We start from the raw sequence: 62197 nt of genomic DNA, 5'->3' as shown, positions 1-62197 counted from the left end.
CAGTGTGCGCTGTAGCTGGGGCTTGAACTCAGAGCTTCGTGCTTGAAAGGCAGGTGCTCTCCCCCGCCCCCCACGCTTTTTTTATTTCGTTGCTTGTGGGGCTTGAACTCTGGGCCTGGGCGCTGTCCCTCAGCTCTTCAGCTCGAGACGAGCGCTCTACCACTTGAGCCACAGTGCCACTTCCGTTTTCTGGTGGTTCATTGGAGATAAGAGTCTCATGGAACTTTGCTGCCCAGGCTGGCTTTGAACCGTGATCCTCAGATCTCAGCTTCCTGAGTAGCTAGGATGACAGGCGTGAGCCACTGGCACTTGGCTTTTATTAGTTCTTGCTACCTACTAATTTTCGTTTGGGGTTTGGCTACACCATTAGGCTATTTATTTGAGAGCTCTTTGTGTTTGTTTGATTGTTTGCGTTTTAAACTGGGCACTCGGAGCTATGAACTTCCCTCTCAGCCCTGCACAGTGTGAAACATTTTATAGAAAGGTTGAAATGCTCCAAACAATAGTAGTCATTGCTGAAAGCCTGGAGGCGCCCTGGTCTGAAGCACAGCCATTCCCGGCCTGTCTTCTGTGCCCAAGCTCTGGGAGGTCAGCGGAGTGCTGTGGCCTCAGACAGGTCATGGTGTGGTGACATCTGGGAAGGCTTCCTGGGGGAGGAGGCTGCTTTACTCCATTCCCCCTGGACAAGCAGTGGATGCCCAGGGAGGGCTTTGCAGCTGGACATGAACCAGGCGTTTCCAGAGAGCTGGCTTGCTTGAGACCAGGCTGAAGAGCAGGTACAACTCTCCCTTTCTATGTGTATAGCGTGTGTGTGTATGTGTGTATGTGTGTGTGTGGGTGTGTGTGTGTGTTGGTACTAGGGTTTGAACTCAGGGTCTCACACTCTTGCTAAGCTTTTTCCATCAAGGATGGGTGCTGTACCACTTGAGTCATGCCTCTACTTCTGAGTTTTTGCTGGTGAACTGGAGATAGAGTCTCATTATTTTTCTGCTGGGGCTGGCTTTAAACTTCGATCCTCAGATCTCAGCCTCCTGAGGAGCTGGGATGTAGCCATGAGCCATCGGCACCCAGCTTCATCTCCTGCGTCTTATCTGGAAACGTCCCAGCTCTCCAGGGCTTCCCAGGGGACACTGAGCCCCCTGCCCATCTTCCTTCTCCTCAGTGCAGGGGGAAAGGGGTGGGTGCTGGGACTCTCATCCAGAAGTCCAGAATTCAGATCCAGCCAGAGACTGAAGACTGGAGGCTAGAACTGCAGAGAAACTGGAAGCTGGATTCAAACGTCCGGAGTCCCAGCACTTGGAGGCTGAGGCAGGAAGACTGCAAGCTGGAGGAGAGCCTGGAGAGGAAGACTACGTCGCAAAACAGACAAAACCAAACCAAACACATCCGGGCCACGGCTCCCGTGGGTTGCCATTGGGGAGATCGCCCTGGCACAAGATCCAGGCCCTCTGTGAAAAAAACAAATGGAAAGGGGACAGGGCTGGGGTGAGGGGTGTGCCTCAAGTCATCCTGTAGACTTGTATGGCCTAGACACACAGTAGGCATGTGATGCCTATAAGCTAACACCCGTCATCACCCTGTTTTACAGATGGGGAAACTGAGGGCTGCAGAGGTCCGTGGGCGGATGGGTGCGTGCCTGCTAAATGGCCAAGTTGAGATTTGGACTGAGGCCACGGGGTGCCGGTGCCCAAGGACCGAGCTCCTTTGTGTTGTTGTTTTATGGGTTTGCTTCTGGTTTATAGGACCACGCCCCTCCCACGACCTGGGTGTAAGGGGAGCGGCCGGGGAGCCGGGCGTCGGCCCATCATCTGCAGATGACTTCAGTCTCTGCCCAGCGTAGGCAGGGACAGGGCTCAGGGAAGCTGTGCTGACCTTGGCGGGGGGGGGGGGGGGGGGGGGGGGGGGGGGGATGGGGGGGAGGAGGGGGGGATGGGGGGTGATTCTGGAAGTTAAAGGGGACTGGGAGTATTTTTTGTTTTTTGTTTCTGTTTGTTTCTTTGTTTTGTTTTTGGCCAGTCCTGGGCTTGCACTCAGGGCCTGGGCGCTGTCCCTGAGCTTCTTTTGCTCAAGTCTAGCACTCTACCACTGAGCCACAGCGCCACTCCAGGCCTTTTCTGTGTGCGTGTACTGAGGAATCGAACCCCGGCCTTCATGCAGGCTAGGCAAGCACTCGACCACTGAGTCACCTTCCCAGCCTGACTCTGAACTTTTATTTCCCAAGATGGCAGTGCAGCGTGGGGGGGGGAGGGAGGAGACCACACGCCCTGTGGCTCCCACAAGCATTCCCTCCTTGCTACACGTTTCAACTCTGAAGTTGCTTTGCTCTTTTTCTGCTGACAGGAAGCCTTGTCCCAGCCCCAGGGCCTGGAGTTCTAGGCCCTGAACCTCCCGCCAAGTTGTCCTTGCACCCCTTTTCTCACCAGCTGGGAGTCCCAGCTCTACCCAGCTCCCCAAGACTCAAGAATCTTGATCCCAGCCAAAGGTGTGTGAACCCTGCTAGTACTGGATTCCCCGTGAGCATTAATGGGCTGGGGGGGGGCGTGTAGCTCCATGGTGGGCCTCTGGACTACTATGTACAGGGTCCTGGGTTCAAGTCCAAGTACATTTAAATAAGGGAGGGAGTGGGAGAGAATGAGGGAACAGGACTCTGTATGAAAAATGTACATTTTACCTGATGAATATAAATGGAACCACGCTGTATCTCACCTCTAAAAATAACCGTAAATGAAAAAATAAACAAATGACGCAAAGCAAACCTGGCTCACGCCTGTCATCCTAGCTGCTCAGGAGGCTGAGATCTGAGGATCAAAGTTCAAAGCCAGCCCTGGCAGGAAAGTCTCTGAGACTCCTATCTCCAATAAACCACCAGAAAAGCAGAAGTGGCGCTGTGGCTCAGGTGGTAGAGCGCTCGCCTTGAGCTGAAGAGCTGAGGGACAGCGCCCAGGCCCAGAGTTCAGGCCCCACGACCGACAAAAAAATAAAAAGAGTCACCAGGCCGTGTCTGGAGTCTCGCGTGTGCCCAGCTCCGTGGGGACACGGGGCCTGGACCCCGGCCTCTGCCCTGTCACCCCGAGGCCGCAGTCCAGACTTGGGACGCGGGTCCCAGCTCGGCGCCTGCGGGGCAGGCCCGTCCCTGCGGGGCCTCCGCGTCCTGCTGTCCACCGAGCCCCAGACGAGGCAGGCGACCCCCGAGCCTCAGCCTGCGGGCCCTGGCCTGTTCCACAGCAGGTGCTCGGTGCTCGGTGCTCGGTGCTCCCGGGCCGCGCCGCCCGCGCCCGCCGCCAGGGGGCGCCCGCCCTCCGCCGCGGCGCCGCCCTCCGCCGTGCGGGCCGCGCCCTCACCTGTGCGGGCCGCGCACCTGGCGCCGCCTCCGGAAGAGGGGACCCGGCCCGCGGGGACCTGGTGGCTGCGGGTGAGCGTGGAGGGGGCGCCGCGGCCGGGGGCCCGGGGCTGCGGCGGGCCGGGCGGGCGGGGGGCGCGGCGGGGCGCGGCGGGGCGCGGGGCGCGGGGCCCGGGGGCACCGGCCGGCCGGCAGGCGCAGGTGCGGCCGCGGACCCGGGGTCGGGGGGGACCCCGCGGGGCGCCGGGCGGCGCGGCGCGGGGCGCCCCGGGTCCAGGCGCGGGGCGAGGCGGCAGGTGCGGGGAGGGGCGGGACCCGAGGGGGCGGGCCCGGCGCGGGACTCCCACCGGGACCCCGAACCCGGAACCCCAGGCCCCGGCGGCCCCCGGGGCCCCGGCCGCCCTCCCCAGGGCCGGGCCCGGCCGTAAACAGAAACCCGGCCCGGGCGCGCGGCCGGCGCAACCTGTTCGCGCCCCGCCCCGGCCGGCGCAGCTCGCGGGAAGGCGAGGCGGGCCAGGGCGGGGGTGGCGGGGGCGGGTCAGGGGTCAGGGCGGGGTCGGGGTGAGGGAGGGGTCCGGGCGGGGGCTCGGGGGGCAGCAGCGGCCTCCCCCGCAGTGAGGGTCCCGCGCGCTCCGGGGCGGGGCGGGGCTGGCCCGCGGGAACCGGGCTCGCGGCTCCTGGCCCGGGGGTCGGGCAGTGACTGGAGGGGCGGCCGCCGTCCAGGGGGGTCGCACAGGCTTCCCGGGGTCAGAAGGCAGCTGCTTTCCTTCTGCTCCCTGCCTCAGTTTACCCCGGGGACATTAACGGGGAGCCGGGTGGCTGAAGTAGATCATTAACCTTCGGTGGCCCAGGGCGGCCTGGGGCCCGACGGCCCCGCAGGGGTGGGGGGCTGTCCCGCGGTGACTGGTCCCCGCAGGGGTGGGGGGCTGTCCCGCGGTGACTGGTCCCCGCAGGGGTGGGGGGCTGTCCCGCAGTGACCCGTCCCCGCAGGGGTGGGGGGCTGTCCCGCGGTGACCCGTCCCCGCAGGGGTGGGGGGCTGTCCCACGGTGACCCGGCCCCGCAGGGGTGGGGGGCTGTCCCGCGGTGACTGGTCCCCGCAGGGGTGGGGGGCTGTCCTGCGGTGACCCGGCCCCGCAGGGGTGGGGGGCTGTCCCGCAGTGACCCGTCCCCGCAGGGGTGGGGGGCTGTCCCGCAGTGACTGGTCCCCGCAGGGGTGGGGGGCTGTCCCGCGTGACTGGTCCCCGCAGGGGTGGGGGGCTGTCCCGCGGTGACTGGTCCCCGCAGGGGTGGGGGGCTGTCCCGCGGTGACTGGTCCCCGCAGGGGTGGGGGGCTGTCCCGCGGTGACCCGGCCCCGCAGGGGTGGGGGGCTGTCCCGCAGTGACCCGTCCCCGCAGGTGCCATGAGCTCCCCGGACGCGCCGAGCCGCCGCGGGCCGCTGTCGGGGGGCGCCTCCCCCAGCGCCGAGGACGGCTTCTTCCCCTTCGTGCTGGAGCAGCGGGACTCGTTCCTGGAAGGGGGCTGCCGGGGCCCCGAGGAGCCGGAGGACCTGGCGCTGCAGCTGCAGCAGAAGGAGAAGGACCTGCTGCTGGCCGCCGAGCTGGGCAAGATGCTGCTGGAGCGCAACGAGGAGCTGCGGCGGCAGCTGGAGGCGCTGAGCGCCCAGCACGCGGAGCGCGAGGAGGTGAGGGGGGCCCGGGCCGAGGCCGGGCCAGGGCCGGGCGGGAGACCCGGCTGGGGCAGGCCAGAGGCAGGGGCTGGGCTGGGCTGGGGCAGGCCAGAGGGCAGGGACCGGATAGACCGGCAGGAGCACACCTCTGGAAGGACTCGGTGCTGGCCCCAAGCCCCTCTGCCAGTGTGGTCCAGTAGTGGAAAGCAAGATGTCCAGCCTTGCACCAGTGGCTCTCGCCTTTAATCCCTGCTACTCAGGAGGCTGAGATCTGAAGGCAGCCCTGGAAGGAAAGTCCACAAGACTCGGGTCTCCAATTAAGCAGTGCAGAGTTGCGGTGGAGCTGTGGCTCAAGTGGTAGGATATCGGCCTTGAGCATAAAAGCTAAGCTGGATCTCCAGGCCGTGAGTTCAAGCCCCAGTTCTGGCATCAAAAAAAAAACAAACAAAAAAAACAAAAAAAACAATTCTAGAGGTTGAAAGTGTGGCTTGAGTAGTACAACAAGAGAGGGGTCAGGAGTTCAATTTCCAACCCCTGATACTGCCAGACAGCAGGGGGAGGGAGAGAGGAAGAAACAAAAGAAGGGAGGGAGGGAACAACCCGAATCTGGGCTGTGCTGAGGGTATAGCTCAGTGGCAGAACTGGCTGTGTAACCCCGGCCACCCTGGCAAGTGGCTGGCCCTGCTGGCGGTGCTCTAGCTCATCCAGCGCACAGCACAGCCACCAGATGGCAGCAGCCGCTCCCCATCCTCACGGGGCAAGGGATTTCCAGACGTCACCTTTGGGCACCTCTGCCAAAAGCCTCTTCCCAGGCTCTTCATGGCTCCGCTTCCCAAATGCCCTGCACCCTTTCTACCAGGCTGCCTATTAGGCATCTCAGCCTGTTCATGGGCTCTCCATCACACATGCTCTCCCCAACCTCTGTAAACCTGTGTGTGTGTGTGTGTGTGTGTGTGTGTGTGCGCGCGCGCACATGTGTGCCAGTACTGTAGCTTGAACTCAGGATCTGAGCATTGTTCCTGAGCTTTTGTGTTCAATGGTGGCACTCTAATACTTGGTCTACAGTTCCACTTCTGGGTTTTTGAGCATTAATTGGAGATGAGTCTCACAGACTTTCCTGCATGGGTTGGCTTTAAACCTTGATCTTCAGATTGCAGCCTCCTGAGTAGCTAGGATTACAGATGTGAGCCACTGGCATCCAGATGTACTTGCTGGTTTTGTTTTGTTTGTTGTTGGTCATGAGGTTTGAACTCAGGGCCTAGGCGCTGTCCCTGAGTTCTTTCGTTTAATGCTAGCGCTCGACCACTTTCATCCTTAGTGCTACTTCTGGTTTTCTGGTGGTTAATTGGAGAAAAGAATCTTGCCAGGCTGGCTTTGGACCGTGATCTTCAGATCTCAGCCTCCAGAGTAGCTAGGACGACAGGCGTGAGCCACCACACTGCCTGGCTGCACCTGCTGTTTCTTAACACAGACTTCTTTCTGGTTGGTTCCTTCTGGCCCTACAGGAGCCAATCCAAGCATCAACTCCTTAAGGGAGCCCCGCCCCACTCACTTCCTTGGGTTCCTTCACAGCCTGGACTGCCCTTCTGAGATTTACTGCTTTAAGCATGTCTCCATTTGCCTATAGTCCTGTGAACTCTAAGCTGCTAGGGGAGGCAGCCTGAATGGCCTCCATTAACCATGGACAACTAAGCCCCAGAACAGGAGGAGCAGGGAGATACTGGATGGAGGAAGGGAGGTGGATGGAGGACGCAGGATGGAGGGGTGTTGGAGAAAATGGGATCATGAGACTTGGAGATATTAAAGGGACTTTCGCAGACTACTCAGACCCTGCAGAACCCAGAAACTGCAAGCACAGCTGAGTCCCCACGGCCCGCCATTCTAGACACTGGCTGCTGGCTGGGCCTGGCATCATCCCCTGCCACTCATCTACCGTGGGCCCTCGGACAAGGTGTTTAAGCTCTCTGAGCCACGTCTGAGGGCATGCACAGCGCCCTCTAGTGGATTCTGTGAAGTCATGCAGATTCAGGTGGTGCTTTAACACCTGCTAATGATCTGCAGCAGCTGTGGTTATTGTCATCAAGGCTCGGGCCCTTCCTGGTTCAAGGTCCAGCAGAGAGAGGCCCCCTCGAGTCCTGGGCTTCCCCAAGCTGGTCATCTGGGTGTGCCAAACGCGTCCCCCCTGCTGGTCAGACAGGTTTGGGGGAGGGCAGGTGGGGGGGTAGAGTCTGGGGTGGGGCAGGCCAGGGTTGGGCAGGCCAGGGTTAATTAGAGGGAACTGAAGAGAGGGGCTGGGCAGAAGCTGGGGTGCAGAGCCCCAGGACGCCCCAGGTGTGTGAGGCCATGGGCCGCGGCTTAAATTCTGCCCGGCTTAGGCGCCAAAAACGGCGCATGCGACCTCGGGCGCAGAAGCTGAGGCGGCAGCCTGAGGTGCGTAGGGGTCCCGGCGCCCCACTTCCATCGTTATCTAGACCTTCTCTCTACTGCTCTGCCTCTGATCCTTCCGGGTTGCCGTCTCTCCCCCTCTGTTTCCTGTCTGTGTGGCACGGGCTGTGATCTGACCCCGCTCTGTCCCCCGCGCAGCGGCTGCAGCAGGAGAACCACGAGCTCCGCCGGGGCCTGGCCGCGCGCGGCGCCGAGTGGGAGGCCCGGGCCGTGGAGCTGGAGGGGGACGTGGAGGCGCTGAGGGCCCAGCTGGGGGAGCAGCGGTCGGAGCAGCAGGACAGCGGGCGCGAGCGCGCGCGGGCCCTGGGCGAGCTCAGCGAGCAGAACCTCCGGCTCAGCCAGCAGCTGGCGCAGGTGGGCCGGGCCTCACCCCCGGAGGACGGGGCTGGCGTCTGGGCCCAGCGGAGTGGGGGTCAATGGTTGAGGCAGGAATCAGCCAAAGGCTCTGCTGCTCACCCCCACCCCCACCCCCGTCCCCAGGCCTCGCAGACGGAGCAGGAGCTTCAGAGAGAACTCGACGCCCTCCGAGGGCAGTGCCAGGGGCAGGCCCTGGCTGGGGCGGAGCTGAGGACGCGGCTGGAGAGCCTGCAGGCAGAGGTGAGCGGGGGCTGGGGCTGCGGGTGAGAGTTAAGGGTTGGGGGTCTTGTCTGAACCTGAAGCAGCCAGGCCGGGCTGGTGTGAGTGAGTTCGGTCATGCCCCACGCGGGGTCAGCTCTGAGGCCTCTCTCTCCAGAACCAGATGCTGCAGAGCCGCCGGCAGGACCTGGAGGCCCAGATCCGAGGCCTGCACGACGCGGCGGACAGGGACCAGGGCCGGCTGCAGGCCAGCCACGAGGAGCTGCTGCTGCTGAGGCGGGAGAGGAAGGAGAGCAGCCTGGAGGTGACCGCGGGGAGGGGCGCAGCAAGCGGGGTCCTTGGAAATGGCAGTGGGCGCTCTGGGGAATGGGCACTGACTAGAACGGCCAGCCTGGAGCAAGCGCAAGCTACAGAAGCCTGCTGGGGGTGTGTGTGGGGGTGATCTGCTCTCTCACAGCCCAGCAGCTGGGAGGCCAGGGAAGGGCCCAGGGCCCAAGAGCTCAGGCAAGGAGATACCTGTCAGGGCGCGTCCCAGGCTGTGGACGTGGAGAGAGGGATTGAAAGGAGGAAGCTGCCCCTGATGTTTGAGCTCCTGGCAGGCTGCTTCCTAAGCTGCTTGGCTTCTGACTGTCGTGGGGTGCCTCCCCTCCTGTCCCCCTGTGTGAGTTGCGATGGCCTCGCTGCCAGCTTCTCGGGGCTGTGGGGAGGGCGCGAGGCTGGGAAGGAGAGGACAGTCACCCAGGATCAAAGTCATGAATGAGAGGAGGTAGGCGGCCGGCCAGGGACCCGCCCCGGGAGGTGAGCGATGGGTGGGGCCGGGATGCTTTGGAGGTGAGGACATCGGGGCCTGGGAGGGCGATCGCGGCGGGGTGCGGGCGCCCCTGACCCCGCGCCCCCGTGCGGCCCGGCAGCTGGACCGCGCGCGCGCCGAGGCCGCAGAGGCGCTGGGCGCGCTCCGCAGGCTGCAGCGGCGCGTGTCGGAGCTGGAGGAGGAGGCCCGTCTCCAGGACGCCGACGTGTCGGGCGCCTCGCTGCAGTCCGAGCTCGCCCACAGCCTCCACGGCCCCCAGGCCCCGGACGCCGAGGCTTCCGGAGACGGCCAGGTAGGCGGGAGGCTCCCAGGCGGGCGGCGCGGCCTCTCCTCCTCCTCTTCCCACCTCCCGACTCACCCGTGGGGCCCGCAGGCCATCCCGGCCTTGGATACTCAGGCGGGGTCCAGCCCCCAGACTGCACCCCAGGAAGAGAGCTTGGAACCCCCCAAGAAGCGAGCGCCCTTGAGCCCCGGGGAAGTACTGGAGCGGAAGGAGGCGGAGGTGGCCAGGCTGCAGGATGAGGTAGGAGGGCGCGGGCCGGACGTCCCGTGGGTCCCCCTCCGCCCGGCCCCTCTAGGGCTTCCCGGGCCCCACTCCAGGCTCCGAGCCCGCTGGGGTTGGGGGGGGGGGGCTCGGCACGGCCCCGTCTTCCCGCCGCCCCTGCCCTGCCCGCAGGTCGCACTGCGGGGCGCAGAGCTGCAGACCCTGCGGGAGGAGCTGCGGCGGCAGAAGGAGCTGCGCGCGCAGGGCGACCTCGGGGAGGCTCTCCGCGGCGCGCTGTCCGACCGGGACGAGGCGGTGAACAGGTGAGCCTCTGCCGTCCCCCTCCGCCCCCGCCGGGTCCCGGACCCCCCTCCCCGCGCCCTCCGACCGGCTTCCCGACCCTGCCGCCCGCAGGGCCCAGGAGCTGTCGCTGGAGCTGAGCCGCGTCTCGCTGGAGCGGGACTCGCTGTCCCGGGAGCTGATGCGCGCCATCCGCCAGAAGGTGGCGCTGACGCAAGAGCTTGAGGCTTGGCAGGTGAGCGCGGTGCCGGGGGCGGGGCGTGGTGACGGGTAGGGGCGTGTCCATGCAAATGACGCGCTCCCCGAGGGGCGGGGCCTCGTCCTGACGCAGCCCGGCCCCACCCCCTCCCGCCTCCAGGACGATATGCAGGTGGTGATCGGTCAGCAGCTGCGCTCCCAGCGCCAGAAGGAGCTGAGCGCCGCGGCCCCACGCCGAGCCACGACCCGCTTCTCGCTGCGCCTGGGCCAGGGGCAGGCCGGTGGCTTCCTTAGTAACCTCTTCCGAAGGACCTGAGGGCTGGACCGCCGTGATTGCCAGTCCTGGGCTCACTCTAATGGCCGATGGAGCCACAAGGCGCAGATGATTGCCAGGCGGTGCCCTCCACCCCCCAGGAGGCCGACAGAGGCTCTTTGGGAACAGGGGCCAGCTTTAGGGCTGAGGCCCAGGTGGGTGGCGGAAGCAGGTGGGGGCAGAGCTATTTCTGGAATCTCTATAGGTCTATCTTTTGTAAGTACTAAGTGTGGGAGTGGGTATTTATGTATCGATTAAGGTTGGACAGAGTAATATATAAGTCACTACAACAATTTAAGTCTTCGTTTTTGGGAAATCTGAAACTTTATTGTAAAAAAAATAGATGAAGCTGGGCGCCAGTGGCTCAAGCCTATAATCCTGGCTGCTCAGGAGGCTGAGAGCTGAGGATCATGGTTCAAAGCCAGCCGTGGCAGGAAAGTCCATGAGACTCTTATCTCCAATAAACCACTCAAAACCAAAAGTGGTGGTATGGCTCAAGTGATAGAACACTAGCCTTGAGCTGAAGTGCTGAGGGACAGTGCCCCGGTCCAGAGTTCAAGCCCCACGTCCCTCAGCCTGAGTTCCAAGCCCCATGACAGAAAAAGAAAAAAAGAAAACACTCCTAAGCCGCTGGGGGCAGGTATGTGATGTCAGAAAGTCAGGGAGAAGGCTCGGTAGCCCAGGTTGGTGAAGACATCCACCCGGCAGCTGTTGCCCGCAGCAGTCAGGACCTGAGAGCAAAAGAGGTGTGACTGGCCTGCCCACACTCAACCCCCCGGGACCCCCAGCTCCCGAAAAGCCTCACCTTGCACTCGGGTGCTGCCGGCTGTTGGTTGAGGCTGAGGCTGAGAAGCCCCGGGGAGGAGCCAGGCACCTGGGCCTTAAGCTCTCCACTCAGTTGCCACTGGTTGACACAACGGCCCTGGCCAGCGGAGAGAATCTGCAGAACAGGGAGGGGGTCAGGGGTCAGGGCCGAGAGGGGAGCCAGGCAAGGGTGGCAGATGCAAGGCAGAGGGCCTCACCAGGTCCTGGTAGAAGGTGACGTGTTTCTGTGGTGCCCGCATGGGGAAGATGGTGGTAGGTGTGGAAGATCGGAGGTGCCAGAGAGTGAGGGCTGGACCCCCTCCACAGACCTGGGCGGAAGGTGAGGGGTCCCCAGCCATAATGAGCCAGGAGCCCTCACTGAAGAGGGCCCAGAGCTGCTCCCACATCACACACCCGCCCAGCTCACCATCCAGTCTGAATCAGTCGCCAGGCATCCAATCCAGCGCCCGTTGTGGGGTCTTGAGCACTCCTGGGATGGAAGAGTGGAAAGATGAGGAGAGCTTGGGGATATGACCGACAGCGCGGTGGGGACTGTGCCCTTACCTCATGCTTGTAGACCTCGATGGTCTGCACCTCTTTGGCTGTGCGGAGGTCTGTGGGTAAAAAGCCGAGGTTCCTGGTGAGCCACGTGGATCGCAGCCTCTCTCTTATCCTGATGCTGCCCTCTTAACTAGCCATCCTCTTACCCCAAAGACGCACAGCCCCATCCTCGCCCCCTGACAGCACCTCGGGGCTCCGTTCCCGCAGTGCCAGGCAATGGATATAGTCGGTGTGGCCCCGCAGGGCCCGCTGCAGGGAAAGAGACTGGGTCAGAATGAGGATGACCCATGAGTTCCTCGGGGGTGGATTTCCCCAGCTCCAGAGCCCTGCTCACCGTGAAGGCCCCCGTTTCAAGGTCCATGGTGTGCAGCAGACAATCTCCCCCAGCCAGAATGAGGGAGTTCTCCTACCATGGAAGGCAGAGTGGGGCAGAGAGTCAGCATCAAATTAAGACGGGCAGAGCGGGAAAGATCAAGGTTTGGGTCACAAAGGGTTTAGACCTTGGGGATGAGCAGCAAGGCATTGATCTCCGGCACTTCCAGGCTGGTCCTGGGGAGGAGGGGAAGGGGGACATCAGGGGCAGGGCTCTCCCAGCATGCCCTCCGCCCAGGGGTCTTGACCCGTGACTCACCTGTACGGGGGCTGGCGACGCCACAGCTCTTTACAGCCCTTCATAGAAGGAAGGTAGTGGAAACACCAAGTGAACTCAAGAAAGCTTCAGAAGGGGCCGCCCAGTCCTTCTCCAGGCTCTAGACTCCTTACCTTCTTGAGGATCTCTGCCCAAAGCCATGCCTTCACCTCTCCATCCCCAGCACTGAGCAGATGTCTTTCAGTGGAGACCATGCTGTAGACGGGCCCATCATGGGCTAAAGGAAACAGAATTGGCGTGAACTTATCCAGTCTCTTCCTCCATCTCCTAAGCCAGATTCAACAGCTATACTCACCTTGGAAGGTCACCACAGGCTTTTTGCTTTCCTCTTTGGCCTCTGAACTCAAAGCAGCAGACAAGCTGATGCAAAGAGATGAAGCAAGGGGAAGTCAGGGGTCAGAAGCAGGAAGCACCAGTCCCAAGAATATAAAACGCTTAGGGCTCATAGGAAGTGAAAATCAAGGCCCCAGGGTACCTGAAGATGGCGATCTGCCCATAATTGTTGCCAGCTGCCAGGAACTTCCCACAGGGCGAGATGCTCTGAGAGAAGATGGTCATGTGCAGCCGCTGCAGGGCCTGAAACACCTCTGTCTGTTGGGAGACGCTGGATGAGGCCAAACTGGGGGGGTTCTGAGACCGCTGCCAGACTCCTGTCCCTGAGTTCCCTGCCATAGGCCTGGCTTCCTAGCCTCCCATACCCAGACTCCTCAGCCTTCTGAGGTGGCTCCCCGACCCACACACTGGTGCCTGCCCCTGTCACCCTATTGGTGCCTCCAGGAAAAGGGTGAGGTGAGAACTGAGGCGGGATGCCTAATGGAACCCTAGAGCGGGCCTCGAGGGGAGCCCCTCAGGTTCCAGAATGGTCAGATGCTCACCGACAATTCCATAAATGTATGTAAAAAGCTGTACAAAGAGCTTTCATGTAGGAAACGGTTAATAAGTGCTCTTGGGGCTGGGGGAGGGCAGCGCTGTGGCTGGGCACATGCTTAGCATAGGCTAGGCTCTGGGTTCCACACAAAGTATCACCCCCCCCCAAAAAAAAAGAAGAAAAAAGACCCCGTATTGTTAGTATGTGTCAAGCTTTTTTTTTTTTTTTGTCGGTCGTGGGGCTTGAACTCTGGGCCTGGGCGCTGTCCCTCAGCTCTCCAGCTCAAGGCGAGCGCTCTACCACTTGAGCTACAGCGCCACTTCCGGTTTTCTGGTGGTTTATTGGAGATAGGAGTCTCACGGTCTCTCCTGCCCGGGCTGGCTTTGAACCGCGAACCTCAGATCTCAGCCTCCTGAGTAGCTAGGATTACAGGCGTGAGCCACCAGCGCCCGGCTGTGTCAAGCTTTTTTAAAAAGTGGCTCTAACACATGCTGCCGTTTAATCCCTGCCTCCTGACTTTCACGTTAGGCTCCGAGCCGTCCCCACACCATTCCCGGCCCACCCCGTCGGAGCCAGCACGGACGGACTACAAACCCCACAAGGTACCGCGCGCAGCCCCGACTCACCTGACCCAGAGGAGCCGCGAGCAGCGAAGCGCGCTCCATTCCCCACAAGAACTACAAGTCCCAGGTTGCTCTGCGAGCGGCTCAGCCGGAGGATTCCGGACGTGCCCACGAGTGGCTCTTCGCGGCCCGCTCAAAACGGCCGGCCGGCCCGGCGCGAAGGCAGCCGCTAGTCCTTCCCGGTACCCCCAGGAACCGAGGGGGACGCCAACCAGCCCCCTACACTGAGAAGTGCCGCCCGCGGTGGCTCCCTACGCCGGGTCCCCTCCCCCACCCCGCCGAGCCAACCCGCTTTCCAGCCGCGCGCCGCTCCCCTTCCGCGCCTGCGCAGAACCTCACCACCGCGCGCGCGCGCGCGCGCGCACCTCAGGCCGCACCTCCCGCGTCGGGCCACGCCCTCCGAGGCTCCGCCCCCGACGCCCGGATCCCACCCCTCTGTCCGCAGGACCCCGAGCCCTAATGATCCTGCAGCAGCCTCTGGAACGAGGCCCCCCGGGCCGGGCCTTGCGCGACGCGCGGGCTGCCCCGGGGCTGACGCGGAGCCTGGAAGCCAGGTGCGTGTAGGGGCTGAGGGCGATCAGGGGCTCAGGAGCGTTGGCTGGAGACCCCGGGCTGGCCTGCAGGAGGACACCAGATGCGGCGAGCCGCGGGGCTCGGGCTGGAGCTGGGGCCCGCCACGAGGGGGGGCTGCTGGCGAGCACTGGCGAGGGCTCGCTCAAGGTAGCACGCACACACAGGGCCGGGCTGGGGGCCCCCACTCACGCTGTACAGGCTCTGGTGGGCAGGTCCCCAGGAAGGGGCCTAAAGGGTGGGGTGCACCTGGCTCTCTCTTTTTCCCAGCTCCCCTCTCCGAGGAGCTGTGCCCCTGAGCACCAAACGGCGCCTGAAGGAGGAGCAGTGAGTTTGGGGGCAGGGAGGACTCCCGAGATCTGTCACCTCCGGCCTCCATCAGACCTCGGCCTTCCCCTTCTCAATATTTCTGCCTGCCTTCCCCTGTGTCTTTCCCCAGGGAGCCCTTGCGCAAGCAGTTCCTTTCTGAGGAGAACATGGCCACCCACTTCTCTCGACTGAGCCTACATAATGACCACCCCTACTGCAGCCCCCCCTCGACCTTCCCGCCAGCCCTGCCCCCGCTCAGGTAGGCACCTCCGCCCGCCAGGACTTTTGGAGGACCACACTTGGGCCCAAGAGCCACTGCTCACCATGGCCTGCCTCATGGGGCTATTTTTAGCTTCCAGACTAACTTGTGTGCTGTTTCCCATCGTGGCCTCGGGACTTGGACCTTCAGGGTCCTGCCAAGACAGCTATCAGCCGCATGCCCTGATTATCGAAATATTTCCTTTTCCAGAAGCCCTTGCTCCGAGCTGCTTCTCTGGCGCTACCCTGGGAGCCTGATTCCCGAGGCCCTCCGGCTGCTGAGGCTGGGGGGTACTACCGGTCCCCACTACCCTGCAACGCCAACTGGGGACACAATGGAGCTCTGAGCCCTGCTGCCCGTGTACCTTCCCACCCGCTTCCTGCCCCACCACCGCAGAGGCAAGCAGCCCCCCTGGGAGACAAGGTGCTGGTCTCTCCTCCAGACCACATGCCAGGGCATCAGGACCTTTCCAATAGCGGACCCAGAGCTCCATGGGTGGGAGGGACAGAGCAAGGGAAGAAGGGTACTAAATGAATAAAGATTGTGAACAGTTGAAGGTTTGATTCAGTCTGGAACTCCAGGCCTTGGTGGAGGGTGGGGTGCTGGTTCCTGGGGGGGGGGTTCTCCACAAGATTTTCCCTGGAAAACGGTCGGGGCAGGCCAAGTCCTGGCAGGCTGGGCTCCAGGCATTGAGAATGTGTGAGTCAGAGCCCCGCCCCCGCCCCCGCGGTGACTCACTCCCCCCCAGCTCTGAGAAGTCAAGCTGGGGATCAAGCTAGTGCTCTAACCATTTACAGTTAAAGATTCTTTTATTAATAAATTCTCCTCTCCAAAGTTTCTCCCCCAAAATAAATATCTCCTCCCCCCCCCCGGGGGGGATGGGGGAGGATTTACATGGGGACCTGCCCTCATGGAGGGCCAGCCCCTAGTTAAGAACAGGCTCCTAACCCCCCACCCCCCAGGCCGGGGCTGAGCCGCGGTGGTGGAATTTCAGTCCATTGAGTGCCTAGGAGCGTCTGCCCTTGGAGCGAGCCGGGGCAGTGGGGGAAGGAGACCCCCGTGTGCAAGTACTGCAGTTTCTTTGTATGAGGCAGCATGAGGCTCCTTCTGTCTAGGAGCCAGACAGGGCAATCAGACACCCCAGAAAGGCTCCGCGGAGCCCTGGCTCAGGCCTGGGAGGTGATTCATCACCCCCACCCCACCCCCTGTGGTTGGAAGAGCCTGGCTCAGGCTGTGTCTGGGTGGCCAAGGCCAGCTCCAAAATGAATGAATGACGAGTGGGCACCGCGCCGGTATAGCTGGGTCACTGGATCAGTGCCACACCTGGACAGCCCTCTCCACCGGTCTCCTCGATGGGGGCTGCAAGGTGAAAAAAGAAGGACGGGGTCACCGCCGGCAGGGGGTACAGTGGGGGGCTGTCATGGGCGGACCGACCCGCAGGGGCAAACTTACTGGTAAACTTCTCTCTCCTGCGGCACCGTCTCCAGACCAGGAAGCCGGAAAGCAGGGCCAGCACCAGCGCCAGGCTGAGGGCGCCCCCCAGGATGGGCCAAAGCAACCGGAAGGGAGCGGGAGGTGCGGCTGCACCTAGGGGCCGGACTCGCAGTCAGCGCTCCCCCACCTCCTCACCAGGCCTCGCCCCCCCACCGTGACCCCCCCTTCCCGCCCCGGGGTCCAGGCCCCCCCACACTCACAGCCCGGGCAGAAGTCGCTGTGCGGCCGCGCCGGGCACGAGGCGCAGTCCATGCACTTGTCCAGGTCGGCGCTCCAGGAGCTGCCGCGGGCGCAGGGGGCGGCGCCTGGGGAGGGGGCCGGGGTCAGGGCGCGCCCGCGTCTATTCTCAGGGCTGAGGTCAGGGTCGGTCGGCTCGAATAACGTGAGTCACCGGCGCCCCCCCCCCCCGCCGCATTCCTCACAGGTGACCGCACGGCCAGACCGGGACACGGCCGTGCGGAGTGCGGCGCGGGGCCGGGGGGGGGGCCGGGTCCCCGCCCCCCTCCCGCCGCCGGCGGGTGAGTCACGCCCGGGCACCGGGCCCGACCGGGTCCCTCCCCCCACATAGCTGGGCACTGAAGTCACCGGATGGAAGGGGGCACCCCGCGGGGCAGGGGGCACAGACCCCCCCCGGGCCTGCCGACGCCCCTCCAAGTCCCGGGTCCCGCGGGCCGGGCCGACCCCGGGGGACCGGGCGGGGGCGTGGCCTCTGACCGGACCCCGCCAGGCTTCCGGCCCGCTAACTCCACGTCTGGAGCGGGCTCTGGGGACAGATGACCCCATCAGGCAGGGAAACTGAGGCCGGGACGGCGGGTGAGGTTTGGAGGGGAAGGGGGCCCCGTCCTCTCTCTACCCGAAAGCTCGGTGTGCGGAGACAGCCCCCCGATTCCGCCCCATCCCGCCTCCCCTCGTCCGCCCGGTCCCGCTCCCGACCCCCGGCCCGGGACACCCCGCGTACCCGGCGCCTGTTCCGCGGCCGCGGCGCGCAGCAGCACCAGCCCGAACCCCAGCGCGAAGAGCCGCCGCAGGGCGCCCCGCGGAGCCGCGGCCATCGCTCGTCCTCCGCCGCCGCGGTCTGCACCCGCCGCCCGCCGGCCCGCCGGGCCCTAGGCGGCCGCCCCGGCCCGCCCCCGCCTTCCGGGGCGGGGCCTCGCCTCGGCCCGCCCCAGGCCCCGCCCTCCGGCCCGCCCCAGGCCCCGCCCTCCGGCCCGGCCCGGCCCAGGCCCCGCCCTCCGGCGCTCCGGGGACGTGCGGCCGCGCGCTGCCCGCTCAGCGCAGTCCCTGGGCGGGTCCGAGCGGCCCGGCCCTGTCCGTGCTCCAGTCGGGAGATGGGGAATAAGAGATGACCCATGAAGACAGGGTTGTAATTAAGTCTCCATTTATTCGTCCCTGATTTCTCTCGATTGTTCCCCTCAGGCTCCTATGTGCCCCAGGCTGGTCTCGAACTCGCCACCTCCCGCCTCAGACACCCTGAGTAGTTGAGATGCAGCTTTCTTTTGTCTTCAGTCGGCCCTGGGGTTTGAACTCTGGTCCTCGGCGCTGACCCTGGGCCTTTTTTGCTCAAGGCCAGCGCTCTACCACTTGAGCCACAGGGTGACTGGAGGTGAGAGTCAGCCCTGGGGACTGCAGGCGGAGCCGCGGCGCCCGGCGGGGTGCGACTTTCTCCAGGGTCCCAAGAACCACAAACGCCCGGCAGCGGCGGCTCCACGATCCGTCGCGTCATCCAGGCTGCTCAGGAGGCCGAGGTCGGAGGATGGCGGTTCGAGGCCAGCCCGGGGCGGGAAGGTCCGTGAGACTCTCCTCTCCGATGAACCACCGGAAAGTGGGAAGCGGCGCTGGGAGCCAGCGGAGAGGAGCGGCCCCGAGTTCGCGCCCCGGGCCCGGCGCGCGCGCGCGCATCCACACCCAAACCGCGCGCCCTCGCATCGACACCCGAGATCCTTCACTCCAAAACTCAGGTCCTCGCCTCGACTGGCGGGCTTGGATACTGAGGCCCGGGGAGGTTGGGTGAGTTCCCGAGTCGGGCGCCGTCAAGAGGCGTCAGCGGGCCGGGGTCGGAGCAGGTGCGGCCCGCGCGCCCCGCGCGCCCCGGATCCGAGCGCCCGCCTAGCCGGCCGCGACCCCGCCAGGGTCTCCGCTCCTCCCCGAGGGAGGTGGTCCCGTGACGTCACGGCGCCTTTAAGCCCCCCGCCTCCGCCCCTGCGCGCACTCCGCCGCGTCCGCTCAGGTGTTGCGCGCAGGTGAGCCCGGGGCGGGCGCGGGCCGCGCGTGGGGGGGGCGCGGGCGCGGGGAAGGCCCGCCGGGGTCCCCGCGGCGCCCCGGCTCCCGGCCGCCCGGGTCGCCCAGTCCTCGGGCCGGAGGTCGGCGCCGCACCTGGCCTGGGGCCCCCCGCGCCCCGGGGCGGCTCCGGCCGGTTCCGCGCCCCTCCCCCTCCCCAGGACAAAGGCACCGAAACCCGCTCCCCTCCCCCGCCGGCCGGCCCGGGGTGGGGGGGGCGGGCGGGGCCCCGCGGGCCCGGAGAGGACGATCCCACCGCGGCGCCTGCGACCCAGCTGGGCCTCTCCGTCGGGGGTACAGGGAGGTGGGGGGGGCGAGGGTCCCCCGAGACCGTAAGCCCGGCCTCCGGGGCCGGAGAGTAAGAGAGGAGGAAGTGAGGAGCCGCCCACCGGCCACTGCCGGGCTGCCCTGGGCCCTAGGCCCAAACCCTTCAGGAAAAGCCAAGGGTAATGGCCGTCTCCAGCGGGCCAGGGGCAGAGCTGGCCCCCTGTCCTCGCCGACGGGATGGGGGGGCACAGGAGAGACTCACGGAACACACCCCCGCCAGTTTAGCTTCTCCTGGCAAAGATGTGTCCTGAGACCTTTGGTCTGAAATGCATAAGAATACCCCAAACCTTGAGGACCTGTTCCTCGGCCCCGGGCGGAGGCCACGAATCAGCAGGTGGCTTTGAGGAAGGAACTGCTTTGTCCCCTCCTGTTACTCCAGGCCTGGCTGGCAGGTGCCTCCCAGGTGAAGAACCCAGACACCTGTCTGGTCAGGGAAGAGATGGCTTGTGGCGCGTCAGCGGGGCCGTGCTGGGACACAAGGTGTATGTGATCTGAGAACAATTCGGTTTGGGCCTTGCCTTGGGTGGGGAGGAAGAGCAGGATCTCCACTCTGCCTTTGGGAAATCCACTGTCTTTCCATTCCTTTCTGCTGCTACACGAAGTGAGTTGAAAAGTACCTGTGTCCACGCACCGCGCTCTGTGAGTGAGTCAGCTTTACACTATCACCTGTGTCCCTTTGATTATTCACTGGGATAAATCAGTGCCTGTCATTTTACCAGGGGTGCGTTCATTAAAGGCCTGGTTTGCCCACCCAAAAATGAGGCATAGAGGATGTTTATCTCCTGTATTCCAAAACAGACAGACAGACTTCAGGATACAAGCTCTTGGTGTCCTGCTGATGGAACCAAAGCTATCTAGTCGTTTGTTGTCTGGGCCAAACACTTGTTTGTTTTTGCCCCCCCCCCCCTGCAGTGCAGCCTCTGCACCTCACCATGGCGTCTTCTGGTCTGCAAATCCTGGGAATTGTCCTGACATTGCTGGGCTGGATAAAGGCCCTGGTGTCCTGCGCCCTCCCCATGTGGAAGGTGACCGCCTTCATCGGCAACAGCATCGTGGTGGCCCAGATCGTGTGGGAGGGGCTGTGGATGTCCTGCGTGGTGCAGAGCACCGGCCAGATGCAGTGTAAGGTGTACGACTCGCTCCTGGCGCTGCCCCAGGACCTGCAGGCCGCCAGGGCCCTCTGCGTCATCACTCTCCTCTTGTCCCTGTTCGGCCTGCTGATCTACCTCGCCGGCGCCAAGTGTACCACCTGTGTGGACGACAAGAACTCCAAGGCCCGTCTGGTGCTGACCTCTGGGATCATCTTTGTCCTCTCAGGCATCCTGACCCTCATCCCAGTCTGCTGGACAGCTCACGCCATCATCCAGGACTTCTATAACCCCCTGGTGGCTGAAGCCCAAAAGCGCGAGCTGGGGGCCTCCCTCTACCTGGGCTGGGCTGCCTCCGGCCTTCTGCTGCTGGGTGGGGGGCTCCTGTGCTGCACGTGCCCCTCGGGAGGGTCCCCGGTTGCCAGCCATTACATGGCCCGCTATTCCACATCAGCCCCCCATTCCCCGCCTCGGGGGCCCTCTGAGTACCCCACCAAGAATTACGTCTGACCTCCATCGGCCTCTGAGCTCAGCCACCACGATGAGGCCCTCAGCACCTTGGGTGTTGGCTCTTAATACTCTCTGGGTTTGAGTTTCTGCTTTTATGGGCAGGGATAATCTTTTTAAACCCACTGGACAATTGAACCAAGATGGGAGAGAATCTCCACCCCCCCCCACCTTCTCCTCTTAGCCTTTCTCACCTTTTTTAACGGAACCAAACGGTGCTTTTGAGTTTCTGGATCTTTCTTTGCCGGGGACATCATCACCATCTTGGAAAGCCAAGCAGGAGCGAGCTGTGGACCCGGCACAAAGGCTGCTTTGCAGTTCTGCCTTTGTGGCCACCAGACTGCCTTGTCCTAGCAGCAGCTGCTGCCCCCCACAACCGGTAAAGGTGACCACACCCTTCGCCATCAGGCCTGTTAGGAGAGGCGATCAGTCACCCAAGAACTCTCCTCGTGGCCCCCAAATCTAGTCACCATGGCCCCATCCTGAGTCAGGTTCCGCTTGTGATATACATCCCCGCCCCCCCAAACCTCACCTTGACGCACGCATTTCACCCATTCACTACCTACACAAGGTTTTACTAAATAAAGCATTTTTTTTTAATACGCCTTTGTTGTGTCTGGGGGCTGGATTCTCCACTGGGGAGGTGGTGTGCGCAGGTGATTGACCCTTGTCCTGCCCAGCCTCACCCCGCCTCAGCGAGACCATCTACAGAGTAGGACCTGGAGCCGCAGAGGGAGGGAGGGAGGCTGGTTACAAATGCTCTTTTATTCTGGGGGTGGGGAGCTGGACAGATGGGCAGCCTGGGCCTCTTGATGGCAGTGGTGTTCCAGTGAGTTTCAGGGCAGGGAGGGCAAACAGCTTTTACCCTTTGGGTTAAAAGCCCAGGTTCCCAGGGCCAGAAACTTGCATACAGTTCTGTTCTAGCCACACAGCAGAAGAGGGTGGGGGGGGCAGAGCACCCAAGCTTTCCTGCCTTCAGCACGGGGACCACTGAAGAGGTGGCTGAGCCGAGCCAGTCCTGGATGAGCCCGTGCTGCTTTCCTGGGGAGCAGGGCTGGTAGTAGAAGGAGAAGGGTCGCGCGGAGGCCATGCGGGAGGTTGGGGCTCCTGGAGAAGGCTTCATCCTCACACATAGTCCCTCTTGTCCAGCCCTGAGGCCCCTGAGCGGGAGGGAATGGAGTACCCCAGCCTGGGTCCACGGGGCCGCTCAATCTGGGGTGGGGGGCATGTGCAGCACAGGAGCCCCCCACCTAGCATGAGCAGGGCCGCTGCCGCCCAGCCCAGGTAGAGGGAGGCCCCCAGCTCCCTCTTGAGGGCCTCGGCCACCAGAGGGTTGTAGAAGTCCTGGATGATGGCGTGGGCTGTCCAGCAGACCGGGATGAGCACCAGGATGCCCGCCAGGAGGAGGATGACCCCGGCGGTGAGCACGATGCGGGCCTTGGCGCCCTCATCCTCCACGCAGGTGGTGCACTGGGCACCCGTAATGGCCACCAACAGGCCCAGCAGCGCCAGCAGGAGGGCGACGACGCAGAGGGCCCTGGCGGCCTGCAGGTCCTGGGGCAGCGCCAGGAGCGAGTCGTACACCTTACACTGCATCTGGCCGGTGCTCTGCACCACGCAGGACATCCACAGCCCCTCCCACACCACCTGGGCCACCACGATGCTGTTGCCGATGAAGGCGGTCACCTTCCACAGGGGCAGGGCGCAGGACACCAGGGTCCCGAGCCAGCCCAGCACCGCCAGAGTCATGCCCAGAAGCTCAAGGCCAGTTGAAGCCATTTGGAGGGGTTAGATCTTCTCAGCCCCAGGCAGCCTGGTTGACTGGGAGCAGGGGTGACAAGCGCAGGCTGGGGGGGCTCTTGGTGCTGGCTTGGGGCCGGGACAGTCCTCACATCTGTGGGCCTCCAGGTATTTGGTACTCACTGAATCCACGCTGGTCTCTAGGTCCTCCTGGGCTGGGTGGCTTGTGTCCGCGTGGGGACCTATCACCCATGGACGGCCCTGGCTAAGTGTCCATGGAATCACAAGACCCTTCTGGACCCTCCAACCTGCTGTGCGGCCGGGGCAGGCTCCGTCCTTTGTGTTGGCTGGCGCCGGCGCCAGTGCTGGCTGGGCAGGGTGCCCTTTGTGGTGCCACCAGGGTCTCTGTGGCACCTGCTGCAGGTGGCGGGGGTTTTAAGACTCAGGCAGGGGAGGCGTGGAGCAAGGCTGGGGCTGTGATTGGGTGGTAGGACCCGAGGGATGAGGAGGAGGGGCCTCAGGCACGTGGATTGGGGTGCCCTGAGGGTCAGTGGGGGGCCCTGAGCTCAGGCAGGGCGGGGGAGGAATGTCTTGACTCATAGGAGAAAGGGATGAGCTGAGACACAGGGAAGGCGGGAAGGCAATGAATCGGGTCTGATGCTGAAGGCAGGCAAGGCCTGGGGGGCCTGAACCTGCCCCTGTCCCCCGCCACCTTCGCCCTGTCCCCCACCCCACCCCCTTCCATGATGCCCCAGCTTCTGCCGTATTTCACCCCTTCTCGGAGCCCCACCTCGCCCCAGGAGCCTGGAATCTGATCTACCTCCCGTCTCAGCTCAGTGGCCCAGCGGCTCCCGGGAGAGGGCCCCGCCCGCACAGTTCCCCGGGCAACAGGTGCCTGGCGCCCAGCTCCGGTGGCATCGCTCTGGTGACGGCCTAGAAAACTGCCCCCCCCCCCCGCTCAGGTGTGCCTGCCCTTCCCCCACTGCAGAAACTGGGGGAGGGGGCTGGACTGAGCCAGTAGTACCGAGAGGCCAGGAAATGAAGAAACTGTTGTGTGTGGGGGGGCACACAGGGGCCTGGGGTCAGGAAGGGGGAAACAGGGACCCCAGGTCCAGGTGCAGCCGCAGACCTGGATCTTGGGCGATGGAGACAGACGCCTTAGATCACCAGGGGAGACCCTCTGGGAAGCTGTAACTCCGCTCCGCTCCGGGGGCGCAGTCTGACAGTCACACAAATCAGGGCTCAAGCCCCCAGCCCTCTAGCAGGGAGCATCGTAGAAAGCCAAGGCCCCTTGAAGTGGAGACCCCTCAAGGGGCTCACAAGCTCCATAGAAACGTATTCCCCCAACGGTTCTCATTTTGGGGGTCGGTGAACTTCCCGAGGCCCATTCCTGGTTGCTAAGACCTAGACTAGTGGCGACTGTGATTATCTGAAAGGGAATGTATTTCACGGAGAGGAGGCCCTCAAAGGCCCAGCCTGACCTCCCGGCCTCCGGCGAGGGCTGACTCGGCCACCACACAGCCACGGGGCAGGTCTGAGAGCCACCCCCACCGTGTACCCCAGGACTTTGTAAAATCTCTGGTTCTGGGATTATTCAGATGGAACCCAGGGATAGGGGCGTTGTGTTGGAGGACTTCCCCCACCAAAAACGGGCGGGGGGGGGGAGCTTGTCTGGAAGGTGGAGTGGGTTGGGGCGTCCTCCACCCCGATCTTGAGGCTCCCCACAGGGAGGGGCTCCACCTGAACCTGGGGCTGGCCTGGGGCCCATCCCCCAGCCAGGCCAGAGGCGTGGATTGCCTCCTCCAAGGTTGTGTTTGGCCAGCTCATCCAGCTCCTGGGGCTTGGATTTCACAGGTGGTGGGGGAGCGCAGGGGGGCTGAGAAGAAGAGCAAACAGAGCCAGCCTGTCCGTGGGCTTCCCCAGCGACCTTCCAGGGGCTACCAGGAATCCCGCCACACAGGTTTGGGCAGGTGTCTGGCCTGGGAGGCAAAGCCCGGGTCTCTCGAAGGGCCCACCAATACACACACACACACACACACACACACACACACACACACACACACCACACACACACACACCACACACACACACACACACCACCGCTGTCCCAACCCGACAGTCTCCCCGCTAGGCTCACAGTGACCTACTCACCCCATCCTGGCCCGGGACATTCCCAGATGGATGTAGAGTCCCGTGTCCCAGGGAAACTGGGACAGGTGCTTGGCCGGCGTGTGGTGCGGGGGGTGGGGGGCTGGGCAGCCCACTAGACCCCCAACATTGTCACCAGGTAGCAGCGGCTGCACACACACAATAAAGCACTGTCCCAAAGAGGGGACCAAAGACCCCCCCCCAAACATGGGGTGCTCACCACAGAGGCAAAGCAGAAATGGCCACTGTGGCGGGGCGGAACCCGCAGGCCACAGGAAGGCGTGTGCTGGGTGACGGGGACCCCTCGCCCGCGGTCACCTCCAGCCAGACTGGCCCTCAGGTGGCCCAAGGCTCGAGTCTTACAAATGGGGCCCTCAATTTCCCGGGGGCCTGGCTGGGAGTCCTCTCTTTTAAGGTCCTGTCCAACTTAGCCAGACCTAACCTAGTTAGGTGCTGGGAACCAAAGGGTTAAGATAGGGACCTAGAGGGGAATCGATAGCGTCTGGAATGCCATTGATATGGAGAGGTGGGGCGTGGAGGAGCATTTAGCAATCCCCACCCCTCCCTCCGGGGCCGGAAAGAGGTGGGGGAGGGGGCCCCTCCCCAGAGCGCCAACCTGGTGGGAAATTCGGGGAATAACAAAATAACTTCTCTTTGTGTGGTCTGGGAGGACCGAGGGGCTGGCTGGAAGGAGAAAACAGCTCACTACCAGCCTGGAGTCACCCCCTTCTTCTGGAGGGGAAAGTGTGGCCCAGCCCGAGGACAGGGAAGGGTTCCGGGAGCACCCCGGGGCGCTCGGCCTGCAGGTGCACTGAAGGCCCCGGTTCACCTGAGGAGAAACAGAGCTCTAACCTCCCAACCCTCTGAAATACTCAGGTGAAGCCCGCAGGCCCCGCAGGCCCCGCAGCCGCATCCTGAGCTGGGCTGCGGGTTCTGTGGGAACTGGGATTCCCAGCCCGGCTCCCACGGGTCCCAGGTCTCCGCAGCCCTGTTCCCAGCAGGCCGTGGGGCAAGGCCCCTCCCCCCCCCGCAGAGCCTCCCCTCCCGCTCCATTCCCTCGCTGTGAACCTGATGGTCAGAGACAGGCCATCTTCACTCTCTCTCTCTGTATCCCAGGCAGAAAGAGCACAGTGCCCTTGGCTTTCCTTTAGTAGTAGGCAGCAGGCTGGACTCTCACCCAGGACCACCCTGGGCCGGTCACAGTGCCCAGCTGCAGGTGTCTCTTGGGCGTGGCGGTGGAAGCCCCGCCCCACCCCCGGGCCTCTTGCTTAGGTGAGAGCACCTTACATTTTGGGGAATCACTGTAGGGATGGAGTCAGGAGGTATTTTGTTAAAATCCTAAGGGCAGTTTCACTTGAAAACATGGACAGGCGCTTGGACTGGGTAACAATTAACTTTATTATCAGTGGTAACCATCAGCTTCCCAGCCTTGGGGGTGGGGCTCTGGTTATGGCTGTCTTTTCAGAGGACATTCTTTATCCCTCCTTGACTGACTGAGCTGAGGGGAGAAGGTGGGCAGGCAGCAGGCCAGCAGGTGGGGAAGGACAGGCACTCCATTTTCTTCTGCTCGTCAGATCAGCAGCCGGGGCTCCTGCCCAAGAAATGGCTCTAGGGGTACCCAAGGTCCCAGCTCAGTGAGGGGCAGGGCCTACGACACCAGAAGTTCTTTTTCCTTCTTTCTTTCCTTCTGCGTGAGTGTATGTGTGTGTTGGGGAGGGTGAATTCAGGGCCTGGGCACTGTCCTTGAACTTTTGTGCTCAAGGCTAGCACTCTACCACTTGAGCCACTACTCCATTTCTGGCTTTTTTTTTTTTTTTTTGGAGTGAATTGGAGATAAGAGTCTCACAGACTTTCCTGCCCTGGCTGGCTTCAAACCATGATCCTCCGATTTCAGCCTCTTGAGTAGCCAGCATTACAGGGGCGAGCCACGGGCACCTAGCTTCTTTTTTTTTTTTTTTTTTCAGGTTGGCCATGAACTCTTAGAATCTTTTTTTTTTGGGGTCCGGTCGTGGGGCCTGAACTCTGGGCCTGAGCACTGTCCCTCAGCTCTTCAGCTCAAGGCTAGCGCTCTACCACTTGAGCCATAGCGCCACTTCTGGCTTTTTTCTTTTTGCTTATGTGGTGCTGAGGAGTCATACCCAGGGCCTCATGCATGCAAGGCAAGCGCTCTGCCACCGAGCCAACTTCCCAGCCCTCTTAGAATCTTCTATCTTAGTCTCCTGAATGTCCAGATTACAGGGGAGCACGGGCATGCCCTGTTCACAGGAAATTCTGGGTTGACTGGAAGATGAGCCAGCCCCACACTACTTCTATACGGCGCCCACAATCCAGGTGGACCCTGGGAATGTGACCTCATCTGGTGTAAAATGAAGGCTCTTCAGACAAAATCGGTGTGGACGGAGTGTGCCAGGAGCAACAGCAAATGTCCTTGTGAGAGAGAACCAGGGAAAATGGGAACTGACCCAGAGAAGAAGCCTGTGAGACCAGAGTGGTGCAGTCACAAGCCAAGGATGGCCCGAAGCCATCAGAAGCCGGGAGACAGGACATGGCCCTTCCCTAGTACTCACAGAGGAAGCAGCGCCTGCCAAGCCTTCACTCTGTATTTCTGACATCCAGAACTGTACGAGAAAAAAAATTCTGTTGTCTTAGGCCACTCAGTGCTTATAATTTGGTAACTGCGGTCACAGAAAACTAATATACTACCCTTCTTGCTGGTGGGTCCCAAGATCTCAGAGGTCCCCCAAGGTCGAGGTTGGCTTCCTGATACTAGTCCTGAGCGGCTGCAGAAGAGCCCGGGAGCTGGCATCCGCCGGGTTACCTGAGCCCAGGCCACCAGGGGAACAAAGAGAACTTTATATTGAAGTGTACTAGCTGCACAGAAACTGGCAGTGTGGGGGTGGAAGGCCAGTAAAAGGCTGGAGACAGGAGTTTCCATGGAGGCCCCGGAGCTTTCCTGTCCAAGGGATGACTTCACAGCCTTAGGCCCAGTATCGACTGTCTATCAACGCTCACGAGGCACAGCAGGCCCCAGGATGGATTTCAGTTGAAAAGGAAGGTCAGTGTTTCCGAACATAAGGAGAAAAAGGCCTTCATGACATCCAGACCCTTTGTAAAGGGAAATTAGATGTGTGGGATGCTGGCTGATGCATGCCACCGAAACGCATTTTCTTTTCTTTCTTTCGGGTCATTGGGTCTTGAACTCTGGGTCTGGGCCCTGTCCCTGAGCTATTTCCACTCAAAGCTAGCACTCTACTGCTTTGGTCACAGCACCACTTCCATTTTTTTCTTTTCTTTCTCGTGGTTAATTGGAGATAAGAGTCTCACAGACTTTTCTGCTCTGGCTGACTTCAAATCACCCTCCTCAGAGCTTAGCCTCCAGAAGAGCTGAGAACAGGCCGGTGAGCCACTGGGGCCCGAGTTCATCTTCTTGATCCAAGTTTCCTTCCACGTGTCCTGAGCACTGGGATGGACTGCAGCAAACGGAAATGGAAGAAAGCCCCATTTTGTTTTTGCTTTCCCTTCCAGTCCTGGGGTTTGAACCCAGGGCCTGGGCGCTGTCCCTAAGCTTTGTCCGCTCCACGTTAATGATCTACCACTTGAGCCGCGGCTCCACTTCCTGCTTTATGGTAGTTCACTTAAGACGATGAGTGTCGTGGGCCTGGTGCTCAGGTTGGCTTCGAACTGCGATCTTCAGCTGTAAGCCTCCCGGGCAGCCAGGGTGACAGGCATGAGCCGCAGACCACGGCTCGCCGGCCCCTTCATCTTAAAACGACCTTGTCAGATTTGAGGTTTTGCCTTCCCCCAAACCCGGGCCCCTCCCTGACCCCGCAGCCGGGCTCGGGCCCGTGATCTGAATCTGGGGGTGATCTGAACCTCGGGCTCCCTACTCACCCCGCGCTGCCCGGTGGTCGGGAGGCCCCGCGGTCAGCTGGGCGGCCACAGGAAGAAGTACGGGGGCGGCGGCGGCGGCGGGAGCGCGGGGCGCGGCCAGGGCTCGCGGGGCGCGGGCGGCGCCGGCAGGCCGCAGGGCGCGGGCCGCGCGGGCAGCGGCGGCAGCGGCCGCGGGGAGGCCTCGCCCAGCAGCGGCGGGCGGCCGCGCGCGCCCACGGGCAGCGGCGCGGCGGCGGCGGCGGCCTCGGGCAGCGGCGGCAGCGGCAGGTGCGCGGGCGGCGGCGCGGGCGCGGGCAGGCGCGGCAGGCCCTGCAGGGCGAGGGCGGCGCGGGGCGGCGCGGGCGCGCAGGCCGCGGGCGGCAGCTCCGGCAGCGCCAGGTGGGCGAGGGGCCCCCACGGAGCCAGCAGCTCGGGCCGCAGCGGCAGCGCGGGCAGCGGCGGCAGCTCGGCCTGGGCGAGCGCCGAGGGCGGCGGGGGGCCCGCGGTCAGGCCGGGCGGGAGCCCCGGCAGCGGGGGGTGCGGCAGAGACGGCCCGGGCGGCGGGGAGGGCGGCAGCGACCCGCGGGTCCGGCTCAGCCGGGGGTGCACGCGGGAGAACCGCGGGTGCGAGCGCGAGCGGGGCAGCCCCGTCGCCAGCTTGGCCGCCGCCGGCCGCCCCAGGGCCCTATCGGCACCGCTCTCCGCGACCTCGGGCCGGGGACGCGGAGGCCCGGCGCCACCGGCACCAGCCCAGCCAATTGGAGGCGCCTGACTGCATGCTCCAGCCAATCAGGAACCAGTGCGCCTGTCGTTTTCCCCCCCCCGCTATCCTTAGCAGCCAATCAGAAGCAGCAGCGCGCTTCCGTCACGTGCTCCCGCCCCGCGCGGTGCGGATCTCTGCGTCCCTCCCGTTGCTGAGATCCGGCTGGGTGCACGCGCGGTGTGCGCCCCCACCTGGCCGGGTGGGGTACCGCCTGGAGCCCGGGCGGCCCTGCTTTGGTTGCTGTTTACCCTTAGCGACCCGGGGCGATGTTCCTTATAAATCAAGGTTTCTGTAAGATAACTGAGTTTTCATTCCAGTTGTCTTATAGAAAAGACCACATAGTTCTGGAGCCGCGTTTGTGGACAGTGGACAGCACTTGAAGTTCCTAAGGGTTGTAAATGACAGATGGCAGAGACTGGGCACAGGGGAAGTGGAGGGGGACGAGGGAAGGCGATGGAGGGAGGGAGTCTGATCAAGTACACTGTGTGTCAGGTACGCCTGTGACCCTACCTACTCCGGAGGTGAGTGCTTGCCTGAGAACAGATGTTGAGTTTGTTGAGTTCTCACAGTGTCTCCCTCCCACCTGGGCCCTGGCACACCACCACGTTGGTGTTTGTTGAATGAATGAACAAGAGGCTGAGTGGTTGCTGCCAGCCCCTGCTATCTTCATACCCCAGCCAGCACCTCCGAGGCACCCCGAGGCGATCAAAGAAGCACATTGCATTTATTAATACTTCAGCCAGAGGAAGACCCCATGCCAGGCAGCGCCAGAGACTAAGTTCCCAGGTCCCGCCTTCTTTGCCCTGGGTGCCAGGCGGTGATGCTGAGGCCTGGAGGATGGGCAGAGGACTGGCTCCAGTGCTCATTATTTTCCAAGAGGGTATCAGCCTAGGAAGAGGTAGAGTGAGCACTAGGGAGAGCAGGGCCAGGCTGAGTCTTGCCTCTGGTCAGAGTTCACACTCTAGTTTGAAAGTTTGCTGTCCCACAAACACTGGGAATGTGCAGCTGGGGGGGGGGGGCGGGGACAATGGCATTGGTGGATCATGTGTTCCTTCTCACCTTCATAGGCATTTTCCAGATGGCTACTGGCACCTGGCTTCATCTCAGGGTCCCCTATTGTACAGAAAACAAATCAGGGACTCCTGGATCACCAGATAACTTCTGCCTACCCAACTTCCCCCTTGGGTACCAGCAGATTTCACACTCACCAAAGGGCCCCAGACCCAGCTCTGGCCCCAGCTGACCATAGGGTCCTGGGAAGAAGGAAGGACTGAGCTCCATGACCTGCTCTCCTCTGCCTATGTTTGTCCAGCATTCAGGCTGGCACCCACCTGTGCCTCTTCCCTCCTGCCTCCTTCCCTCCATTTTCTCTGCCAAGAGTTCTGTCCCTCCCTCTCCACAGGGACGTGGGGTGGACCTGGACTCAGAGCCCTGACTTCTCCTCGACCACACCCCATCCTTCCACATACACCCCATTACCTGGCTGACTCCCAACTCCTGCATATCTGTATCCTGGTTTCATGCCAGCCTCCCAGGGCTGGAGGGCTGGCCAGGGAGAGGCCTGTGGCAGCAGACCTGTGGGGGACAGTTGACATTGGCCACCCTGTACCCTCCACCCCCGTGCTAGACACTTGGGAGGCCCCAGCTCCTCCAGAACCTGGAGGTATGACTTTGGAGTACCCAAGAACCTCCTCTCTATATTTTGTAAGAGATCCTAGTTATTTCTGTCCTGTCTCTGGCCACGTCCCTTCTAACTCACCGTTCCGAAAGCCAGTGAGCCCAGGGAATGCTGGAGGAGGAAAGCAGATCAGAGATGACGGGAGTCTCCCTGGTCTACCCTCTCACCCCCATGTTAGCCCTCCAGGTACCTGGTGGTGGGCGGGCCTCAGGGAAAAGCCCAGCTCCCAGAGCTCTAGTCCCATAATTAAAACCTGTAGGGGAGAAGAGAAAGTGGCGCATGGAAGGCCGAGGACCGGCAGTAGTGACAGGATATACGGCCCACCCGACTCCATGTTCAGAGGCAACTTTAAGGTGGCCTCAAAGGCTGCCCCCTCCACCTGAATCACTCTCCCACTTGCCTTTCCAACTACCCCCCTGCCACCACCTCCAGGATTTCATCCCCTTAGACAATTTTTGAGCCTGCTTTCTTTCCCCCTGGCTCAGACCATTCTACCATCTTCTGAGGGCGTGGGGTTGCAGCCACCATAATAGCTGAATGAGTAGCAAATGTATGTTGCATAAGTAAGAAAAAAGACTGAGAGATGGAGCTAAAGAGGGGCACGCCATGGTGGAGATGTCAGCCTGAGCCTGAGCTGGCCACCTAGCAGGGCTCACCGACTTTCTGCAGCCTGAGGCCACCACCAAAGCCTGGGAAGAGAGGAGACCGTGGGTCAGAGATGGCCCCAGCTTTGCCAGGCCTTTTCCTGGGGTGGAGGGAGAAGGAAGAGCAGGAGAAGCCTTCTCACCCGGTTCTGTCCCTGGTCGGTAACCGTTGGGAGGCTGGTAACCTGTGAAGGGTGTGGAGGTGAGTGCTGGAGGATGGAGACCTCCTCTAGCTCCTTAGAGGCCAAGAACGAATGTAAGGGGCTGCCCCTATCCACAGAGTAGAGACTAGAAAAAGAAAGCTTAGGAGACAGCAAGAGAAATTAAGGGTCAACTCTGGGAGGATCTTCCTAGGATAGCCGAGCCGCTGAGAGAGCCCCACAGCAAGGGGAGGGAGGAGGGACTGTAGTCTCACATGGAGATACGGGGCCTGGGAACGGACAGACTCACACCTGCTTTCTGAGGTTTCGGTCCCCACTGGACAGCCGGGGTTGGTGCTAGGAAGAAAGTTGGGGGGACGGGAGTGAGCCCAGCACAGGGCTGAGAAGGCTGAAGCCTGCCGTAGAACTTCCCTGCCGGAGGGCACTGTCGTCTCCGAGCCTCAGTGCAGGATGGCATGGCGCAGCGGGCCATGGGGCCGGGCCCAGCCCCTCCCAGGGCCAGGGCCTCCAGTGCCCTCCCCAACCCCCCACTCCACACTCACCTGGGAACTGGCCGTTCTGTACTGCGGGAGGGGGCTGGGATTTCAGGCCCCAGCCACCCACTTTTTCTGAAGGGACGGCTGGAGTGGGAGGCCTGGGGAGCAGCCGGGGGATGACCCCCCCATGGCAAGGCCCTGAATGGGGGGGTGGGAGGCAAGGCGTGGGGAGTGAGCCCCAGGCTGCCAGGGGGCCCTGGTCTGCTAAGCTACAGCCTGCAACCCTTGCAGGGGACTTTGTCAGGCTGGAGATCCGAGGACAAGTAGGCAGCGGCAGGTGGGGGGGGGATCCTCCACCTTCCAGCCACACCCTCCTCCCTCCTGGTCCACCAGCCTGGTCTCAGTGTCCTCACCTGGCTGGGCCGCCAGCCCATTCCCATTGGTATAACCTGGAGAAGAGTGGGGAAGCGAGGGGCAGGATGCGGGGATGCAGAAGAGATGAGATGTGGGGTCCTCCCACCCCCTCCCAGGCCCAGAGGGAGACAGCCCAGGCCTCAGCACACCCCACGTTCTCCTCAGCTGAGCCCCAGCCATGCCCTGGCATGGGCTCTGGGAGGGAGGGCAAGCAGGCCAGGTGCAGGCAGGGAGAAGGACCGAGTGGAACTCACCTGGTTTGGGAGGTTTTGTGTCCCGTCCCAGGCCTGGAGAAAGACGGGGGGTGACAGGCAGGTGCACCCCTCCCATCCGCCAGGACCGCCTCTGCCCGTGGTGCCCTGGCCCCTGCCGCCTCCCGCACTGCGCCCTCTCACCTGGCCGAGCGCCTGCATCAGCGAAGGCCACGGCTCCCAGCCCGTTCCTGTGCCCTGCGGAGACAGAGTGGGGTTGGGAAGGGAGGGGCTTTTAGGGGTAGTAGGGAGTTTCTGGGGTGTTGTGCCCTCCCCAGTGCCTTAGAGAAGCGCTGGTGAGTAGGTTGGCAGCCCACGATGCGTCCTCAGACCCCGGGCCCCCAGCCTCCCACCACCAATGGGACTGCAGGCCAAGCAGCACACAGCAAGAGGCTGAGAGGCACAAGGGCATTTTTCGGTTCTGGTAGGAGTGGGGGGCAAGGAGGGGGGCTCAGACCGGGCCCCTCCCTCCCCAAAGGGAGCCCTGGCTTAGGTGGAGAAGAAAAGGGGCTTTAGCGCCTCCTCAGGGTCAACCAGAAACCTGGGGTACCAGAGATACCTGGGGTGCGCACGCAGGGGTGCGTTCCCCCCCACAATGCCTCTCATGTATCTGCACGCCCAGCCCAGGCCCAAGCCCTGGCAGCACAGAGGGAGGGCGTGGGGAGGGCAGGACTCAGGCCTGGGGACACAGCAGACACAGGGCTCACCTGGTTTCTGGGGCTTCGTGTCCCCTCCATAGCCTGCAGGAGAGAGGGAGAAGGTAAGGGGCAAAGGGCGAGGAGCTCCCCACCTCTGGGGCTCCTCAGACCCCGGACTCTGCCCCTACCTGGGCTGTAGCCATTTCGTGCGGTAGGCGCTGTGGGGAGGTCAGGAGGAAGCTGCAGCTGGGCGGGAAGGAAGCCCCAGCCCCGTCTAGGGGGGCTCGTGGGGTCCCCAGCCCCGTCTAGGGGGGCTCGTGGGGTCCCCAGCCCCCCCATGGGCCCCTTTGCCCCTCAGCTTCCATTCACCATGAAGCAAGGGCTTCTCCTCAGAGCCGGGCACAGCCCCCCCATGCACAGGGGCAGCAGGGACAAAGGGACACGGTCTGGCCTCTCACCTGGCCCCTGAGGCCTCATGCCCACTCCTAGGCCTGGAGCGAGGCAGAGAGAGGCCATTGTGGGTGGGGCAACCGCCGGAACCCCCAGACTCCAGCCCTCCACCTGCCCCGGCCCTGGGGCCATCCACACACACCTGGCCAGGCTCCCAGTCCATTCCCGTGAGTGTATCCTGGTGGGGGGGGGGTCAGGAGGAGGCAGCTCAGGGACAGGAGTGTGGGGGTAGGGGGTGTCTCTCTTGGGCCTGTGGTGACGCCGGCGCTGAGCCCCAGCCCCAGTCCAGACCCCTCAGCCTCCCCAAACAGACTCAAAGCATGGGAGGCAAAGGGGAGCAGGGGAGGCACCCCAGTCCCTCCGCCCCCCTGCGGAGAGGGAGGGAGGCATGATGGGGTGTATGACCAGAGACAGAACCAGGCAAGACTCACCTGGCTTCTGGGGTTTTGCTCCCCCTCCAAAGCCTAGCAGAAAATGGGGGAGCAGGTAAAGCACCCCAGAACGACAGAGCCAACCCAGAGCTCCAAGCACCTTTTGCAGCTATTCTGAGGAAGAGGATGTGTGGGGGAGGGGAAGGGCAGGGGAAAGGAGGGACCCACGCCAGGTGTCACCTCCAGGAGCTTGAGGGTCAGGCATTCTGAGACTCCCCAAGCCCCCTCCTCTGAGGCTGGGGAGGGAGGGGGCTGAAGGCATGCCGAACCCCCAGACAGCACTCCTACCTGGCTGGGCTCCAAGCCCGTTCCTGCTCCCAAATCCTGGGGCACAGAGGCAGAGGGGTGTGGGTGAGGGGAGGGGGGCTCCGGGGAGGGGGAGGTACAGACAGGCTAGGGCAGGGCTCACCTGGTTTCTGGGGCTTCATGCCTCCTCCGTATCCTGGAAAGGAGACAGGGAGCAGGTGAGGGACCTGGGGTCCCCATCCCCAGGCCTCCCTCAAACCCAGCTCTGTCCTTACCTGGTCCGTAGCCATTCTGAGATGCAGGGCCTAGGGAGGGAAAGGAAGGGGCTCTGAACCCCAGCTGGTGGTCACGGGCTCTGCCCTTCTCCCTGTCTGCCCCAAGGGAGCCGGTCCCTGAATAGCCAAATACTGCCCACACGGTGGACAATGACCTCTCCGGGACCTCTGCCCCTCCCCTCCCCCACTGGCTCTGCTGACCCCGCCTCTCTGGCCTTCCCCCCTTCCCCCTGCTGCTCTCTTGACTGGGCTCCCATGAAGGTGGTGATTCCTGGCCTTCACCTCCCTCTTGGGAGCCCTGGATGCCACATCTGGCTGCCGGGTCCTTGGATGTCACAACCAGTTAGGAAGACAGCCTTCTACCTCACCAACACTCGCCAGACCTATAATTCCTGAACTTGGGAGGTAAAGGCAGGAGAATGGCTGTGTCCAGGCCAGCCTGAGCTATGGAGTGAAACTGTCTTAAAAAAGGGGAGGGGGGGCACTGGGCGCCGGTGGCTCACGCCTGTCACCCTAGCTACTCAGGAGGCTGAGATCTGAAGATTGCAGTTCAAAGCCAGCCCGGGCAGGAAAGTCCATGAGACTCTTATCTCTAATAAACCACTAGAAAACCAGACGTGGCGCTGTGGATCAAGCGGTAGAGCGCTCGCCTTGAGCTGAAGAGCACAGGGACAGCACCCAGAAGGAGAGACTGACAGGCTGGCCTATCAGCGCCTCCGCCCCGGGAGCCCCGCCCACTCAGGACCCAGGCCTCACCTGGTGGAGTTGCAGCTCTGAGGAGGGCACCGGCCCGCATCCCGTTCCCGTTCCCCAGCCCTGGGGAGACAGAGCAAAAGGGGGTTAAAGGGGGAATCTGGGCCCAGGAGACGTACAGGCAGACTGAAGGAAGATGATACCAGGAGGACCTCACCTGGCTTCTGGGGTTTTCTGCCCCCTCCAAAGCCTGGGGGAGAGATGAACAGGTGAGGGTCCATCTTTGAGTATCCCCTAGAAACTCAGCCCTGGGCTGCCCTCCACCCTCACACCCTCTACACTGATTGGCACTGCAGGACCGGATGGGGTGGGAGGGGCGGGAGGGGGACAGGGAGTGTGCATGTTCTCTGTGCCTCCATCATCCGGTCCCTTGGGCCTGCCCGCCAGTCTTGTGAGCTCCCTTTCAGTCCTGATCGAGGCCTTCGATTGGACCTTTCGTTCTCAGCCTATGGACTGAGCTTTCAAGCCCAGCCTGGCACAGGGGTAGACCCTGGGGGCGGGGGGGGGGCTGGGGGCTGCCCTCACCTGGCTGGGCCCCCAGGCCGTTTCCATTGCTGAGTCCTGGAGGGAAACTGGGGTATGAACAGACCAAGAGCGGACTTCGAAGCACAAGCCCACCCGTGGTTGGGACCACAACATGTGGCGTCTGGGGCTCCCTGCCAGCCCCCAAGCATGAGTGGAGACCCGGAGAGGCTGAGCCACGAGCAGAGCCCCCCTCCCCCAACTCCTCAGTCCCCTTCTAGAGATGGCCTCTGGCCTCCCCTAGATCCTCCCCCTCCCCGGTTTCGGCCTGGTGCCCTCACCTGGCTGGGCTCTGCCTCCGGGGAAGGCCGGGGCTTGCATGCCATGCCCATTGCCTTTGGGAGTCAGACAGGAAGGAGCAGGGTCAGGCCAGGCCTCGCCACGCAAGGTGTGGACGGGGCGCTGGCAGGGGCCGGGCCAAGGGCTACTGCTGTGAGGTTTCCCACCTCCTCCCATGCCAGAGGAAAGGATGGGGACCAAGCTCCCCAGAGCCCCAAACCCTCACACACGCCCCCCTTCCCCTACCTGGTCCATGACCGTTCTGAGGTGCAGGGGCTGCGGGGAGAGAGAGGCAGAAGCTGGAGCCCTGCTGGTATGAGACCAGGTCACGGTAGCCTAGGCAGTAGTCTACACAGCTTCGTGTGAGTGTGTGTGTGTGTGCGCGCGTGCGCGTGCATGCACGTACCAGGTCCTGGAACTCAGGGCCTGGGCACTGTTCTCAATTTTTTAGGCTGGTGCTCTACCCCCTGAGCCACAGCTCCACTTCTGGCTTTCTACTAAGTCAGTTGCAGGTGAGTCTCCCAGACTTTCCTGCTGGGACTGGCTTCAAAATGTGATTTTCAGCCAGGCGCTGGTGGCTCACGCCTGTCATCCTAGCTACTCAGGAGGCTGAGATCTGCGAATGGCGGTTCAAAGCCAGCCTGGGCAGGAAGTCCTCGAGACTCATGTCTCCAACAAACCACAAGGAAATGGGAAGTGGAGCTGTGGCTCAAGGGATAGAGCGCTGGTCTTGAGCTGAAGAGCTGAGGGACAGCGCCCAGGCCCAGAGTTCAAGCCCCAGTGCCCGGCTGGAGCCAGTTCATGTGGTATTCTCCCTACAGCAGGCCTCTGTGACCCAGGCAGCTCTTGCCTCCAGAAATATGCCCAGAGAACAGCCTGGAACATGCCTGCCCAGGGCTGAGACCATGTCTCAAGAGGCCAAGCACAGGACCAGTCTCTACAAACATAATGCAAACCGAGGCAGAGCCGGGACAGGAAGAGACAGCCATAGAGATCAGCATGGGGCGGGGCGGGGCCTCCGCTCACCTGGCTTCTGAGGTTTCCCGCTCCCACCCGGGCCTAGATGAGAAAGAAGGAGATTTATCACGGACTCCGGGAGACCCCTCCCCCAGGGCCGCCCCCACCCCAGCCATTCTCCACTGCCAGGGCTCCCCATCCCTGGAAAAGTACTGTCGCCCAAACTAGTTCTGCCCTCGAAACCTGGGGAGACTGTGGCCTGTGGCGGGTGCTAAGCCATGGTGGGGGGACACAGATAGAAACGGGCAGGTCTAGAGGACATGGGGAGGCTGAACCCCTGTCCTCCCTCCAGAAGCAGCCCCAGGCCCCTGGGTGTTCCCGCCGGCCTCACCTGGCTGGAGTCCCGGCCCTGGGAAAGGCCCGGCTCCCTGTCCTGGGGGACAGAGCCGATGGAAGAATGAGCAGGCGGCTAGGACTTCAGAGGGACAGAGGGACAGAGGGACAGGCATGCGGCGGACACTTACCTGGTTTCTGGGGCTTCGGACCCCCTCCAAACCCTGGGGAGAGCGATGGAGAGCTATGGGGATGCCAGAGGACCAGCCTCCTCCGGGGCACCTCGTTTCACAGCCATTCTGAGCAGGGGGGTCTGGGGGAGCGCTAGGGGGTGTCCGGGGCTTTTGTCTCCTCCTCAAACCCAACACCAGAACCCCCCATCTCCGTCCTGTCCCCCTTCATGGAGTCCCCAGTTCTGCCCTCCTCAGGGCCCCCCCCACCTCTGCCAGCGCCCCACCTGGCTGCAGGGCAGCTCCGGGGAAGGCCGCCGCCTCCGGCCCGCTGCCATGCCTGTGCCCAAAGCCTGCGGAGACAGGGAAGGGCAGTCAGGGAGGGGTGAGGGGGCCGGGGCCGGGTCCCAGGGGACTCACCTGTCTTCTGAGGCTTCACTCCTGCTGCAACACCTGCAGAGGAGACAAGGGTCAGCCCCGGGGCTGAGGGGTCCCCCCCCCATCCTGGTTCTAGGCTTCCCTTGGCTGCTCTTTACCTCCTCCATAGCCATTCTGAGCCGGAAGGCCTGAGGGGAGAGGGGGAGAGAGGCGGGGAGGTGTGGGGCCCCACAGGGGCCTTAGATTCCTCAGCCAGAACCCAGCAAGCCCGCAGGGCTGCCTACCTCCCTCCAGCCTTCAGTGGTCCCGTCCCTCCCCTCTGAGGCTGGGGGGGGGGAGAGGACACCTGGGCCCTGACCCTCCCTCCTGGGTGCCCCCCCCCCCAGTCTCACCTAGTTGGGCTCCCAGACCGTTTCCATTTCTGAATCCTGGGGGACAGAAGGAGGAGTGTGAGCTGGGAGATAGCACCGAGTGGGGACAGGGTTCCCCTGACTTCTGGAGGACATGTGGAGGCCAGACAGGACCCCCTGTGTTTCTTCTCCTCTCTCTTCTTGGTACTGGGATTTGAACTCATGACCTGGAGCTTGCTAGGCAGGGGCTCTACCCTCCCTTCCCCCAGCCCTTTCTTGCTTTCCTTATTTTTCACGTAGGATTGTGCATTTTTATCCTAGATGGCTGCAGACAGATCCTCCTACCCTTGCTTCTCACATAGCTGGAATTACAGATGTGAATCATCATGTCTGGCTTGTTGGTGGAGATAGGGTCATGATAACATTTTGCCCAGGCTGGCTTGGAACCCCAGTCCTCCAGATCTCTGCCTCCCCTGTTTCCGGGTTTACAAATCTGCATCTCCACACCCGGCCCATGGCCCCCATGGTAACTGCTGTTGCCCTGTTCCCCCTTTGTGGGGGAGAGAGACAGAGTACCCCACTCCCTGCCCCCAGACTCCCCCCTTCTGTCCTCACCTGCTCCAAGACCACTGGGAGAGCCATAGCCTGGGGGGAGGGAAATGAGAAGTTTAGCTTTTGGGGGACTAGGGGCGGTGGGGGGGAGAAGGGGAGAACTCAGGAGTGTCAAGAAGGGTCAAGTATGCAAGCCACCTTCCCTCTCTGGGCCTCAGTTTCCCCACTGGTCACAGGAGGGGTGAGGACAGACCAGGTGTGTAGTCTGAAGGTAGCACAGAGAAAGGCATCTCAGCTGTACCCCAGGGGGTCCAGGGCAGAGTCCATTCACCCCTCTTCATCACAGCCCACACCTCTCCCTTCTGATTCTTTTTTGTTTTGTTTTTTTGTCAGTCTTGGGGCTCAGCACCAGCTTGGACCCCTTCCATCTGTCCTCCCTACCAGTAAGTGGGCTGACGGTTAGGAGACGGGGTCCCGGGGCCGAGGAACATCCAGGACAGGCCCAGCGAGCTCCAAGATCCTCCTGGACCCCAGGTGTCCAGAGGAAGGGCTTACCTTGTCCCAGGCCAGGAGAGATTGGGGGCAGCCCTGGGGAAGTGAGGTATGCCGCTCAGGACTAGGCCTCAGAAGCTGAGGGGCCCATCCCCTCAGAACCCCGAGCGCTCCCTGTCTGAAATCTCCAGCCCAGGCCCCCTATGACCCAACTCTCTCTGGATCTGGAAGCCCAGCGTCCGTTCCATGCGCTGTGTGACCCCCCCCCCAGCCCCTCAGCTGCCTCTGCCCTCACCGCCTTGCTGGCTGTCAGGAGTCAGGCAGAGCAGCAGAAAGGCTGTGCAGGCCCAGGTGCCCATGACGCCAGCGGGAATGGGAGGGCTGGGTAGCCTTTGGGTTTTTAAACACCCCTGTTAGTGGGGGCCCTCGCCCGGGCCCCCCAGCCATAAGGGGTGGGAGCTTTCTGCCTATAGACCCCAGGAGGCCAGTTCCCCACCTTCCCCAGCAGCAGGGAAGTCGTCTGGCCTCCCGGACCTCCTCTCTGCATATTCCTCATCCATCATGGGTGCTGACAGCTAACAGAGGGCCTCTACCTGTCCCCCCTCCCAGGGCTCCTCCACCGTCAGTGATCGGGCCCTGGCGCCAGGCCCGGAGGGCTCAGATGTCCCCTCAGCAGCTGGCAAGGGGCACGCTGGCACCCCAGGCCCAGCCCAAACACAGCTGGAGAGAGACAGAGTGGGAGCCAGGGCCAGAAACGTGGGCGTCACTGGCACTGAGCTCAGAAAGAGTTACTGTGCTATGCAGGGAGGCAGCGGGGAGCTGCAGAGGCCAGGGAAGATCAGAAGCTGTCTGACAGCTGGAGGCTGTCCCCAGGGATCCTGTCTGACACCAACATCTCCTCCTGGACCACACAGGAGACAGGCCTTTTGTCCTGGATGGGCAGGATGGGCTCTGAGAGACCCCAAGCCTTCAACCCGTCATACGTCTCCTCCCATGAGCAATGCACACACACACACACACACACACACACACACATGCACGCAGATGGATCACCTTGTACTGTACTCAGGCTGTCCAAGAGTCCTGTTGTTCTTGAAAGTGGATAGACTCAGGGTGTGGGGTGTGCTGCTTGGGATGGGTGGGGGCTGTCTGGGTGGTGCTTGGGGTCTGGGTGCAGCCCTCACACTTTGGGGGAGCCGGGCTGTGTGCAGGGGGTCTGGCAGGCAGGGAGGAAGGAGGAAAGCTGGGGTGAGGGTGTCTAGACATCAGGCGCCAGGCCTCTCCAGACCCAAGGAGAGTCTGTGGACCCCACGGAGCTGGCTGCAGCTAGCACTGACTCAGCCCCCAGCCCCCGGGGCCAAGTCCAGAAGGCCCCCACCCTGCCTGTCTGCTACCCCTCCAGGAGCTGTTGGCTGAGGAAGGCAGCCTGCCCAGGCCCGGCAGAGTAAGGGTCTAGAAAACACCTTCAGTAGCCAGGCGCCGGTGGCTCACGCCTGTCATCCTAGCTACTCGGGAGGCTGAGATCTGACAATCCCAGTTCAAAGCCAGCCCAGGCAGGAAAGTCCATGAGACTCTGATCTCTAATAAACCACCAGGAACCAGAAGTGGCGCTGTGGCTCAAGTGGTAGAGCGCTCGCCTTGAGCTGAAGAGCTGAGGGACAGCGCCCAGGCCCAGAGTTCAAGCCCCACGACCAACCAAAAAATAAAAACACCTTCAGTGAGGGACAGAGCCAGTCTTGGTGTGGAACCCCTGAGTCCACTACATCTACAGGCCAGCCCAGCCGCCAGCATATGGGAGGGCTAATGCCAGCACCCGCCTTCCACGGCCAGCTCCCTAACACCACACCTCACCTCCCTCCTGGCTCCGCCTCCCCAGCAGCTGTACCCAATCGCTGTCATCTCTCCCCACCCACAAGAACTCAAACCCACAGTTATGTGCACAGCCAGCTCCAGGGCACCCCTCACCCACCTTTTCTTTCTTTTCCTTTTTGTCAGTCATGGGGTTTGAACTCTGGGTCTGGGTGCTGTTCTCAGCTCTTCCGCTCAAGGCGAGCACTCTTCCACTTCAGCCACAGCACCACTTCTGATTTGCTGCTGGTTTATTGGAGATAAGAGTCTCACGGATTTTCCTGCCCGGGTTGGCTTTGAACCGTGGTTCTCAGATCTCAGCCTCCTGAGTAGCTAGGATGACAGGGGTGAGCCACCGGCGCCCAGACCCCACTCAGCTTTGCAGGACGCCCCTCTGCTGACCCCCTGCAGTCCAGCGCCCAGAGTGCCACCTCCTTCCCTGCCCCACAGCCAGGAGGTTGGATTTCCCAGTGGTCACTGCGAGGGACATAGGGCTGGCCCCTACCCTCAGCTGCTGCCGGAGCCCAGGACGGCTGGGGGGGGCCCTTCCTGCCAGCCCACCTGCGCTTGCCCCTTGGCCACGGCCATGGCTTCCTGGTCTCCCCACCTCCCCACCACGGCAGCTGAGTTTCCTGAGGGTTATCAGGCTTGGCACTGGGTTGAAGAGAAGTTCAGATGCCTACTTGATCTGGCTTGGCACCCTGGGCAGGAACCCAGCCTTCCTGGACGTCCCTCCTTTAAGAGGTGCGGTGAGGGGTGATGGTACGAGCCCCTCGGGCAGGGGCTATAAAGACATCCTTGTTTCACAGGGGAGGGGGGGAGAACAGAGGCAGAGGGAAAGCATTCATGTAGAGGCTGTGACTTCTAAGTGGATGGAGGCTGAGCCCAAGCAATCCAAAAGGCCAAGTCTACTCATTGGGTAGTTTTTTTTGTTGTTGTTTGTTTCATGGTGCAGGTACTGGGTCTTGAACTCAGGGCTTGGGCATTGTCCCTGAGCTATTTCGCTCAGTTGAACTCCACTTCGTGCTTTTTGCTGGCTAACTGGAGATAAGAGTTTCACAGACTTAACCTGCTTACTTCAAACCATGATCCTTAGACCCCAGCCTCCTGAGTAGCTGAGATTTCACAGCACCGTGTTCTTAGGGGTCTGCCTACTCGGTGCAGGCTACAAGCCAGGTGCCTTGAGACCTGAGATAATAGCCAGGGCCTCCCTACACAGCCCGGAGGCCCAGGAGTGCAGCCATGGAGGGATTATGCACGGGATGTCAGGAAAGCTTGGCCGGGAAGAGGCAGACAGGGAGACTCAGAGGGGCTACACGGGAAGTACAGGCCCAGTGCTTGCTTAGCCACTGCCAGGCTGCTTGGGTGCTGGCATGGGCCTGTGGAAAATGCCAGACAGCCAGGGCTAACTCAACAGCCGCTTAAGACCAGCAAATCACCATTCTCACCCCCAGCACAGCCAAGCCCTCAGCCAAACCCATACCCAGTTCCACCCAGGCTGGGTCAGCCGGAGAGCACAAGACCTTGGTGCCTAGAAAGCCCAAGGCAGAGCCCTGGCCTGGGCTATCAGGTACGGTGGCCTAATGAGGACACAGGTCATGCTGGGTGCCGGGGGCTCAGGCCTGTAATCCTAGCTGATTTGAGGATCATAGTTCAAAGCTAGCCCAGGCAGGAAAGTCCAGGAGACTCTTATCTCTGATTAGTCACCAGGAAACCGGAAGTGGTGCTGTTAGTCACCAGGAAACCAGAAGTGGTGCTGTGGCTCAAGTGGTAGAGCGCTTGTCTTAAGCTGAAGAGCTGAGGGGCAGCGAACAGGCCCGGAGCTCAAGCCCCATTAAAAAAAAAAAAAAAGAGGACATGGGTCAGGCTCTGAGCCACTCGGAGGGGCTGGGTTGGGACCCAAGACAAAGTGACAGCTGGGTTGGTGAAGTGTAGGACAGAGGCCCAGGAAGTATACTGCCTAAAATGGCACTGCCGGTGTCAAAGGATTCTCAGCCAGCTGCTGGGCCCCAGCAGCACCTGTGAGGGTGGGAACTGGGGGGACAGCTGGAGGGGGGACAAGGCGCCTGGGGGCAGACGCCTTCTGCACCCGCAGCTGTGAGATGTCGCCTGGCCTCCCACCCCCGCTCTGCCCCCACGCCACCTCCCTCTGGACAGCCCTTTAGCCCAGGCCTGAGCTTCAGCTTCGCTGGTCTGTCCCGGGCACACCTGCCTGGGCGTTCCCCAGGCCCTGGCCAGGTGCAAGGCTTGACCCCCTTCTCCCCACCCACTGGGCAGTTCACTGAAACCTCAGGCAAGTGTGAACTACAGACTCCGAGAAGCACACCCACAAATGTACAGCAGAGCAAATACTTAGCCACCAGAGCAGAATGTGGCCAGTCCTCAGAAGCGCCCACCTCCTTCCCAGCTGACGTGATTTCCCCTGTTTTGTTGTCACTTTATGCTGTCTGTGGTCCGGTCAGGCTCTGCCCCCATCCCCTACCCTGAAGTCCGAGGTGCTGTTGCAGCCAATGGACACACGGGGGCGCACGGGGCCCGCTGAGCCTGGAGGGAGGGTGGGATCCTGTGAATTCAACAGCTGGGCACGGCTGCCAGAGTACCCTGGGCCCAGAGCTTTGGTTCTGACCCCTGGGATCACAGGCCTCCGCCTCTGTGACCTGGGGTTTGTGTGGTTCCTGGACCCTCTCCAGAGGCCTTCTTTTGGTCCTGGCAGCTGTCTTGAAAACTGTAAAACATTGGGCTGGGAAGGTGGCTTAGTGGTAGAGTGCTTGCCTAGCACAGGTGAAGCCCTAGGTTCGATTCCTCAGTACCACATACACAGAAAAAGCCAGAAATAGCGCTGTGGCTCATGTGGTAGAGTGCTAGCCTTGAGCAAAAGAAACTCACAGACAGTGCCCAGGCCCTGAGTTCAAGTCCCAAGACTGGCAAAACATAAAAAGACAAAAACAAAATCATTCAGATGGTCAGGTGGGTTACTGTTATTAAGCAAGAAGACACTGATTGTGTGCTTGTGCACATTCATTCTCCCAGGCAGGGCTCCTGCCTGAGAGGAGGGAGCAATTTTAGTCTCCTATTTTACACATGCCAAGGTTGTGGCACGAAAGGAACCCAGTTCGGACTTTTCCCTGCACCACAGCCAGAATCCAGTACCACATTACATTTATTAGAAGTGTGATTTTAAATGCCTTTTTTAGTTTTTGGCTTGCTTTCTTCTTTTAGGGCTGGGGATTGAACCCAAGGCCTTGTGCATGCTATAGGCAATTGCTTTACCACTGAGCTACATCTCCAGTCCTTCTCCTTTTTCTTTTTTTTCGCCAGTCCTGGGGCTTGAACTCAGGGCCTGGGCACTGTCCATGAGCTTCTTTTGATCAAGGCTGGCACTCTACCACATGAGCCACAATACCACTTCCAGCTTTTTCTGTGTATGTGGTACTGAGGGATCCAACCCGGGGCTTCACACATGCTAGGTAAGCACTCTACCACTAAGCCACACTCCCAGCCCAGTTCTCTTTTGAGATTAGGTCATCCATGTGTAGCTCAGGCTGGCCTTGAACTCACCACCCTCCTACCTCAGACTCCCAAGTAGTGGAATTACAGGCATGTAACACCAAGCTTTTTTTTTTTTTTTTTTTTAAACAAGGTCTAACTATATTTTCTAGGCTGTCCTCCAACTTCTGGGCTCAAGTGGTCTTCCCGTCTCAGTCTCTTAAATGCTTGGGTTATAGGCTTATACCACAGTACCGGCTGATGCTTTTTTTTTGTTGTTGTTGTTGTAAATCAGACTTTGAGGGCTGAGAAGTTTCGAAGGAGCCTGTTTTGGAAAAGGGGCTGGCAGAAGTCGCTCTGGGCAGCTGGTCCCACCGGGTGTCTGGGCCAGCCTGAGTCACCGGGAGGTGGCTGCCCGAGATGCTAATAGAAAAGGAGGTGCGTGGAGGTAGGCTTTAGCCCAGCACTGGGTCTTGAGTATAACCAGGTGCCTCACCACCCTCAATGCTGATCCTTGAGAGGGAGACTGATCTGGGAAGGTTGGCACCCCATTACACAATCACCAGCCCCCTCCAGATAGAGACAAGGCCCACCCCAGCTTGCTCTGTGTATAAGCGCTTTAAGGGGATCAGCGCAGCATCACCTGCTCTGTTCTTCCAAGAGAGACTAATCCGATGCTCAGAAAAGCCCAGCTGGTTACCTGTAGGTCATTCAGCCTCAGCGGCCTCGGGAGGCCTCAGCTGAGCCTGAGAATAGTGTGTGTACCGCCAGACTCTAGGCACCCGCACAGGCGATCGCAGGGCGCCCCAGGGGAGGGACACAAAGCTGAACCTTCACTGGACATTTAAAGACTATGGATGGACACGAACTCCAGGAAATAGAGATAAAATAAAGAACTGTCTGTTCAGAGGGCTTCCAGGAAGAGGTGGCACTTCATGCTCCCGCCTGCACCATGGGGGAAAGTGGGGCGCGTCTCCCCTCAGGCACTAGGCCGGTCAGGAGGCCTGGGCCCGGGGGTCGGCGCTGGACCTGGTGCGCGCGGCCCCGCCCCGGCCTCGCCTCCCAGGCCCAGCGCTGCGGCCGCTCCTTTTATGGACTCCAGAATCAAGGCAGTCCAGCGAGGACAGCGGGTGTCGGAACCAGGGTCTGGAGGCCGCTGGGAGTCGGGAACTGAGCGGGGTGGGGCGTGGAGGCGCCGGGCAGACTCCGCGCGGCCGGCCTGCTCGCCGGGCTCGAAGCCCCGCAGCAAGCCCCGACCCCCGCCGGCGGCGGGACGCGGCGCGCCTGCGCAGTGAGAACTCCGGCGAGCGGCAGGGGGCGGGGCTGCGGCGGCGCGCACGCAGGACGCGAGGGGCGGGGCCAGAGGCCGGCGCCCTAGAGGAGCCGCGGCGGAAGGGGGCGTGGCGGTGGGCGGTCCTGGGCGGGGCCTCGAGGCCGGTTTGGAATTTTTGGCGCGAGCCGGCTCCGCGCGCGTTCACGGGCCGTTCACCCCGCAGGGAGAGCCCTTCCCCTGGGCGTCCGGAGCCGCCACCGGCCGACCCCGGCTGTCCTGACCGTCCTGAAGCTTCCTGTAGCCTTCGGCGACCCGGAATCTGGGACCTCGCTGCCGCGCCCCGCCCCGCCCCGCCGTCCCAGGTGAGCTCAGCCCCGGCCGGGAGGGCTCCCGGGAGGGGCCGGCCCGGGCCCCGCGCTCCGGGGCGGCTCCTGGTCGCGTCCGCCTTCACCCACTCCTCGAGTGCCCACCCTCGGTGGTCCGTCCGCCCTCGAGGGCTGCCCCACCCCTCCCTTCCGCCCTGGGCCGGCCCGGCCCTGCCCTGCGCGGTCCTGCCCTGCGGGCCCCGCCCTGGGCCGCGGCGGAAGGCCCCTCCCGCCCCGCCCCGCCCCGCCCCGCCCCGCCTCCCCTCTGATCTAGGCGCCCCTTTCTCGGCCCCCCCCTCTCCCCGTACTTGCCCGGCTCCCCCCTCCCCGCTTCCCATCCCGTGCCCTGCGCCGCCGCCGGCTCTCCCCGCTCCCCGCTGACAGCCCGGCTACCCCGATTGTTCTTCGCCAGGGATTCCTTCCCCCCTTCCACGAACCGGTTCAGCCGCTGCCCTGCCCCGGAGGAACTCACAGTCTAGCCGTCCCGTGGTCAGCCGGCGCGTCCTGTCCCGTGAGAGGGTGAGGTCCTGGGCCCGTGGCGAGATCCGGACATCCTCGTTCTCCACTTCCCAAAGTGTGCAGTATGATTCTTCCCCTGCTTCCACCCCCCTTCCTTTCCTCCCCCTTGTTGGTTGGTGTGTGGGGTTCTTTCCCCTGCTAGGCAAGGGCTCCACCAACTGAGCTACACGCCCAGCCCTGCCACGGGATCCTGGAAGTCTATAGACGCAGCTGAAGGTCCCCAAGGACGGGAGAGAGGCTTCGCGCCCTCTGGTGCCCCTCTCCCACTAAGCTCTGTCCCCTAGCCCGGGAGGCCACTCTTCAGATGACCGATGCTGAAGTCAACACCTGGAAGGTTTGGCATCTTTGGAAACATTGTGGCTTCCCTTCCAAGTAGCTTTCTGGTTTTTCTTTCAGCTCCAACATTGTAACAACACCACAGCCCTCCCGGCCCCCACTGCCGACCCAGCCCCTGACACCATGGGACAGCTAACTGTGCTTTGTGTGTCCTCCCAGTGATAACCCAGAGCATGGTTTATGATAGCATTTATGCCCGCACCAAAGCTAAGTCTACTCCATGGAGCCAGTACAGAACTACAGGTCTGTAGACTCTGGGCACCAGCTGAATCTCAAAATTCAAATAGTCTCAGATCTGAAAAACTAATTTAGAAGGCTAATATTAGTACATATGCACTAATGTGTCAGAGGCATTATCCTGAAATCAGTATCTGTCACAAAGTATGTACTATTTACAGGAAGAGAGAATCAGGGCTCTCTGTTTCTCAACTCCCTACCTCTCCCATGCAAGATCCTGCCTGGAGCTGTGCCATGGGCTGAGCTCCGAGTGGCGCTGAGGCCTGAGGAGCAGCGCTGTGCAGGGCAGTGGCTCTGGTCACTGGGCTTTCCTCTTCTAAGTGAGTGAACTGGTGTTTGGGGCATCTGGCTCCACAGCTTGTTGAATTCAACAAGAGCTTCCTCCCTGAGGGGGGCAGGTTTAGAAGAAGGGGGCCCCTGGCCTGTAGGCCACATGGAGCTGGGGGGAGGGGCTGAGAAGCGCACAGAACCTGCCCCCTCCTAGCAGATACCTACACTTTAACTGGCAGGAGGGGAGGGGAAGCTCCAGCTTCTTGGCCTATAGGGCTCCAAGGCGCCATATACATGCAATTACCAAGATTTGGTAGGTTTCTTGGGCAAAGGGTTCTTCCTTTGCTGAATTCAAAGACCTCAGGTGCTTGGTTGTCATTTTCACCTGTTCTTCCCGTGTCTTTGGGGAGAGGCCTGTGGGACCCCAGGCTGCCATCCTGAAAGTAGGACCCCACTGAATCTGTTCTGGCACCCACAACTGTGAGAGTGAAAGGGTGAGAGAAACTTCTGCAACTCAGAGCTTCTCAAAAAAGTATTTTTTTAAATTTTGGAATTAGATTTTCCCCTCGAGATCTTGGAAGGGCCGGGTGCCAGTAGCTCACACCTAGCTACTCAGGAGGCTGAGATCTGAGGATCGCAGTTCAAAGCCAGCCTGGGCAAGAAAGTCTGTGAGACTCTTAGCTCCAATTAACTACCAGAAAACCAGAAGTGGGGCTGTGGCTCAAATGGTAGAGCGCTAGCCTTGAGCTCAAGAGCTGAGGGACAGCGCCCAGGCCCAGAGTTCAAGACCCACGACTGACAAAAAAAAAGATCTTGGAGAGCTGCACAGCTGGTTGTGAGGGAGCTGGACATGCAGGTGTCTGACTCCAAGCGACCTCTCTTTAATCTCTGTACTGGGCTGGGAGACACTCGGGGCCACAAGTCCATGGTTTCCACATCATGTTTCTGCTACCTCCAAGATGTCGCGGGGTGCCAGTGTGCAACTGCTTGTCCTCTGCCTTTCCTGCAGGTGCTGTGGCCCCTGGGCCTCCATGTGTGCGAGGAGACCTGGCCCTGGGCTCTCAGGACCCGGCGCTGTGTGAGAGGACACACTGCACTCAGCCGCTCACGCTGGCCATGCCTGTGCCCACTGAGGGTACCCCACCGCCCCTGAGTGGTACCCCTGTTCCAGTACCAGCCTACTTCCGCCATGCAGAGCCTGGCTTCTCCCTCAAGAGACCTGGGGGCCTCAGCCGAAGTCTCCCACCCCGGCCTCCTGCCAAGGGCAGCATCCCCATCAGCCGTCTCTTCCCTCCTCGGACTCCTGGCTGGCACCAGCCCCAGCCCCGAAGGGTGTCATTCCAGGACAAGGCATCAGAGCCCCTGAAGAGCCCTGGGTATGACCCCAGCCGGCCTGAGTCCTTCTTCCAGCAGAGTTTCCAGAGACTCAGCCGCCTGGGCCATGGCTCCTATGGCGAGGTCTTCAAGGTGAGTTTAGGGGTCATGGCCCAGGCTCGCCTTGGGGATCCCATCCTTCACTCCCCTGCACAGCCTGTACACGCTCTCTCTTTCTTTCTCTCCCTTCACAGTCCATCTCTCTTGGGCTGACAGCCCTCCCTCTGTGTTTAGATTTCTCCCAAGCCCTCCTGCAAGCCCCTCTGGGGCTGCCCCCCCCCCCCCCCCCCCAGCACACTGGCCTCTTTTCCAGAGCCTGGCGCAGCCTGCGTGGCCCCGGGATGACATTTCTCCATCTGGATCCAACTGTGCTGGGGTTCTTGGCAGACCCTGCCTGGCTCCTGGAGCTGGCCTAAATGCATGCCCCCACCCCCGCCCACCCCCCCAGACTGGCAGGCTCAAAGCTACCCCATGCCTACCACCTTTATTTTTTTTAAATTCATTTTCCACTGACTTACAGTCTCTTTAAAACCATAGCTTTCCCTGGCACAGAACGATATAAAGGCAATCTCATTACACGCGCCAGCAGCCTGGCCCCTGAACCAGCTCTCCTCAGAGGAAAGCTTGTGTAGCGCAGCACACTGCCCCATTGTCCTGCGCCCTGGGCAGTCCATGGGGCAGAACGCACGGGTTCGCCCCGCCTGCACCCCTGCTGCGTCTCCAGCACACCACCCTACCAATGGAGGCTTGTCAGTTTTGTGTCTGTACGTAGGGGGTCTCCCTAAGTGCTACAACTTTCCTCTCCCCCATATGTGAAATCTTCATGGCATCTGCTGATGGTCCCTCGCCCCTGCCTGTGGGCCACCACACCTCTTTTCCAGGTTCGCTCCAAGGAAGACGGCCGGCTGTATGCAGTCAAGCGCTCCATGTCACCATTCCGGGGCCCCAAGGACCGGGCCCGGAAGCTGGCTGAGGTAGGTGGCCACGAGAAGGTGGGCAAGCACCCACGCTGTGTGCGGCTGGAGCAGGCCTGGGAAGAGGGCGGCATCCTGTACCTTCAGACAGAGCTGTGTGGGCCCAGCCTGCAGCAACACTGCGAAGCCTGGGGTGCCAGCCTGCCCGAGGCCCAGGTCTGGGGCTACCTGCGGGACACTCTGCTGGCTCTGGCCCACCTGCATGGCCAGGGCTTGGTCCACCTGGATGTCAAGCCTGCCAACATCTTCCTGGGGCGCCGGGGTCGCTGCAAGCTGGGTGACTTTGGGCTGCTGGTGGAGCTGGGTACCACCGGAGCGGTCGAGGCCCAGGAGGGAGACCCCCGCTACATGGCTCCGGAGCTGCTGCAGGGCTCATACGGAACAGCCGCAGATGTGTTCAGGTGAGGACTGGGGGGCGGAGGATGTTGCCGGTGGTCACCAAAGAGAGGGACGTCCCGGCCTGGCTTTAGGTCAGACGCTTGGCCTCAGGCTGCAGAGATGCTGGCCGCCTTCTAGCCCTGAGGTCCCCAGAGCAAGCTGCTCAAATCAGTGCTGCCTTTGGAGCCCCTTTCTCTCCTCACAGCTCCATAGGAGGAGTGGTGACTGTACCCCACCCCAGGAAGGAATGACGCAGAGAAGCTAGGGCCTTGCCCCAGTCCCCCCAGTCCCCAGTTGCCACCGTGGCCGGGCACAGGCCCTGGGTTCCCAGCCACTGCCCCGCCTCCATCAGTGGTACCTGTGATCACAGGAAAACTGTGATGATTTAGAAACCGTGGTGTCTGTTGGTGGGGTTCTGGAGGGCCTCCATTACAGCCTGTCTGCCACAGGGGTGTGTGCACACTCTACAACAAGGTCTCTGTGCTGCTTGGGGTTCACTGGCTCTCCGGGGGCCTCCTCAGAACCCCCACCCTCCTCACGCCATCCCCCTGGCTTATGGTAGACTCTCTCCTGCCCTTTCATTGCCGCGTGGGCATCTGTCCTGAGGCTGCCTCTGCTAGTTCTGTCCCTGTCCCTGTCCTCCCAGCCTCGGTCTCACCATCCTGGAAGTGGCCTGCAACATGGAGCTGCCCCGTGGTGGGGAGGGCTGGCAGCAGCTGCGCCGGGGCTTCCTGCCCCCCGAGTTTACTGCTGGTGAGTGGGGACCAAGAGCCGGGGCCAGTGGCGGGGGAAGCGGCTGGGCTGGGACCCCTGACACAGCCCGGCCTTGTGCACAGGTCTGTCTGCTGAGCTGCGTTCCGTCCTTGTCATGATGCTGGAGCCTGATCCCCAGCTGCGGGCCACAGCCGAGGCCCTGCTGGCCCTGCCCATGCTGGGGCAGCCCAGGCCCTGGAATGTTGTGTGGTGCCTGGCTGCAGACGCACTGAGTCGTGGCTGGGCCCTGTGGCAGGTATGCTCCACCGTGATGGCTGCCCGCGTGCTTCCCACCGCCGCCGGCTCCCTTTCCCACTTACAACGTAGCCCAGGCTGGCCTCAAGCTCCTCATCCTCCAGCGTAGCCTCCCAAGTGCTCAGATCCCAGCCGCTGTGCTTGTCCTCTCCATCTCCTAGGCCCTGCTCACGCTGCTCTGCTGGCTCTGGCACAGCCTGGCTCACCCCACAAGTTGGCTGCAGCCCCCGGGGCCGCCGGCCACCCCTCCCGGCTCACCGTCCTGCAGCCCCCTCCTGGACAGCAGCCTCTCCAGCACCTGGGATGATGACAGCCTAGGGGGGTGAGACCCCGCCCCCAGGGTGGTGAATCCCTGGCCAGCAGCACATGGGAGGAGGCTGGGGCCTCACGGAGACAGATGCATTGGGCCTTGCCTCCAGCCTGGCCTCTGTCACACCCTGAGCAGCGTGGCCTGGCCTGCGTGCATATGGCTGTGTACAGGACAGTAATCACAGCACAGCGCCACACTAGGAAGGGCAGGGAGAGGGTCAGCAGGGGTGCAGCCACCTCCTCAGCAGAGGCTGCCACTGCCCAGGAACGAGACATTGTCCTTCCCTGGTGTAGACGCCTCCAGAGCCCAGTGAGCACCCGCCCCGAGAGAACTACCTGAGTCCCAGGTGTCTGGTGGCCAAGAGGCTGTAATTAAGAAACCGCAGCACAGAAAAGACACGTGCTCCCGCTCTCCTGGGAGGACTCCCTCACAGCAGCGTGTCCCTTGCTCCAGGCATCTCAGAGCGGGAAAAGCTCCATTTACCAAAAGCTCACTTGACATCAGCCTCAGAGTCTGTCTAGCCTGAAGAGGAGGAGAGGCCTCCGGGAGGGGCTGGGTGGAGGGAACAAGGTGCTCAGAGGCAGTGCAGGGTCGCTGTCCCCTGTGGACCTGGAGCCGTGGGAGGCCAGACCTGGTTTTACCCCGCACCACTCACCCCTTGAGGCCTGGTTGTTTCACTCACTTCCCTGCAGGCCCTCGCTCTCCCCAGAGCCTGCTCTGTCCCGGGCCACCAGGAGCACGTCCACGCCCCAGGGCAGGTACATGTGGAGGTGAGCAGCCTGGGGACTGGGCTGGCTAGGACTGGTTTTGAATTCCAGAGTGTCATTCCTCTTTCCTCCTTCTCCCAAGGGACACCCAGGACCTAAGTGACATGGACACAGAGCCTCCCCGGGGCTCCTTTCCCTCTTTTGAACCTCGGAACCTCCTCAGCCTGTTTGAGGACTCACTGGACCCAGCGTGAGCTGTGGGCCCAGCTTCAGTGCTTTTAACCATTGACCCCTTTTTCTGTCCCTCCTCCCAGAAAGCTGGGGTCCCTCTGGACCCTCCTGTGTCTAATAAAAGTTGAATCTTGGGTGCACCCAAGCCTGCTCACATGGCCACGTAGCACTTCCGGTCCTTTTATTGATGCTGCCCAGGGTCCTGAGTCCCCGGGATGATCTGGCCTCCAGGCTGAGCCCCGCTCAGCGCAGAGTCTCAGGCCTCTGGCGAGCAGAGATGCACTGTGAGGAGCAGATTTCCTGAGTGGGCCTAGCCCTGGTGGGCAGGTCATGTCCTCAGACCGTGGCACTGAAGGTAGAAGACCAGCCTGGTCCCAGGGGCCTGGGTCCAGGGCCACCCATCCCCATCTGTGCTTGCTGGATCAAGCAGCCGCCACCATGTGCCTCTTGACCGACTGGTACACGAAGGGTGACACCCACTGGGTCCTGGGAGAAGGGGCTGGTCCTTCACCCTCACTCCGTCCAGTCTCTTGGGCCGGGAGGGGTGAGGTTTTGGCGCTGGGGGAGCTGGCATGCAGGGTGGAGATGGGAGCAGGGGCTCCCCAGGGACCCAGGAGATGTGGGTGAGGGGGATGGGGTGATGGCTCTGGGCTGGCAGCCACAGGCAATTGGCAAAACTCAACTGTCAGGGCAAGAGAGAACCCTTGAGGCCCTCTGGCCCAAGCCTCGCAAGTTACCAAAGGTAAACTGAGGCGCAGGGAGAAGTGTCCTTCCAGCTGGCACAGCAAAACAGTACCCTGGAGTGAGTCAGGAGGGGAGGCGTCAGGATAGTTGGAGTTCCAAAGCCTGGGTGGAAGAGGTAAATCCATAGGGAATAATGAACAGACCAGGGGTCCCAGCTGGGAAGTCCCTGGCTCTGGAAGCTTCCAGGGCTAAGAGGGGGGAGGGAACAGTGTTGGGCAGGCCCTTGCAGACCAGCAAGAGGAAAGGTGTCCCAGGGCCACTGGGGAGGCTGTTCAGTCGGGGGGACACGCGTGGCGGGCTGCCCAGAGCAGGTCAGGCACCACCCCAGCGTGCAGCTGCAGGATGGAGCCCACACTGAGCAGGTGCATGATCTGGTGGGAGTTGCCCCAGTAGTCGAAGCGCCCGGGTCCCCAGCGCTCTGGCAGGCGGGCCACGTTCACCAGCCCTCCGAGAAGTGCCAGGGCATCCATGCGCAGGTAGCAGGGCAGGGAGCCGGGAGCCCCCGAGCCCAGCCCCACACCACGGGCCCCGAACACCAGGAGGCGGGCCCCAGCTTGCCAACCAAAGGCCCGGAGCCGGGCGCTGGTGGAGGGGGCGGTGAGGGCTCTCCAGCCGGCCACGCCGGACAGGGCAGTGTAGCCCACCAGAGCCGCCGGGCGCAGCCAGGGTCTGCAGGCCAGTGTGCAGTGGATGATGGGCAGGGCTCCTGCAGAGAGAAAGCAAAGAGCGCAGGTCAGCCAGAGCCTGCCCACCCCTTCCCACCCAGGGCTCCCAGCAGCCCTCCCCCACGCCGGGGCCCTGGCTCACCCAGGGTGTTGACCAGGCAGACCCCACACATGTCCAGGGCCAGGAGCCGGGTGTACACGGGGCTGCCCCCTTGGTGGCACATGAAGAGATGGTAGAGCACAGAGGCGGCCGGGGGCGCCAGGCAGGCCACACAGTGTGTGCCCCCCAGCCAGCCGTCCTTGCCCAGCTGACTCCACGGCATGGTCATCGGCACCAGCACCAGGAAGCCCAGGAGGGCCAGCCCTGGGGAGGAGGGAGACAGTTACCCACCGTCCATCAGCTCAGCATCGAAGACAGCGTGTCTGAAAAGCTGAAGATGGCACAGGACGAGGCTGGGACGGCTCTGCAGTGGGTGGAATCAGGGCCTCAGCTTTTTCCACTCCAGGCTCGTGCTCTACCACTTGAGCCACGCCTCCACACTGGCTTTTGCCAGTCAGTCGGAGATAAATCTCTGGGATCTCTCTTCCCTGGCTGGCTGTGAACAGGAACCCTCAGCTTCCTGAGTAGCTAGGATCACAGGTACCCGGCTGCCAGACAGGGGTGGGTGCTGCCGCCATGCAGCACCCAGGGCTGGAGACTTTTCAGAAATGGCTTGCCGAGGTGGCTCAACAGTTCTGGGGAGCAGAGATGACGAGCCCCACTTTGCTGGTGAGGAAACAGGTGTGGAAGCCAAGCAAACCCGAGACGAGCCGGGTGCCGGTGGCTCACGCCTGTCAGCCTAGCTACTCAGGAGGCTGAGATCTGAGGATCGAGGTTCAAAGCCAGCCCAGGCAGGAAAGAAAGTCCGTGGAACTCATCTCCAATAAACCACCAGAAAAACGGAAGTGGCACTGTAGCTCAAGTGGTAGAGTGAGGGATAGCTCCAGGGCCCAGAGTTCAAGCCCCATGACCGACAAACAAACAAACAAAACACTAGGTGAGCCCCGCAAGGAAGCAAACAACAGAGTTAGGAGCCGGGACTTCTAGCTCCCGCCCAGCAAGTGGCAGCATCCTGGAAATGGCAGGACCCCAGCAGGCCTGCTCTTCGGGGTGTTCACAGACGCGCCTCGGGGAGGCATGACCTGCAGAGCACCTCCCCCAAGTGTCCACACAAATGGGCCTTTTTCTGTCTTCCCGGCAGGAGCAAGCCAGAATGAGGGAGCAATCCCCCCCCCCAGGTTCCTCTCAGGACCTCCAGTTGCGCAGCCAGCCCGGACTCTTCCTGGAGACTTGCGCCCCTCCTCTCCAGAGTTGGCATTGTCTCTCGGGGGGGTCACCTGGGGGCGCCAGCTGCCCGCTCTCGGAGGGGCCAGGCCTGGCAATCGCCCCTCCCTGGGGAAGGACCCTTGGCTAAGTCCAGCTGGCGCCGCCCCCCCCCCCCTCCCAGAAGCCGGGGCAGCTCAAGGACGGGCAGGGCTGTGTCAGCAAGAGCTCTGCGGGCCGTGGAGGAGGGGCAGGGCGCTGCGGGGGGAGGACGGAGCCACCGCCAGGCGGAGCCCCAAGGCTGGGCTGCCCGGACGGGGGAGGCGGGAAGGCAGGGCGGCGGGGCGGCCGGGCCCCAGGCCCCGGGAAGGGAGGGCTTCTCCCGGCCAGTTCACACCCATCTCTAGGACCGGCGCCGGGGGGCGGGAGGCGCCCAGGGCGCCGAGATCCCGAAGGGGTCGGACGCTGCCGGGGGCTCGGCGGGATGAGGGGCCCAAAGGGGCCCAGTCCCCCCCTCCCCGCTCCCCTCTCCGGTCCCCGCCGGGAAAGCGGAAGCTGGCAGCGCGGCTCGGGACAATGGCAGCTTTGTCACGGCCGCTGCCGGTGGAGCCGGGACGGGACACCCCGGGACCCGCGCGCTGGGGCGCTCCTCGGCCTGCGGCGGGGAGGTCGCGAGCGCGGGATGCGCGGAGCGGGGCGCGGCTCACCGTGGGTGTAGATGTTGCCCAGCTCGTTGTGCAGGTAGAAGAGGCTGCGCAGGCAGCCGGAGCCGCTGCTGGCCGGCCGGTAGCCGGTCAGCACGAACTTATTGAACTGCAGGTGCGGCGGGGAGCTGGCCCAGTCCAGCAGGCGGGGCCCCGCCAGGAACGCCATGGCCTCCCGCAGCGCCGGCGGCCTGGCGCCTCCGGATCCCCCCAGGCCCCGCTCCTCAGCGGGGTCGCGGCGCTGGGGAGCTCATGCCCGCGTGCCCGAGGGTGGCCCCGCGCCGGGGCAGCTCGCGCGCCAGCCCGGGGTCCCGGCCCGCTCCGTTCTCGCGCTGCGCACGCGCGAGCCCCACGCCCCCGCGCCGGGGAGCCGCGGACCCGCACGCCCGAGCGCAGTGCCGCCGCGTTCCGCCCGGGGCAGGCGCGGCGCGGCGCGGGCTCCGGGGGATCGAGAGCTCGAGTCCGCGGCTGGTCTCGTCGCCGCAGCCCCGGGAACGGGCGCGGCCGGACGCGGGAGCGGACGCCAGGCTCCACCCCGGCTCCTCGCCCCCGCCGCCCAGCCCGCGTTTCGCGCGCTGGATCCCTGACGTAGACGTTGCCGGGGCCAATGGGCGCCGTGCGCGGGGTGGCTCCGCCCCGGGGCCGCCCAGACTCCGCCCCCTCAGCGTAATACTTGCGGTTCCAGGCTCATTTGCAACGGGGCGGGGGTGGGACGGGGTGGCTCCGGCTCGGGGCTCGGGGCCCGCAGTGACCCGGCACCTCGCGCCCCACGTCGCGCATCCTGGCTTCCAGCGTGAAGGCCAGGTCGTCACCCCCCCTTTGTACACCCGCCCTCCGAGGCGCAGCCCCTCGCCACCCAGCCTCCCCCCCCCCGCCCCAAGCCAGCGGGGCTCTGTCCAAGGTGCTGCCGTCCCAGCCCCGTGCCGGCCAGCCCCGCCCAGCTCGGGTGCGGACCCACATTGGACCCTAGACTGGCCCCTGACACCCCAAGCCCCCCGAAGCCGTCGGGCTAGGCCCGGCTCTTCCAGCCAGGTTTCGGCGAGCTCCGGCTCTGCCCAGTTCACTCCCAGTTATCGTCCGCCCACACTAGGCGCGCCCTCGGCCCGCCCAGGACCCGCAGCAGACGGAGGGCAGGGCCGGAGGAGGAAGATTGGGGCTGAACCGCTCGGTCCACGATCGGCCTCCGCCTCCCTCTCTCCTCCCGCCCTCGGCGCCCGGGTCCTCGGCACTCCTGCGGGGAGCGGCCTTTCCACGGCGCCGACACCCGCATGGCTCCGCCCAGCGCCCCCGTTCGCTCAGCTCCCTCCACCGAAGAACGTAAGGTCAGCACCAGGTCTCCAGGTCTCCAGGCCCTTTATTGAAAGTCTATGGTGGATCTTCACCTATGACCTCTAATTGGAGACAGTAGTCCAGGACCAACTCGGGAGGAGCTCAGTGACCTCTGAACCCAGAAGCCCACCCCTACTTCGAGGTCCATTGTTGGGGGAGGCGCTTAGGGTCCTCCTGCCCTTTGGCCTCCAACCCCTTGGACCTCTAGGGTTAGGCCAGGATCCCACGGCGGCACCGAAAGCTTCCCGTCCGAGGTCTCCACAGGCCGCGCTGCCTTCAAAGAAGAAGGCCGAGGTAGGCTGTGGCATCAAGTCTCAGATGTCCATCTCGGTGATGGCGGAAGGTCCGACGGACCCCGGGGTCCCGGGTCAGAGGGCGGAGATGAGCGAGCGCAAGGAGCTCTGGCTGGAGGCACTCAGGGGCCGGTAGCCCGCGGCCGGACCCTCCGCCTGGGGGTCCCCGGGGGGACAGGGCAGGGCCACCCCTCGGGGCCGGCGATACCACACAGCCCAGCTTCTCCCGGGCCCCCGGGAGGGCCCCAGGGCCAGGGGCCCCTTTCCCGGAGCCAGCAGACAGCTCCTAGAGAGGGAGCACACGTCAGCTGGGCCCAGCCCAGCCCCGTCTCCAGCCTCCTGCCTGCTCCGCCGTCAATCCCACGCCCGCCCCCTCGGGAAGCCAGGCGTCCCTTCCTAGGCGCGTTCCCTTCTAGGGCCCCGGCTCCCCACTAGGCTCCCTCCGTGTCCCGGGACACCGAGGCGATAGGCACCCGGTGCGGGGTCCGCCCTCAGGCCCTGCCCCGGCGCCCGCACCGTCGGCGCAGCAAACGCAGCAGCGACAGGAGCAGCAGCAGCAGCACGGAGATGGCCGTGATCGTCGAGGAGACCCGAGCTGCGGGCACAGGGGCGCGGTGAGGGCGGGGCCCGCAGCGGCTGCGCCCGCCTCTCGCCCCGCCCCGCGCGCCGCCGGCCTCACCTCCCACCGCCGGCTGCGGAGCTCCGGGCCTGGGGCTGCAGCTGGCGTTGGCGCCGTCGAGGGGCTCTGCGGGGGTGTGCGCCGAGCCCTCGGGGGCGGCAGCGTCGTCCTCCGAGGCGTCCTGCAGCCCTGTGGAGAGCGGTGTGAGGGCCGGGGCGGGCGGGCGCGGGGCCGGGGCGGGCGGGCGCGGGGCCGGGGCGGGGCTCACCGCGGTAGGCCAGCGCGAAGCCCTGCGCGTGGCCGCGCGCGTCGCTGCGGAAGGACAGCAGCAGCGCGGCGGTGCGCAGGCGCAGCGGCCCGGCCGGAGGCGGGCGGGCGCCGTCGAAGGCGCGGAGCAGGCTGCCGGAGCCCGCGTCGCGCAGCTCCAGGCGGTCCCGCGGGTCGGCCAACTCGAAGAGGCGGAAAGTGAGCTCCAGCGCGGCCCCCGCCGGGCGCAGCAGCCAGCTGCAGTTCCGATCCGGCCCGTACTCGTCCGGGAAGTCCGGGGAGTAGACGACCCCCTGAGGAGCGGTCCAGTTTCCCTGGCAGGAGCCCACGGACACTGCGGGCGGGTGGCCGTCAGCACCCCCGGGGGCAGCGGGGCTGCGCCCCCTCGGCCGGGGACAGATCCTCAGCGGAGCCCTCGGAGCCCCGGCGAGGCCCCAGGTCGGCTCGGCCTCTTTCCTCAGGCCCCAGCGCCTTCCCGGGTGCTGCCCCCGGGCTCAGCACTGTCCCCTACCCGCCCCTGGGATTCCCCGTAGCCCACCCCGGTGAGGGCGGGGCGCGTCGGGACCCTCCCCCGTCCCTGCCCAGGGCTCACCTTCGTAGATGCCCAGCCGCCCATCGCCGCCGCACAGCTGGCCTGGGTGTCCGAAACAGATCTGGTCACAGTCGGTGGCGGGGGCCGGGCGTCCCCGAGCCAGGTCGCCTTCAGAGCCGCAGAAGCAGGCGTAACCAGCCTCCACACCCGCCAGCTGGGAGCGGACACCGAGTGAGCCCGGCGGCAGGGGTCTCCGGGGAGGGGCGGGGTCGGGGGGGTGGGCAGGGGGAAGCGGGCCACAGGTGCGGAAGTCAGTGTGTGGGTTTGGCCGTCGGAGTGCGGAGAGTGGGGTGCTGAGATGCAGCCGGGGGTCGCTGGCGTGGGGCCCCGCGGGCAGTACCTGGTAGCCCTTCATGCGGCAGAAGCGAAGGCACACCGGAACCGTGAGCTTCGTGGAGGTGCCGCTGGGCCCACTGAGGGCTGCGGGCGCCCCCGAGTCCACGAAGCAGCCCAGGTACCCGGGCACTGAGGGGGCAGCAGAGTCAGGCCCCGCCCTCCGAGGCCACACAAGGCGCTCCCACCTCCGTCCACTCGAGTCCACTCACTGTGGCACGTGGGGATGTCGCAGTAGCGCCAGTAGATGCCCTCTTCCGTCTCGGCCACGTAGCACCACGGCTGGACGTCACCGTCCGGGTTCCTGTGGGTGGGAGGGAGGTGGACAGGGCGGAGCACGTCGGCTGGAGGCCAGATTCTTCCCCCAGCGCCGGGTCTCCTCGTCTCCACCGGCTTCTGAACGCCGACCTCCGACGGCGGGGCCAGAAGTCACCGCAGAGCCCGGAGACTCGGGTGTCTTTTAAAGGTTTCTGATTCTGCCCGTAAGAACTCGGCGCTGGGCCTGTTCGGCCGGCCCTGTCCTCCAAACCCCGCCGGAAGCGCAGACGGAGGGCCCTGAGCTGCTCAGGTCAGTAGAGAGGTGGCCTCCTGCTGGACCTGCGCGCTCCAGGCGCAGGCTGACCGCAGCCCGCGCGCACGGACCCGCCGAGGCCCGGCTCTTCTCTCCTAGCTCCGGTCTGAGGCTCTGCCTTAGTCGGGCACCTTAGTCTTGGCACCTGTAGTGCCAGGGGTTCTGCGCACCTCCTGCCATCCCAGTGCCAACGAGGCCCGCATCCTTAAGTCCCCCAGGCGGACCCCGCGCTGGCGCGCGCGCAGCCCTCCGCCCCGCCCACCATGCAGGCCACACCCACCACGCGGTCCACCCAGCACATGCCCCCCGCTGCAAAGGCCACACCCACCACGGCCGCCCCGCCCACCACACAGGCCCCGCCCACCGCACGGCCCCGCCCCTCACCGGCAGAAGTTGTGCGCGCCCAGCCCCCAGCGGCCCTGGGGGTCGCTGGCGCTGCTGTAACTGTGCTGCTGCGTCTGGTCCCAGAAGAGGCACGGGCGCCCGGCCCCGCGCGGGCCCGTGTGGTTCTGGTGGCCTCGGTAGTCGGCGCCATTCACCTGGAAGCACTCGGACAGGCCTGCCGACCGCCGCAGGACCGGGGCGGGGCGGGGGGGGGGGTCGGGTCTGTACCTCACGGGGTCTCCTCCCTCCGACCCCTGGGTGCCAACTCCCGACCCAGGCACCTGCCCGCGCCCCGCCGCCTCCCCAGCCTCGAACCCTGGCCCTGGCCGCGGCCCGACTCACCTGGGCTGTGCAGGCGGCCCGCGGAGGCCCCGCGCGGAGGCAGCAGCGGGAGGAGGAGGAGGAGGAGGCCCCGCAGAGCCCGGGCCCCCATCGCCCCCGGCCGGGAGCGGCCGCTCGGGGTCTGTCCCCCTCCGGCCCCTCCCCGGGTCCCGTCTCGCTCCGGGTGGCGCCGCCCCCCGCCCGTCTAACTATCTCCTGGAGGGGGGTCTTCACCGCCCAGGGTCGGCGGCCCCTGGGGTGTCTCCCCTCCGACCCCCGGGGCTGGGGCGACCTCCGTCCCCGCTGCGCTGCCCGCGGGGCCGCGGCCTCCGCACGCGCTCCGTCCCGCGGCGCCTCGCACCCTGCCGCTCCCGCGCCCGGGTCTCCACTGCGCCGCACCGCCCCCCGCGCCCCCCCGCGGGTCCCCCCGCCCCGCCCCGGGCACGCGCGCCCCGCCCGGCGCCCCAGCGCGGGCTGCAGGTCCAGACGCCTCCCACGCCCGCCACCCCCGCGGGGACCCCGCGCCGCCCCGCCCCGCTCCCGGGGAGCGGCAGACCGGGGACCCCTCGGGAGGCCACGGGGGGCGCCCAGGGCACCAGCACGCCCCCTGCCCGTGCAAGCGCGCGCCCCCCCGGCCGCGCGTGCACCGTGACCTCCCCCCGCCCCCCCTCCGCAGGTCCCCGCCGCCCCCTGCCCCCCGCACCCGCGAGCCGGGCAGGAGTCGTGGACCCGAGCCCCGGACGGGCAGGGGCAGCTGGCGTCTGGGGAGGAAGACAGCTGCGCCCCGCGCCCCTGCGCGTGCCCGCGCCTCCCCCTCCCCGCGAGGACCCCAGCCGGGGCGGTGGAATTCCCCGGCGGTGCCCCCCACCTGGCGGGGAGGGGGAGGGGAGCAGGCCCGGGCAAGCGTGGGGGGAAATCCCCCGCCCCCTCCCCCGGGCCGCCGACTCGAGTCCTCTGATCTCCGGCTCCGCCTGCCCGCTGCCCCTGGGGCTTGGGGGGAGGCCAGCGCAGGTGCGGGGGCGGGCGGGGGCGGGGGCACCGGGGACCCGGAGCGGCCGCGCCCCGCCCACATCCCTCACCATCCCGAGACCCACGAAGCCCCCGGCCCGCCGCCCGCGGGGGCACCCAGCCCTCGAACCCCAGTCCGCCCAGGAAGACGTTGGGGTCCGGGGGCTTCCTGGGGGGATCTTATGCATCCCGTACTGGGTGTTCCCTACCAAGCCGGCCTCACCAGGAGCGGGCTGGCCGCCACTGAGGAGAGGGCCTGGGGAGCACCTGGGGCGCATCTAGGGGCCACCTGGGGACAACCTGGGG

The 62197-nt window shown here is 63.5% G+C and overlaps 10 protein-coding genes and 2 long non-coding RNA genes across 16 annotated transcripts; 4 read left to right on the top strand and 8 right to left on the bottom strand.

The window, feature by feature from the left end:
• The first annotated feature begins 3384 nt into the window (after nucleotides 1-3384).
• LOC138825472 (BICD family-like cargo adapter 2) lies at nucleotides 3385-10616 on the top strand. The gene is made up of 10 exons (XM_070020085.1): nucleotides 3385-3412; nucleotides 4737-5023; nucleotides 7592-7807; nucleotides 7934-8050; nucleotides 8187-8333; nucleotides 8941-9132; nucleotides 9214-9363; nucleotides 9517-9647; nucleotides 9739-9859; nucleotides 9983-10616. Exons 2-10 carry the CDS (start codon nucleotides 4742-4744, stop codon nucleotides 10136-10138), a joined length of 1512 nt encoding a protein of 503 aa, XP_069876186.1. The 5' UTR covers nucleotides 3385-3412; nucleotides 4737-4741; the 3' UTR covers nucleotides 10139-10616.
• LOC138825473 (THO complex subunit 6) lies at nucleotides 10429-13893 on the bottom strand. Its single transcript, XM_070020087.1, has 13 exons — nucleotides 13644-13893; nucleotides 12625-12740; nucleotides 12445-12509; nucleotides 12263-12366; nucleotides 12132-12169; nucleotides 12001-12049; nucleotides 11835-11906; nucleotides 11647-11749; nucleotides 11504-11553; nucleotides 11367-11429; nucleotides 11158-11268; nucleotides 10941-11075; nucleotides 10429-10866 (listed from the first exon to the last, which is right to left on the bottom strand). The coding sequence occupies exons 1-13, from the start codon at nucleotides 13680-13682 to the stop codon at nucleotides 10786-10788; spliced, it is 1026 nt and encodes a 341-aa protein (XP_069876188.1). The 5' UTR covers nucleotides 13683-13893; the 3' UTR covers nucleotides 10429-10785.
• Nucleotides 13894-13972: 79 nt separating this feature from the next.
• LOC138825476 (host cell factor C1 regulator 1-like) lies at nucleotides 13973-15334 on the top strand. Of its 2 annotated transcripts, XM_070020091.1 has the most exons (4): nucleotides 13973-14194; nucleotides 14481-14537; nucleotides 14650-14778; nucleotides 14989-15334. In XM_070020091.1, exons 1-4 carry the CDS (start codon nucleotides 14100-14102, stop codon nucleotides 15122-15124), a joined length of 417 nt encoding a protein of 138 aa, XP_069876192.1. In that variant the 5' UTR covers nucleotides 13973-14099; the 3' UTR covers nucleotides 15125-15334. The 2 variants fall into 2 exon arrangements, with proteins under 2 accessions (XP_069876192.1, XP_069876193.1); XM_070020092.1 differs by lacking the exon at nucleotides 14481-14537.
• Nucleotides 15335-15580: 246 nt separating this feature from the next.
• LOC138825477 (tumor necrosis factor receptor superfamily member 12A-like) lies at nucleotides 15581-17361 on the bottom strand. Its single transcript, XM_070020093.1, has 4 exons — nucleotides 17231-17361; nucleotides 16473-16577; nucleotides 16231-16365; nucleotides 15581-16137 (listed from the first exon to the last, which is right to left on the bottom strand). Exons 1-4 carry the CDS (start codon nucleotides 17322-17324, stop codon nucleotides 16082-16084), a joined length of 390 nt encoding a protein of 129 aa, XP_069876194.1. The 5' UTR covers nucleotides 17325-17361; the 3' UTR covers nucleotides 15581-16081.
• Nucleotides 17362-18225: 864 nt separating this feature from the next.
• LOC138825474 (claudin-6) lies at nucleotides 18226-21040 on the top strand. 2 transcript variants are annotated; one of them, XM_070020088.1, is made up of 2 exons: nucleotides 18226-18279; nucleotides 19789-21040. In XM_070020088.1, exon 2 carries the CDS (start codon nucleotides 19809-19811, stop codon nucleotides 20472-20474), a length of 666 nt encoding a protein of 221 aa, XP_069876189.1. In that variant the 5' UTR covers nucleotides 18226-18279; nucleotides 19789-19808; the 3' UTR covers nucleotides 20475-21040. The 2 variants fall into 2 exon arrangements, with proteins under 2 accessions (XP_069876189.1, XP_069876190.1); XM_070020089.1 differs by lacking the exon at nucleotides 18226-18279 and adding an exon at nucleotides 18496-18512.
• A 9-nt stretch (nucleotides 21041-21049) lies between these two features.
• On the bottom strand, nucleotides 21050-22857 carry LOC138825475 (claudin-9). Its single transcript, XM_070020090.1, has one exon. It carries the CDS (start codon nucleotides 22248-22250, stop codon nucleotides 21597-21599), a length of 654 nt encoding a protein of 217 aa, XP_069876191.1. The 5' UTR covers nucleotides 22251-22857; the 3' UTR covers nucleotides 21050-21596.
• Nucleotides 22858-25739: 2882 nt separating this feature from the next.
• On the bottom strand, nucleotides 25740-28312 carry LOC138825471 (uncharacterized). Its single transcript, XR_011371409.1, has 2 exons — nucleotides 28251-28312; nucleotides 25740-27829 (listed from the first exon to the last, which is right to left on the bottom strand). It is a non-coding gene; the product is annotated as an uncharacterized lncRNA (long non-coding RNA).
• A 2103-nt stretch (nucleotides 28313-30415) lies between these two features.
• Nucleotides 30416-33593, bottom strand: LOC138825284 (glycine-rich extracellular protein 1-like). The gene is made up of 12 exons (XM_070019681.1): nucleotides 33443-33593; nucleotides 33324-33356; nucleotides 32761-32814; nucleotides 32620-32652; nucleotides 32365-32400; nucleotides 32018-32149; nucleotides 31767-31811; nucleotides 31458-31499; nucleotides 31327-31359; nucleotides 30861-30923; nucleotides 30752-30781; nucleotides 30416-30567 (listed from the first exon to the last, which is right to left on the bottom strand). Exons 1-12 carry the CDS (start codon nucleotides 33591-33593, stop codon nucleotides 30416-30418), a joined length of 804 nt encoding a protein of 267 aa, XP_069875782.1.
• Nucleotides 33594-33846: 253 nt separating this feature from the next.
• On the bottom strand, nucleotides 33847-34463 carry LOC138825322 (uncharacterized). The gene is made up of 3 exons (XR_011371393.1): nucleotides 34424-34463; nucleotides 34136-34168; nucleotides 33847-33882 (listed from the first exon to the last, which is right to left on the bottom strand). It is a non-coding gene; the product is annotated as an uncharacterized lncRNA (long non-coding RNA).
• Nucleotides 34464-46228: 11765 nt separating this feature from the next.
• On the top strand, nucleotides 46229-52898 carry LOC138825468 (membrane-associated tyrosine- and threonine-specific cdc2-inhibitory kinase). 2 transcript variants are annotated; one of them, XM_070020082.1, is made up of 9 exons: nucleotides 46229-46411; nucleotides 46827-46933; nucleotides 48786-49243; nucleotides 50032-50525; nucleotides 51149-51255; nucleotides 51339-51511; nucleotides 51672-51832; nucleotides 52513-52590; nucleotides 52670-52898. In XM_070020082.1, exons 3-9 carry the CDS (start codon nucleotides 48893-48895, stop codon nucleotides 52779-52781), a joined length of 1476 nt encoding a protein of 491 aa, XP_069876183.1. In that variant the 5' UTR covers nucleotides 46229-46411; nucleotides 46827-46933; nucleotides 48786-48892; the 3' UTR covers nucleotides 52782-52898. The 2 variants fall into 2 exon arrangements, with proteins under 2 accessions (XP_069876183.1, XP_069876184.1); XM_070020083.1 differs by having other exon boundaries at nucleotides 52530-52590; nucleotides 52670-52785.
• Nucleotides 52899-52922: 24 nt separating this feature from the next.
• Nucleotides 52923-56661, bottom strand: LOC138825470 (progestin and adipoQ receptor family member 4). Its single transcript, XM_070020084.1, has 3 exons — nucleotides 56178-56661; nucleotides 54310-54531; nucleotides 52923-54208 (listed from the first exon to the last, which is right to left on the bottom strand). The coding sequence occupies exons 1-3, from the start codon at nucleotides 56341-56343 to the stop codon at nucleotides 53775-53777; spliced, it is 822 nt and encodes a 273-aa protein (XP_069876185.1). The 5' UTR covers nucleotides 56344-56661; the 3' UTR covers nucleotides 52923-53774.
• Nucleotides 56662-57871: 1210 nt separating this feature from the next.
• Nucleotides 57872-60995, bottom strand: LOC138825321 (kremen protein 2-like). Of its 2 annotated transcripts, none has more exons than XM_070019722.1 (9): nucleotides 60905-60995; nucleotides 60563-60737; nucleotides 59820-59911; nucleotides 59615-59739; nucleotides 59275-59428; nucleotides 58684-59016; nucleotides 58476-58604; nucleotides 58313-58391; nucleotides 57872-58082 (listed from the first exon to the last, which is right to left on the bottom strand). In XM_070019722.1, exons 1-9 carry the CDS (start codon nucleotides 60993-60995, stop codon nucleotides 57872-57874), a joined length of 1389 nt encoding a protein of 462 aa, XP_069875823.1. The 2 variants fall into 2 exon arrangements, with proteins under 2 accessions (XP_069875823.1, XP_069875824.1); XM_070019723.1 differs by having other exon boundaries at nucleotides 59275-59311.
• Between the last annotated feature and the right edge of the window lie 1202 nt (nucleotides 60996-62197).

The sequence above is a fragment of the Dipodomys merriami genome, unplaced genomic scaffold, assembly GCF_024711535.1.
Source record: "Dipodomys merriami isolate MVZ:Mamm:240054 unplaced genomic scaffold, mDipMer1.0.p SCAF_137, whole genome shotgun sequence".
NCBI lineage: Eukaryota > Metazoa > Chordata > Mammalia > Rodentia > Heteromyidae > Dipodomys > Dipodomys merriami.
The sequence above is the reverse complement of the archived record's forward strand: the minus strand, read 5'-3'. Positions and strand labels throughout refer to the sequence as shown.

Coding starts and splice junctions, on each gene's coding strand:
- LOC138825472 (XM_070020085.1), top strand. CDS start 4,742: ATGAGCTCCCCGGACGCGCCGAGCCGCCGCGGGCCGCTGTCGGGGGGC. Junction 5,024..7,591: donor AGCACGCGGAGCGCGAGGAG/GTGAGGGGGGCC, acceptor TCCCCCGCGCAG/CGGCTGCAGCAGGAGAACCA. Junction 9,648..9,738: donor CGGGACGAGGCGGTGAACAG/GTGAGCCTCTGC, acceptor TGCCGCCCGCAG/GGCCCAGGAGCTGTCGCTGG.
- LOC138825473 (XM_070020087.1), bottom strand. CDS start 13,682: ATGGAGCGCGCTTCGCTGCTCGCGGCTCCTCTGGGTCAG. Junction 12,050..12,131: donor CGTCGCCAGCCCCCGTACAG/GTGAGTCACGGG, acceptor CCTCCTCCCCAG/GACCAGCCTGGAAGTGCCGG. Junction 11,907..12,000: donor CCTTGCTGCTCATCCCCAAG/GTCTAAACCCTT, acceptor CTTCCATGGTAG/GAGAACTCCCTCATTCTGGC.
- LOC138825476 (XM_070020091.1), top strand. CDS start 14,100: ATGATCCTGCAGCAGCCTCTGGAACGAGGCCCCCCGGGCCGGGCCTTG. Junction 14,538..14,649: donor CGGCGCCTGAAGGAGGAGCA/GTGAGTTTGGGG, acceptor GTCTTTCCCCAG/GGAGCCCTTGCGCAAGCAGT. Junction 14,779..14,988: donor CCAGCCCTGCCCCCGCTCAG/GTAGGCACCTCC, acceptor TTCCTTTTCCAG/AAGCCCTTGCTCCGAGCTGC.
- LOC138825477 (XM_070020093.1), bottom strand. CDS start 17,324: ATGGCCGCGGCTCCGCGGGGCGCCCTGCGGCGGCTCTTCGCGCTGGGG. Junction 16,578..17,230: donor GGCCGCGGAACAGGCGCCGG/GTACGCGGGGTG, acceptor CCCCCTCCCCAG/GCGCCGCCCCCTGCGCCCGC. Junction 16,138..16,230: donor CAGGAGAGAGAAGTTTACCA/GTAAGTTTGCCC, acceptor TTCACCTTGCAG/CCCCCATCGAGGAGACCGGT.
- LOC138825474 (XM_070020088.1), top strand. CDS start 19,809: ATGGCGTCTTCTGGTCTGCAAATCCTGGGAATTGTCCTGACATTGCTG.
- LOC138825475 (XM_070020090.1), bottom strand. CDS start 22,250: ATGGCTTCAACTGGCCTTGAGCTTCTGGGCATGACTCTGGCGGTGCTG.
- LOC138825284 (XM_070019681.1), bottom strand. CDS start 33,593: ATGGGGGGGCTGGGGACCCCACGAGCCCCCCTAGACGGGGCTGGGGAC. Junction 31,360..31,457: donor CCGACCAGGGACAGAACCGG/GTGAGAAGGCTT, acceptor CTCTCTTCCCAG/GCTTTGGTGGTGGCCTCAGG. Junction 30,568..30,751: donor GCTCACTGGCTTTCGGAACG/GTGAGTTAGAAG, acceptor TGTCCCCCACAG/GTCTGCTGCCACAGGCCTCT.
- LOC138825468 (XM_070020082.1), top strand. CDS start 48,893: ATGCCTGTGCCCACTGAGGGTACCCCACCGCCCCTGAGTGGTACCCCT. Junction 50,526..51,148: donor ACAGCCGCAGATGTGTTCAG/GTGAGGACTGGG, acceptor CTGTCCTCCCAG/CCTCGGTCTCACCATCCTGG. Junction 51,512..51,671: donor GTGGCTGGGCCCTGTGGCAG/GTATGCTCCACC, acceptor TCCATCTCCTAG/GCCCTGCTCACGCTGCTCTG.
- LOC138825470 (XM_070020084.1), bottom strand. CDS start 56,343: ATGGCGTTCCTGGCGGGGCCCCGCCTGCTGGACTGGGCCAGCTCCCCG. Junction 54,532..56,177: donor GGGCAACATCTACACCCACG/GTGAGCCGCGCC, acceptor CCTCCTCCCCAG/GGCTGGCCCTCCTGGGCTTC. Junction 54,209..54,309: donor CTGCCTGGTCAACACCCTGG/GTGAGCCAGGGC, acceptor TTCTCTCTGCAG/GAGCCCTGCCCATCATCCAC.
- LOC138825321 (XM_070019722.1), bottom strand. CDS start 60,995: ATGGGGGCCCGGGCTCTGCGGGGCCTCCTCCTCCTCCTCCTCCCGCTG. Junction 59,429..59,614: donor GCCGCATGAAGGGCTACCAG/GTACTGCCCGCG, acceptor GTCCGCTCCCAG/CTGGCGGGTGTGGAGGCTGG. Junction 58,083..58,312: donor CTGCGTTTGCTGCGCCGACG/GTGCGGGCGCCG, acceptor CTCCCTCTCTAG/GAGCTGTCTGCTGGCTCCGG.